Genomic DNA, 66,679 nt, shown 5'->3' on the forward strand with positions numbered 1-66,679 from the left:
GTTTTAAATATAAGAATAATATAAGTTGCACATGTTTTATAATTTTATTTTTAAAATATAAAAATAATAGTGTAAAGAGAAAAAGTAACTTTAATGCCTTTAATTAGAGTAGGATTTTTTTTTTCTCTATTATTTGAGTATTTAATATTATCTATTATTTTATAATATTATTGTTTCTTAGAAAAACTTTTCGTTCTTTCTGACCACACATATTTGTGGGAAAAGTAATCAAATAAAAAAAGTTTTATGAAGAATAAAAATGTTTTTAGGAAACATAGAGCACTAATAAAAAAAAGTTAAAATTCTTAAAACTTGAAACATAATTTTTTTTTTTTCAAAACTCATTAGCTAATTGGTATAGTGCAAGTCTTCATATCCATACTACTTTTTAAAATATATATAAATTTTATTTCATATTTTCTAAGTATTATTTATATGTATGACATTTTAAATATATTTTATAAAAAAAATAGACTAGGCTGTCCTAATCATACTAATTTTTTACTTTATTCAACTTATTATTATCATACTTTGGTAAGTTTTCTTTACCTTATACATATAAATTATTATTTTTTATTTATAAATTAGTGAAGTCTTTGAAATAATAAAATAAAATAAAAATTAATTTGGAGTACTTCAAAGTCACCTAACTTCCTTTAAAAAAATATTATTTTAAAATAAATGTGTGTAAAATTTTGAAGTAATATATATTTTAAATGACACCCCCACAACAATATTCATATCCCCTTAAACATGCTTGTATAATTTTAACATATGTCTAAAACTAAATATTAAGTTAATTAACTAATTATATTATACTAACTTTTTAAATAATTTTTAATATTATATTATTCAAAAATAAAAATCAAAGATACAAATATAGATTATTAAAAAACAAACAGTCTAAGAATAATATTCAAGTATTATTGGGCCGATGCATTCAATGACTTATACCATTAGTTTCTTCTAGGCCCAAATGAAATTGCTAAAATTATTTTATTGGTTGATCTATTTCTTTTTCTTTGAAGCATGGGAGGTCAATCAACTTCAATATTGGGCTGCTCTAGTTAAGATTTGTTATTTTTATAGAAAGAAAAAAATATTGCTCGATAAATAGACATTCAACCCGTAATCGCAACGACCCAAAATTGGAAAATTGACTCTTACCGATTTTATTACTGAATTTGCTTAAACAACTTCTTGAGAATAACATATATTTTAGATTTCTAGACATTGACCTTCTAACCTTAAGCAGATAAAAAAACTTTGTAAATTAGGTTGTCATCAACGAACATTGTTAGCCAATGATTATTTAATTTGACTCCAAGTATAATCCCATCCTTTTATTTTTTGATTTTAAAAAAATCATTTAATTAATTTATTTTTTAAATCAAAGTTTATTGTATAGAGTATCGGTTCGATCCTAACATAAGTCGTCAAGACTTTTTAACTCTTCTAATATTTTTATACTTAACTATTATAACGGTGTATACAACTAATTGATAAATTAAATTAGATAATATGAAAGGGTAAGACAACAAAATTTTAGATTATTAATTTCAAAAATAAATTTAGTATTTTCTTAATAAATAATAGTAATGTGTATTCGAAGCTTAATCCACATTGCTTTCAGAAGTTTACATTCTAACTACCATTTTTATTCATGTCTATCTTACAAGTAAAATTGATTTATTATTATTACTAATTTTATATTCTTCTTGAAGTTAGGTAACATTTCTTGTACAATGAGATTATTATCATAATTTTTTCTTATTTCAAACTTACATAAACACAATTTTATTAGCTCGTCTTGGGCTGGGTATTGAAAGTTTTAATAAAATTTTATATTTTAGAAAAAAAAATTGACTTTTATTTTTTTATTGAACAAAAGTAAGATATTATTATAAATATAGTAATAAATGGATGTCATTATGTATATTTGGTTTTTCATATTTAATCATTAACCAAGACTTTTTATTTTGTATTCTACATTTATTACTCTTTATTTTTAGTCCTATAAATAGAACATGTATGGTATGTTGTAAGGTGACTCATTCAATAAGTAATAAGAATTTCTTTCCCACTTTCTTGTTCTTTGTATTATTTGTTCATAACAGATATCGGTTATACACAATTTTAGATTAGAAGTTATTTCAAGAGAGGATGAGAAGTTCCCTTACAAAGAATTTACGCCTAAAATATGTTATTGTTGCTATACCATTTTGATCCAACTATCTATGGAGTATTTTATATCAAAATTTGAATATGGAAATATTCATCAAAATGGAGTTTTTTTTATATAGATAATCTATAAATTTTGATTATGTGGTCAGTATTCAATTGACCATACAATTTGTGATCTTTTAGTTGTTTGTTAAGATCACCGAAAATAGCGACGAATATTACATGTCAGTAAATCCATTAAAAATGTTTATTTATTTTGACAACAATATTTAGCAACCATAATAGGAGTGGCTAGTTAATTGGAAAATTCATTGATAATTGACATTTTTTTTTTCTTTCTAACAGTAACTTCCGCCGAAAAGTATGAATGATTTGTAATGTAAAATTTGGATGAGTTTTCTTAGTCTTAATGAATCAATTCCATAACTAATAAACATTTTCAATTTTAACCGCTTAACGTTGATATTGACATAGAAAAACAAATTTTAACACATTGTTATTCAAACGTTATTTTCTTGTGTTTCTTTTGAAATGAATGAGAATCTACTTTGCTAAAATAAAAATAAAAATAAAAAGATCTCTATTTTTTCAATACAATTTAAAATATCATTTTCTATTTACTAAGCATTGAAATCAAATCTAATTATATACCCTAACATAGTTATGAACTAATTTAATTAAAATAACCCTAAATCAAAGACATTAAAATAAATTAACATGACAAAAAAAACATTTTGCTAAGATGAGTTGACAAATTTGATCCATCCGATCTCTTTATTGTTATTTTATTTTCCTATTGATGTCCTTTTAACCCATTTTGCATATGGGTAACATGGGAATAATCATGACACTAATAATTGATCATGTAATATTTACAACTTGGTTATTTCTTTGCTTGATGTCACATGGTCACGATGAACTAACTAGCCACACTTGAGTATGGGAATGGATTACATTGGTAATGTTTTGAAAAGAGGTTGAAACAATGTAGACGAACGGGTGTCAGAGTTAAATTTTATGTCGTATCTTGTTTTCGGATATTTTCTTGACAACTTTAGGTTGGTCTGATAGGAAATCGATTTCAAGATAAGTAAATGTGTATCGTTGGGTTAATATATCTGTTAAAAAGAATTACAGTGATCGTATTTGACCAATGCGTAACATCCATAACATAAAGATCATTTTCGAAAGAAAAAAAATCTTAAAACGTTGCAATATAATAGAACCTAGGAAAATTCAAATTGCCACGAAAATCTTTAGGGATAAAGATGTTATTCATTTTGATAGTAATGGTTGATATGGTCTCTTATAATATTACACTAACCATTTCTAAGTAAAGAACAAAAAGCCATAAAGAATGAAATCATCAAAAATATTTAAATAATCTAACCTGTCTTTAGTCTAGTTTTAGTTTACCAATTAATTAATTAACTCCCACCATATCAAATAAATTAATAATTATATTAGTTTATTATAAATAAAAAACAAAACAAAATTAATGCAATATTATTTAAATGATTGTATGCTCCTACTTCTCGTCCCTCTTTTAAGAAAAAATCAAAAATTTATATGTTTTTCAGTTATAAAAGTCATCATAGTGTTTGCCCATCCCAACGTCTATACAAATGACTCTGTATGGGCAAAAAGTTTCAATGCGTCACCAAATACACATAAAACAAAATGAAATTAATTATGTAAGAAAACAATAATACAAACATAAATTCAAAATATTTATTAGAAAAGAAATATGAGGATGATGATTCTCATTTCTCAAGAAGATAAGAAATAAATAGTTTAATAACTTATGTCAATAGTATGCATTATTATATATATTGATTTGAATTAAATTCTCACATGGACTGTCATAAAGAACAACAGGTGTAGTTGGAAAATCAGCTGATGCAATTTCTCTACATATTCAATTAACCAATAATGGTTTATTGACTTCATTATATATATATTCTCACATTTATATAAACATAAACACAAACACAAATACATAATTTGGCTCTGTCCTTTGGAAAGAAAAAAAGGGGATGGAACTCAAGTCAGAAGGATCGATAAGCAGTCGGCTCAGCCGGAGCTTAAAAGGTTTGGGGAGCGGTCGAAGCAGCCGGTCAGCAGAAGAGGACGAGGAGGCTCTTAGATGGGCTGCCCTCGAGAAACTTCCAACCTATGCAAGAATGAGGACAAGCATTCTTAAATCTATCGAAAACAATGATCCATACAAGGTTATGCATGAACAAGTTGATGTCACAAAGCTCGACATCAATGTCAGACAAGAGATCATCGATAAGCTCTTCCGAATTGCAGAGGAGGATAACGCGAAGTATTTGAAAAAGTTTCGTGACAGAATCGAAAAGTAAGTAAAATTGTATAATTACTTCTTTTATTTTTGTGTACTGAAAATGTTTGTGTAGAAATTAATACATACAGATTCAAAACATTATTAATTTTGTTTCATCAAGTTTTTTTTAAATGTTTGACTTTTATTTTAAAAACATGACATAATGGGCAGATTGATTTAGCTTATTCGGATCAGATATGTTTTATAATATTAATTTTATTCATATTATTCAACTTATTTGATTCTCTCGTTACGTTAGATTTTATTTATACAATCACGACTTATTCCTATTTATATGTGGAATAGAACTAGCCCATAAGTGGATTTTATAATTCAAAGTATTTATATTCTAACATGGTTGATTTCAAATCGATCATGTAAATGGGTAAATTTAACTTTTTTTATATACAGTTATTACAATTGTATTTTTCTTGGGTCAATAACGATGGAAACGAAAAACCTTCGTCGCGAAAGACCTTTGTTAATTCTCATTGCGATTGTGAAGTATTTAGAAGTCATAAAAGAAGAAGATTAATAGTAAAAACATGTTTTCACACAAAAATATGAAACAAAAAAGAAATCATTATCTCAAATGTTGGAATCGAAATGGTGTTGATATGTGTCTCTTTGGTTCGACAGTGTTGGAATTAGTCTTCCGACAGTTGAAGTTCGGTTTGAACATCTTACGATCGAAGCAGATAGTTATATTGGCGATAGGGCTCTACCAACGTTGGTCAATGTTACCATGAACCTCGTTGAGTCTGTTCTTGGTTGCATTGGGATTGGAGGGCATAAGACAAAACTTACAATCTTGAAAGATCTTTCTGGTTTGATTAAACCTTCAAGGTATGAAATTAGGTTCTTGTGATTGCATTGTTTCACCGATAAATGTTAATTATAAGTCAATAAATAGTTACAAAATTAAGACACATTAGCTAACGATTGTGGTAACATGTAAGCATCTTCAATCAAAATACAAAATTACCCTTATGTTGACTTAAACTAATTCGTTTTAAAAGTATAATGTCGATCATGATTATTTTTCCAGGATGACGCTTCTCTTGGGACCGCCATCTTCCGGGAAGACAACGCTTTTATTGGCCTTGGCCGGAAAATTGGACCCTAACTTAAAGGTAGGAACAAACCATGTCTTTTCATTTTCATCTATTTTTTAATTAAACATTAATAATTAATGCTGGTGAAATAGGTTAGTGGAGACATAATGTATAACGGATACAAACTAAACGAATTTGTGCCACAAAAGACCTCGGCTTATATTAGCCAAAATGATGTACATGTCGCTGAAATGACTGTAAAAGAAACCCTAGATTTCTCTGCAAGATGTCAAGGAGTTGGATCACGATACGGTAACTTTTAACTTGTTCACAAACTATATAGATTACAAACAAACAACAATTATCACAAGTTAATTAAAAAAAAAGTCATAGAAATTCGGGTATGAAAAAAAAAGAGAAAAGATCATAATCTCAAATGTACAAGCAACCGCTCAAAAATATTTAAAGAACATCAAAAGAAAATGTTATAATTCTCAAAAGAACCTAACTCAACCTCGAGGAATGCAGAGATGTTGTCTGAGCTTGCGAGAAGAGAGAAAAGCGCTGGAATAATTCCCGACGCTGAAGTTGACCTATTCATGAAGGTAAAAAAATGTTTTTATTTTATTTTATGTTGGATATTATCTTACTGATTTTTTTTTCACTTATTCACATTTTTCACCTCAGGCAACTGCTATAGAAGGAGTTAAAAGCAATCTTATTACTGACTACACATTAAGGGTGAGCATTGGCTTTCCTATTTTCCCAATATCTACTCCTAATTTAGGACTATTAGATGTTTATTATCTCCTGTCTAATTTTATTTAAACGTAACAACAAAAACACGAATGTCCACACAAATACTAAACCCTAATCCATTGTTCCCAAGCTAAGAAAAGACAGATTATTTCGATGCATGATCTTTGTGATTAATTCCAGATACTAGGACTTGATGTATGTCGCGATACAATCATTGGGAATGAGATGATTCGTGGCATATCTGGAGGCCAGAAGAAGCGAGTTACCACCGGTATGCTTATAAGCATTGTTCAGTTAGATCAAATTTATTAATTAAAATATTTTCTATTTTTGTTTAAATAATAGATTTTCAAATAATCGTTGAGATTTTAAATTATAGGTGAGATGATAGTTGGTCCAACAAAGACTCTTTTCATGGATGAGATATCAACCGGTTTGGACAGCTCCACAACTTTTCAAATAATCAAGTGTTTGCAGCAGATCGTCCATCTCACCGACGCCACCATTCTCATTTCCCTCCTCCAGCCGGCGCCAGAGACTTTCAATCTCTTCGACGATATAATACTCTTATCCGAAGGCCATATCGTCTACCAGGGCCCTCGAGAACACGTTCTCGAATTCTTCAAAACCTTTGGTTTCAACTGCCCGGAGAGGAAAGGCACAGCCGATTTCTTGCAGGAGGTTACCTCCAAGAAGGACCAGGAGCAGTATTGGGCCGACAGAGAGACGCCGTATAGATACGTGACTGTGAGTGAGTTCGCGCAGAGATTTAAGACTTTCCATTTAGGATTACGCCTCGAGAATGAGCTCGTGATTCCCTTTGACAAGAGTCAAAACCACAATGTTGCTCTCGTCTTCAACAGGTACTCTGTCCCGAAATGGGAACTTCTCAAGGCGTGCTTCGACAAGGAATGGCTGCTCATCAAGCGGAATTCATTCATTTACGTTTTCAAAACGGTTCAGATCACAATCGTCGCAGTCATCGTGTCAACGGTTTTCCTTAGGACGGAAATGCACACGAGGAATGAAACCGACGGGATAGTCTACATCGGTGCTCTCCTGTTCAGTATGCTCATGAACTTGTTCAATGGCTTCGCCGAACTTGCCCTCACCATGCAAAGACTCCCTGTGTTGTACAAGCATAGAGATCTTTTGTTCCATCCTACTTGGGCTTACACTCTTCCCAGTTTCTTGCTTGGGATACCAATCTCCATGCTCGAATCGATTGTATGGCTTATCGTTACGTACTTCACAATCGGCTTTGCTCCTGAAGCCGACAGGTACTAAATCATCGATTTGGTAATAATAATAATATTACGCATTCTATATGCATTCTTAATTCTTTTTTCTTTTTCTGTTTGATCTGCAGGTTCTTTAAGCAACTGCTGATAATATTCCTGATCCAACAATTGGCTGCTGGACTCTTCAGGCTCATATCTGGAGTTTGTAGAACCATGGTCATCGCCAGCACCGGTGGAACTCTCGTTCTTCTCCTTGTATTCCAGCTCGGCGGTTTCATCCTTCCATATGGTTAGTGGACGAGTAGAATTTACAGTAGATCTTTCAAACAATTCTTCTTACATTTCCTCAATTTCAGATCAAATTCCAAAGTGGTGGCAGTGGGGATACTGGGCATCTCCATTGACTTATGGATTCAATGCTTTAGCTGTAAATGAGATGTTTGCTCCGAGGTGGATGAATAAATCGGTATGTGGTGTAGGCATCGGATGGTGTTCCTGTAGTATCTTTATATCGTTGTTCAAAACCTGATTATGTGTTGTAGGCATCGGATGGTGTAACGAAGCTTGGTGTTGCGGTTCTAAATGTATTTGATGTACCTGTTGAACCAAATTGGTATTGGATTGGAGTAGGAGCTCTTACAGGGTTCATACTTTTGTTCAACATTTTCTTCACCCTCGCATTGGCGTATCTAGATCGTATGTCGATGTTGAAATGATATATCTTTGTTTTCATTTGGACTTCATTTGAATGATGATGGCATGAGGGTCTAACTTTCTTCAATGATCCCTTTTCCATATGGGAATTACAGCATTTGGGAAGACGCAAGCAGTCATGTCCAAGGAGACAGCCATGGAAATGGAAGCTCGCCAAGAAGAAACAAAGGAAGCTCCAAGACTTGGAACAAACGGATCTGTGAAGGATACATTCCCCTATGGAAACAATATTAGTAAGAAAGTTTATTATATCTTGAGAAAGAATTAGGGATGGCAATTTTAATTGCGATAGTTTTCTCGGTTTGATCGGTAGTTGATCAGGATTATGTTATATTATTTTTCGAAAAAGTTAGATGATTGCCTTAAATATCCTTATATGTAAGTTTAAACTTTCAGGAGAAATGGCTATTCTAAGTACGAGCAGCCAATCAAATTCCAAGGATTCGACATTAGAGACTGCACCCAAGAAAGGAATGGTGCTTCCGTTCACTCCACTAGCCATGTCTTTCTACAATGTGAATTATTACGTGGACATGCCTCCTGAAATGAAAGGGCAAGGAGTAACCGAAGACAGACTTCAGTTACTCCGAGACGTAACGAGCGCATTTAGGCCTGGAGTTCTAACCGCACTCATGGGAGTGAGTGGTGCCGGAAAGACCACCCTCATGGACGTCCTCTCCGGGAGGAAAACCGGAGGATATATCGAAGGCGACATCAGAATCTCCGGTTTCCCCAAGAAACAAGAAACTTTTGCTAGAATTTCCGGATACTGCGAACAAAATGATATCCATTCTCCCCAAGTCACAGTTAGAGAATCCTTAATCTACTCTGCTTTCCTTCGACTCCCCAAAGAAGTCAGCATGAACGAGAAGATGACATTCGTGGACCAAGTTATGGAGCTAGTCGAACTCGACAACCTCCAAGACGCCATTGTTGGTCTCCCCGGGATTACAGGACTATCGACAGAACAGAGGAAGAGATTGACAATAGCAGTTGAGCTAGTTGCTAACCCCTCCATCATTTTCATGGACGAACCAACGTCTGGATTGGACGCGAGAGCAGCCGCCATTGTTATGAGGGCGGTTAGGAATACAGTTGATACGGGAAGAACCGTTGTCTGCACGATTCATCAGCCGAGTATAGACATCTTTGAAGCCTTTGACGAACTTCTTTTGATGAAAATTGGAGGACAACTTATTTATTCTGGCCCCTTGGGTCTAAACTCTCAAAAGATCATCGAATATTTCGAAGGTATTCCCGGCATTCCCAAAATCAAGGAAATGCATAATCCCGCAGCATGGATGTTGGAAGTAAGCTCTATCGCGGCGGAAGTTAGGCTCGGGATTGACTTCGCAGAGCTCTACAATTCGTCAGCCTTATACAAGTAAGCTAAACATTAGCAGATTCTCTTATTCTACTCAGTTAATAACTATCATTCACACTTAATAACTATCATTAGGCGAAACAAGGCTGTAGTGAAGGAGCTAGAAGTGCCTCCCTCGGGTGGCAAAGACCTTTACTTCTCGACACAATACTCGCAGACAACTTGGGGACAATTCAAATCTTGCATGTGGAAACAATGGAGGACTTACTGGAGAAGCCCCGATTATAATCTCGTCAGATACTTCTTTACATTAGTTGCCGCACTTTTCTTGGGAACTATCTACTGGCAAGTTGGGACGAAAAGGTCAGTTTTTATTGGTTTCTATCCAATGTTCATGATTATCATCTAACACAGTTCTGTACAGGGGAAGCATAACGGATTTAACAACAATGATCGGAGCAATGTATTCTGCTGTCATGTTCATCGGAATTAATAATTGTGGATCGGTACAGCCACTGGTAGCTACAGAAAGAACGGTTTTCTATAGAGAAAGAGCTGCTGGAATGTACTCTGCACTACCTTATGCTTTTGCACAGGTGGTTACTGAATTACCTTATGTTTTTGTCCAAACGGCTTACTTTACTGTCATAGTTTACGCAATGATTGGATTCGAATGGGCGGTTGGGAAATTCTTTTGGTTCTTCTTCATAACCTTCTTCTCTTTTCTCTACTTCACTTACTATGGTATGATGATGGTTTCCATCACGCCCAACCAACAAGTAGCATCCATATGTGCAGCAGCTTTCTACTCGCTCTTCAACCTTTTCTCTGGATTCTTCATTCCGAAACCGGTAAGTGAGAATAAAAAAACATTTTTTCGCATCTTAATCTTGAATGATGGTTTTGTGCTATCTTTTTCAGAGGATTCCAAAGTGGTGGATATGGTACTACTGGATTTGCCCAGTATCATGGACAGTTTATGGATTGATAGTATCTCAATATGGTGATTTAGAGACTACTCTTTCGGTTCCAGGAGTGAAACCCGACCCTACGATCAAGTCATACATCGAAAGTCATTTCGGGTATGACCCTGATTTTATTGGAGGAATTGCAGGAGGATTGGTTGGTTTCACTGTATTTTTTGCATTCATGTTTGCCTTTTGTATCAAGACTCTAAACTTCCAAACAAGATAGTTTATTTGGCTGTAAAATTAACCTAATAAAATCACATTACCCCAAACTGTATCAACCATTCAATTATTCCTGATGAAAGTTTTTGAAAACAGACTCTGATTAATTTAATTATTTGTTCTAGAAAAACATATGAAACCAAACATTTTACACCCAAGAGCATGACTAATACAAAATAGTAAAAAGGTAAAACAACTTCTTCCCTCTTTTACACTAACAAGAGCCCTAATCATTAAAAAGTCATAGAATCCTTCAACTACCTATTATCAAATCATATTTGCGGAAAAGGAAAAAAAACACAAAAAGAAAAGGCAAGTGACATAATGATAATAATATCGATTCATAGATATTACCTTGGGCAGAAGAAGAGGTCCTTCACCTATAGGGTCTGTAGTTTGGGCTGTACATGCAGCTCTCGGCATATGCCATTAGATCTTTGGGCTGAGGTAGACGCGTAGCCAAACCTATATTAAAAAAAATTAACACAAGATTAAATTATTTTGTATGAAAAGAGAACACAATCACCTTCTTATTGGGATAAAGTTAAAATTCAAAACGATTCATTATCCAAATTATAGTTATATGGAAACACCCCATGCTCGGTTTGGACGAGAAAAAATCAAATTTATAAATATATATATATATATATATATATATATATATATATATATATATATATATATAACTAAGCTATATTCGAGAATATTATATCATCTAAAAACTTATCGACGTTTCTTCATTCAAACTCAACTCGAGCTCTAGGTGTTTTTAGTCTTATTGTTTCATTTGGTATATAAATTATTTTCTAGATTCGGATCTAAATTATATATATATGGTCTTACCGAGTTCATAAGCTTTGGCAGCCACCTTGGAAGCAATATGGGCAGAAATCTTCCTGATTTGAGTCAATGGTGGGAAAATGAGCCCTTTGCTGGAGTTCTCTTCAGTTACTAGTTCTGCTAGAGCTTCAGCTGTTATATATATAAAACTTGAATTAACCAACCAAAACAAATCAATATTTCTTAGCTAATTAACAGAATTAACGGGTTTTAGTCAAAGAAAAATTACAGGCAGTCAGGAGCATATCATCATGAACACGGATTGCACCAGAGATAATCAAACCCAGACCAAGACCCGGGAAAATGTAAGCGTTATTTGCCTGTCGAGGTTATAGGATCAGGTCAGTTCTTATTTTCTGTAAATTTCTATTGTCTAAATGTTTCATACCTGGCCAGATATATAAACTCGGCCTTCGTAATCCACTGGTCCAAATGGACTTCCACTTGCGAAAATTGCACGACCCTAAACACAAAATAAAAAAATAATTACACCCTTTAAGAAAAAAAATTCATCTTTGGACAGACATTTAGTTACCTGACTCCATTTATATGCTTCTTCAGCAGTACATTCAGATTGTGAAGTTGGATTAGACAAAGCAAGAATGATGGGTTTCTGCAAACAACTCATTCAAAGTGGAAATAACTATTTTTGACACGCTTATTACACCTCTAACCGAAGAACTTACAAACTATAACTGTTTTAATACCTTATTAAAGGTTGACATAGCCTCAATTACTTCCTTAGTAAATGTTCTTCCCGCTCCAGATGATCCTATCAGCACTGTTGGCTTAATAATCTGAAATATGAGAATTGTTCAATGAATGAGATGACTAAACCCGTTTATAAATTTTTTACTTTTGTTTTTACGTGTGTTGGGACTTGGGAGAGAATGAACATACTTTCACGGCATCAACAAGTTCTCTAATTGGTTCGTGTTCATGAGCCCAAGGCTTCTTAAAATGTTGAAGCGTTTCATTTCGGGAACTAACAATTAAACCCTGTCAAAAAGAGCAATTTAAATATTGATTCAAGCAAAAGCATTATTAATTAGCCTATTTGGAAATACATTCTATTTCTGGATCTGAATCCAAATTCAGTTAACCGCCAATAAATTTCCAAAAAAAGTGATCCAGATATATAATTCTTTTTCCTGTTACCTTAGAGTCCACAAGCCAAATCTTCTTGCGACTCTCCTCTAATGGGACTCCCGTCTGCATTAAGATTCATGTAGAAGAAAATTATTCATAACGAATGAGATCCAATATACACATAAAGTGCTGAAAATTTGAGCAAGAAACATCATGTAGGGGGCTTCCATCAACTTATTATAGAACAAATAATTATGTTTAATTCCTGAAAATATCAACCACTTACTTGTTTTGACATCTCAAGAGCTATAAGCTCTGCAATACCAGTCCCAGCCTGAGGTATTATAAACCAAGAGTGCAATTAAAACATGAAAAATAAAATGTTTAGGAAAATCCTTTGCCCGTGATGGGGTTTAACTATAAGAAGAAAAGAAAAAATATTTAAAGTGCACCTCTCCAGCTCCAAGAAATAAGAAAGTTTGCTCGGCTAAGGTTCCTCCAGTTAACTTCAAAGAAGCAATAAGACCAGCAAGAACAACAGATGCTGTTCCCTGATATTAAATACACAATGTAAATATTCTATACCGATAATGCCCCTCTCTTTCCGACATTACTCAGAACAAAAAAAAATGTTTGAGCCGTTAACCTGTATGTCATCATTGAAAACAAGATGTGTGTTGCCATATTTGGCAAGAAGATCAAAGGCATTATGATTTGCAAAATCCTCAAACTGAAAAAATGGAAATCAATCAATCAACCAACCTAGATAATAAGATTAAACAAAGGTTATATTTAATAATATTTTATTAAATCATGAACCTGAATAAGGACTTTCTCCCCGTAGTTTTGCTTAACTGCAGTCATAAATTCTTGTAGAAGTTCAGCATATTCCTGGAAAAAAAAAAAAGACATATCAATTAATGGATCGATCCTCGTATCAAAATTTAGAACGAAACAATGATCTTATACCTGTCCAGTTGCCCTTCTTCGTCTAAGACCAATGTAGAACTCATCATTAAGCAGCTTTTCATTATTTGTTCCCACATCAATAGTAACTGGCAAGCACTGAAATTGATAAAAAAAAAAATGAAGTCTTGTCTTTTAATAATAGATTTCAATTGAAAAAACATAAATAAATAAATAAAATACTTACAGCAGAAGGACGGATTCCTCCAAGTGCGGTGTACAAAGATAGCTTTCCTACTGGTATCCCCATTCCCTTCACATTCCCAAAAAAATCCAGCATATTAGCCTTCAAACTTAGAATTTTATGACTCATTTCCAAAATATCTAACACTGAATTCCAAAGGCCTTGTTTGATCTATGGCTATTTGAATAATCAGGTGGTTATTTTGAAGAAAAAAAACTTGTTTAGCCTAGAAATGGGTTATTTGGGTAAAATGACATAAATATTCTTATTATTTAATATTTTAAAATGTTATAAGAAATAAAGTAAGGTAATTTGATATTTTGGTGGATGATTAACCCACAACAAACAAGGCTTAATTATGTTGCATTTTACCTGACAACCAAGATCCCCAAGACCCAAAATTCTCTCCCCATCAGTAACAACAATGACCTGAATCTTCCTCTGAGGCCAATTCTTCAATACCTCAAGAACCTTCCCTCTGAAGAAGAACATATTGTTAGCAAGCACACAAAGCTTCAGAATTCTTAAAATATTAGTTACTATGTTATGGACTAGAGCATAGATAGAAGTACATTTCGCTTAACATACACCAAAGGCTCGTTGTACGTTTAAAAATTACTCAAATTACTTGTCGTTGTCAGTTATTGTTTAACTCCGCTAAATTCAAGTCTATCTCTACACAATTTATGCAATCTCTTTATCTCAATTCTTGGTTAATTTTCTTTTTTCTTTATAAAAGTCACAGAGTTAACCAAAATATGACGATGAGAAGTAATTTGAGCTATTTTTAAAAGTTGAGGAAACAAAATGAGTTTTTAGTGCAAAATGAGCTTCATCCCTAGTAATTAGTATTGAATGAAGGCCTTATGTTGAATATGGAATGGGTTAGTCTAGGTCTGTTACATAGAACTAATGAATTTCCTTGTATCTTACTTCTCATTCAAACTGATGAAAAGACCCTGAGGACGCCTGAAAATGCTGCCATATTTCTGGCATGCCTTTCCTACAGTTGGTGTGTAGACAACTGGTAGTAGTTCCTCAACATTCTCAATCAAAAGCTTGTAAAAGAGTCTTTCATTCATCTCCTGCAAGACAAAAAGGTTACAATGGCATCAAAATCTTAGAAAACTTGTTTCTCAATCCAATTTAGATTTTGCCACAAATAAATTTGGAAATTTTCCAATTTTTTTGCCTTTTCTTAATAAAATTGTAGTTGGATTAAAGAAAATTGAGCTAGATGAATGAATTTTACCTGTAGATCCATCATGGCCATATATCTCTGCAGGGGTACTTGATACTGTCGAATGCTGTGCATCATTTTCTTGACCTAGATGAAGAATGAAAGACAGGTAAAAAAAGAAGAAGAAGAGGGAATTCCATAACATGAAACAAATTCAGCTTATAATTTATAAATCACCTGAAGATCATGTGAAATAACAACTGGAGGAAGAAGACCACGCAAGTAATGAGTGTCCCTCTCTTTCGCAGAGAAAGCAAGCCCTTTGTTGTGATGCGGATCACGTAACAATGAATAACCACTTCATTTCAGAAGTTCACAAAATAAGAAAACAAAACAAAACAAAACATAGCAATGATTAAGTCTATGAATCGTATACGTTTCTCAATTCTCACCTCGCAACGGAAACTGTCCACGGAGTTACAGCATGATCCTCAGAGGCAGCATCCTCGCCATACACATCGTCCACTCCGCCACCAAGAGCAGTCTTAGGTTCCGTATCAACAACTGAAGACGAAGATCCATCTCGCATCTCTTTCAAAGTGTTCTCCATCACAACAGAGTGATTCCTCTCTCCCGGCCGACCATTCGCGCCCGACGAAGTCGTCATCATCACCACCATCGGTGCATGCATTCTCCTCTCCGAATGACATGACAAACTTCTCGAAATACCGGAAAGCGAATTGTTCTGAACAAAATAAATGCAAAACAATCAGCTCAATGAGATTATCGAAATGTAACCGCCATAGATCTAACGAAAACGAAATAAATTGGATAATTCAGCATTCATAGTCGAAATTAAAAGTTGAAACCACGTTAGCTACACATTGTAATCATCAAATTCGAAGAATCTGTTGAAATGAGTTAATCTAGTTCAGTTACATCACCAGAAAAGTGCTTCCGCTTAAGGAAACCATGGCGAAATGGCTTGAAAGATGTAATTAACGATCGGATTTCTTCGAAGGTTTATCTTCTTCCTTTGGAGAAGAAGAATGTATGAAGAGATAATAGAGAGAGAAGAATGAGTTCAGGTTTGCAGCTCTCTCTCTCTCTATATTTGGAGAGAGAAACTGGGGAGCACCATTTTCATTGTCTTCTTCTACTACAGTTAATCGTTTCTTACCAAACAAGGCCTAATAATTTTGGGTCCCACTTTGAAAATGAACGGTTGGATCTTGACGATGGAGGTATGGATAAAATGCTTACGATATAGAAGATGCTGACTAGACTACACAGTGTTCATCATTTTCCAATCTCGGTGAATAGTAAATAAATTGTTTTTTTAAATTAAATAAACTATTAATGGTTTATTTTGAGTCCACGTTTTGCAACATAGGTCTTGTTTTATTTGAATCTTGTATAAAATTAATTATTTGTTCTTACAAAATATATAGATTAATTGATTTGAAATTAACCTAGAATTTACAGTGATAGCAGCGATCGATTTGTTTACTCTATAACGTTATTATTATGATTATGAAGATAGAATAAATTTTATTGAGAAAATTAGTAGAGGGGTAAGTGAACTAATTGATTTTTTTTTAAATTTTTGAACCCGTTAATGTTAATTTTTATGTTAGGTGGTTAGTGAGATGTTTTCCTTATATTTTCATGGTTAATCTTGTTGTGTTTTGTTTCGGGTATAATGTGTGACAAGGTAAACTATTACTTTTATCTAACGATTGTTATTTATATCAATTTTATTTTTAAACTCATTCGTGGACTCGTGATGCTAATCAAAACCTTTCATTCACTTCGAAACCAAGAAAAACGTATTCTTTAAATTATGAAAAATAAAATAGTGAAAATTATATTTAATTTATTGGGTTAATTGTTAAAGTTAATAAGATAGTACATATAATAAAAATTAAACATATATATTTTAATAAATAATTTAAGAATTAATATAAATTTATCTTATTTAAAAATATAAAATTGTTAAATTTGATTTTAAATGTGAACACAATAAAATTTAAGTAAAAGTCATTTTAAAATTGTATTAAATTTTTCTATGTTAATAAAAGAAGATGAATATAATTTATGACTACAACTAAATAAATAAATAAAAAGACTTTTAAATGGAGTTGGGGTATTAGCCTAGTTGGAATCAAACATACTTATAAATATTTTTAATTTCCTAAATAAAAAACATACTTATTTTATGTCATTAACATTAAAAAAAAACTTAGACTTTTAAATGGAGTTGAAAAATAATAACCTTGGAAATATCGAAGGCCTTGTTTGATGTGACTATTTTGAACAAAATAAATAAAATTTATAAAAAATAATTTATTTGAATTCTATAAGTTACCTGTTTAATGAACCATTTGTTGCCACATAAACGATCTGATCATTAATAGTATAAAAATAATTCAACTAACCCAATAATGCATATTTCGTTTTCATGTATTAAAATTGAATTAAAAATGAAAATATGTTTATTTGGCGGAAATAACAAAGAAAAGAGAGTTCATTGAGGATGATTGATTGATGGTGGAAACGAAGAGAGAGAAATCATATGACAGATGTTATTGGATTGCATTGCATTCTCCATCACACAAAATGCCAAGCTTGTTTGATGTGTGCTTATTTTAAAAAAAAGGTTAATATAAAAATAAGAAAAAAAAAAAATTTACAATTAGTTTATGGTTTTGCAAATATGTAAAACAAATAGATATAGTATAAGATATAATGATAGAGATATAACTTAAATTAAATAATGTTGTTATTAATAAGGCACACAGTTTTAAGTGGGTAAGATATAAATTCATTTAAAATTGGTTATGGTTCCCATTATTGGTAGAGATTGCCATTATTGTTGGTAGAGATTGCGCTATATGAATTCTTATAGGAGAAGTTGTGAGATTTTAAACTCTCTTAAAAAATATTATTGTTTGAATTGATTGTATTAACTAATGATAAATGAATGAAAAAAATGATGTATTATGATTAGTAGTTAAAGAATGTGTTGCGAAGAAGTGGAGACGGTACTTCACTTGCTTTTGCATTGTAAATGAGTGACTGTGATTTGAAACATACTTTAGGATGTTTGGATAGAAACTGTGAGCTTGGTTGGATTGAGCCGATATGTCCATATCCCGATTATTTTATGGAGGACTATTTGGCTAAAAAAATCGTAGGACGTTCAATGATCGCGGTCGACCAATGCGTTTACTCCACAACGATATTATTATGACGATATGGGAGATCTTTTCTAGAAAGTCGGTAGAAGCGGTCGATGAACTCATTTGAACTTCTTCAGAATCTCTGATCTTGTTAACGCTAGATTTTATGTTGTGTTTGTTTGTTGGTGAACATTTTTTACTTATGTTTTCATTGTTGCTCTCAAATGGTTAATTTCGTTGTATTTCGGGTGTGTTCGGTGACAAGGTGAATGTTTTTATATTTTTTTATCGTTGTTCTTAAACGACTATCATTTAAATTATATTGTATAGACTTATTTTTTAAAAAAATTATGATTATTTTATAAATAGTTTATGGTTGAAAAAATACATGATCACTCATAGAAATGTTATAAGTCAAGTAAGAAGTTGTATAAGGCTCCTCGCCCATAGTGAACTCCTATCATTTTAGGATTTTTTGTGTTATGGATGTTAAACTTTTTTTTTTTTTTTTTGTATGATCATGATAAAAGTTAGGATGATTATGGTGTATTTATACTTTGGATAATAAGAGTAGTTTTTTAAGAGATCAAAAATCAAGTATGTGTTCAATTATCACTTAAAACGAAAATCGGGTTATGCAAACTTTCAACATTACTATTCTTCAATTGAAGACATCAAATGCTTTGGGTTAATTTAGGGAATAAGAATGTCTAAATCTTTTTCATTTATTAGTCTTATAAACAAGGTAGGGTAAAGCAAGTTATGTAGTCGCTTTAGGTCTCTAAAAAAATTAAAAATACATTATCAATGTTTGAACTTAAGACCTCATATAAAATTATTATATCATTTATCCAACTAAATCAAACTATTTATATTAAATATAATACAAAATTATTAATATTTCAATATAACATAAAATATAACAAATTATATAAAAAATGATAACAATTTTAGTTTTCGTCTACGATCCCAAACTTCGAAGTTGGCCTGGTTATTCATAATAAAATTATTATGAATGACAAGGGTATAAAGAAGTGATGTGTTATGATTATTTGGTGTTGTATGAGTCGCAAAACTGAAGAGGCTTCTCATCTGCTATTATATTGCAACTTGAATCTAGCATTTGGAATAAAAAATTATTGAGTTATTTTAGGCGTCATTAGGTGGGTTAAGATGTTTGGATTATGGCTTCTTAGGTAATCAAAGACATCATTCTAATTATTTTTAGTCGAAATTGAATATAATTATACAAATTTCAACAATTCTAGATTTTTTCACACATTTTATTCATATTGTTATTATTTTGATCTTGATTTGTTAATAATGTAATTGTTAATAATATATTACATGTTTGCGTTTTTTTATTTGAATGTTAGAAGCTAGTATGACCATACAATTATGAATTTTACTTTATCTTAAGATGTTCTAAGTCGAAAACGTATACGTGACCTTTGATATTGTAGGAACCAACTCTTGTACTCAAGTAACTTAATATTTTTGTGTTGTTCAAGAGGTGACAAATGTGTTTTTGTCAAGTTAGACATCAAAAAAGATTATGATCACGTCAATTGGGAGTTTTTGTTTGATGTAATAAGCAGAATGAGAATGAGTGCGAAATGGATTTGGTGGATTAGATTTTGTATCTCGGCGTTTAAGTTTTCTATCATTATTAATGACAACTCTCTGAGATTTTTCGAGAGTTTTTGAGGGATTAAACATGGTGATTCACTCTATCATTTCTTGTTCGTTATTGTTATGGAAACTCTCTAAAAAAAAGGATGATGTTCGTAGAAAACTCGGGACTCATCCGTTGAGTGAGTTGTGAGTCAAGAAGATATCCTTTTTTCCAAGGATGATGATGGAAAATGTGTTGGGATTTAGAATTGGTGGTCTTTCTTCAACATATATTAGAATGTCATTGAGTGCTAAATTACGATTCAAGGTCTCTTAGGACCCGATTATCACTAAAATGGAATTTAAATTGTCTAGATGAAAAAGTAAAATAATTTCAAAAGGGGGTCAGATTATCCTCCTTAAGAGTGTGTTGTCATATATGATGTCTTAATTCTTTCTTCCCAAGAGTATAGCGGTAAAAATGGAGAGAATAATGTGTAAATTTTTATGGGGATCTTCTAACTCATCATTTTATCATTTGGTTAGTTAGAATAAGATTAAATGTTTTATCATTTGGTTAGTTAGAATATTCGAGATTTTATTTCCTTTAATAAGGTTTTTCTACAAAATGGTGTTTTAGATTTGTTACGGAACCGAATAGTCTTTGGGCATCGATGATCAAATGTAAGTATGATTACAATTGATCTGGTTGTTTCACAAAAATATTTAATTATATAATGGGGTGTATAATTTGGAGGGGAATTTATTCTATGTGGAAAAAATTTCATGAGCAATCTAGATTCATTGTGGGGGATGATCCTTCGATCAGTTTTTAAGACGACATTTTGTGTAGTGTCAAAATTCTATCTACGACGCATCATGAGTTTGCTTCCACTGTTATAGGTAGAAATGCCACAATTAACACGGTGTAAATTGCATCATTAGCGACTGCAGAAACTGTCGCTAAAATTATTAACTTCGTCGCTAATAAATATCAACGACGACGAATCAAACCATCATCATTCGTCGCAGAAAAGGTCATCGCTGAAAGACAATAACTTTTAGTGACAACAGATTATTCGTTGTTGCTGATGTTGTTAACTATCAGCGACGAAAGATCCTCATTTTCCTTTAACTATCATTTTCCAGGTTCTGTATATCCAGTCAGTCCTTCAAGAACTTTCTACGTTTCTCCGTTACTCAAAGACATAATAACCGTTATATCTTGCCAAGTAAGTCGAGCGAATACATCTCCGATGAAATCCGTATTAGTCATCTCCTTCCACAAAGTCTCGCTCAAAGGAGATAAACCTCCGCTAACTAAGACATTCCCTACCGGTTTGTTCGATTTTATCTTCATCACTACCTCGCTTTTCTACATCGATCGATAAGCTAATAAGATAGGTATCGTCTCTAATTATAAATTCTTATAAGAATAATCATCATTGACAATACACAAATTGCAATTAACTATTCGATTACCGTATCGAATTGAAGATTTGAAATTTGAAAATAACTAACCAGATCAATGGAAGCGATAAGTTACAAAGAAGATTGGATGCAAAGAAAAAGAGAGGATATTTAATTTAAGAGAATGGTGAAGTGTGAAGAAGGGCGTTGAGAATGTGTGTGAGAGAGTAGAGAAATGAAAACGGGTTTTGTGTGAAAGAGAGAATCAATGGGTTTTAGCAGATCCTCATCTCTTTTGTAGCGACGTCGTTTATAACGAAAATCATCGCTGATAATAATTATCAAGGACAGTGTTACTTTGTTTTTACTGATATTTTTTTTATTAGCGACGGTTCTTTGGTTTCCGCCGCTAATAAAAAATATCAGCGACGGCAAAACAACATCGTCGTTGATAAAAAATATCAGTGACGACAAAACAATGTCGTCGTTGATAGGTCGCTAATAATCATTATTCTACTAGTGTAAGGATATGTTTGATCATCGATCTAGTGGTTTCGCTAGCCAAATTAAATATAGAAGAAGATTAAACATTATGGAGAGTTCGTCCCACAATAAAGTTTTACTTTTGTTATGACGCAAACAAATGTTCCTGTTTGAACAAAACGTTATGCATTGTCAATACATGAATAGATTCCATGTAAGACATTATTACAAGTTGTTCGTTAAGATGATTTCATATAATTTTTGTTTAAATAAATTTTGGAAGTCAATGATTTCATCCAATATCTCGTTTTTTAGATGAAGCGTTATTCACGGTACATGAAACAATGTTGTATTATGGTTAGTCGTATGTGTCACGAGAGGTTAAATCGGTAACTCATTTACTTTTGTATTGTCGAGAGTTGACTAGTATCTAGAGTCTTTTGTGGAGTATCATTGTGATTCATTGGGTGATGACCGAGTCTTTAGGTACCTGTTGGAAAATTTAGATTGATGCGGCTAATATGCCAATTGCCAGTCTTTATATTTGAGTTATCATCTCAATTATTTTTTGGTGGACTATCTGGTGGAGAAAAATTGACGAACTTTCATGATCGTAGATGTTTGATGTGCATCATTAATATTGTTATTATTATAATAATTTATGAGATTAATTCTAGAAAGTCGGTAGAGTACTCGGGGAATTAATTATTTTTCTCGAGATTTATGAGCTTGATAACTTATTGAATAACGCTTTATTATTATTTACTTTTTTTTCATGTTATTTTTTTTCGTTGTGCTTAAACGATTTTAATTATTTTTAATATAAATAGATCATTTTAAATATATATATATATATATATATATATATATATATTTGTGTTGGTGTGTTTAAATGACTTTTTTTTAAAATAATTTTAAAAAAATGTTAAATTCGTTTTAAATAATTAAAATCAACTTAATACGCTAATATTAATATGGAGTTATCGATATAATCAATAATTTAGATTCAAGAACAAAATTTGAGCCAGAAAAGTAAATTCTTAAAAGAAAATGCACCACAGGCATTGACATTGACACCCAAGGCTAAAGTTTACTTCTTATTTTGATTAATATATATATATATATATATATATATATATATATATATATATATATATATATATATATAATTGAAAAGTTACCTGGTAAAGACTAGTCACTAGTAGAGCAAAATTGACATTTCTATACTTTTTTTTAATACGCCAAAGTAGGAAAGTTCTCATTTCTATTATTTTAAAGTTTTGTTTTTGATCTTGATCAATTATTTGTATAAATTTTAGATTATTTAGAAGAGGAATAAATTGTTGGTCAAAACTGATTTATTTTGATAATTAATTAACATATTTTTTAAAATATTTTGTTTTTATTTCATATTAAATGGAATAAAACAAAAATATTTTAGTTAATTATTAAGATGATAAAGACATTTGAGTGAGTAAATGTGTTTTAAGAAATGAGAAATGACAGAGAGCGTAATCTATATATATATAATGATGCTTAATTTTTAAAGTGTCCGGATTGCCGGGTCGAGAGTTGTGGTTAATTTGGATACTTGGGTCGGATTGTGGGTTGACCCGTTTTTAAATTTAAAACGGTTAAAAATAAAATTAAAAATGCTAGAGGTATGTTTCGAACTTGGAACCTATCAAAACAAGTAGAACTCTTTAACCAACTAGGCTACAAAGATTTTATATTTTAAATTCAACACCAAATTTGATAAACGCGGGTCGTTTTAATATTAATATAAGTTCAACTTTTTAATTAACTAATCTATATATATATAACGATGCTTAATTTTTAAAGTGTCCGGATTGCCGGGTCGAGAGCTGTGGTTAATTTGGATACTTGGGTCGGATTGTGGGTTGACCCGTTTTTAAATTTAAAACGGTTAAAAATAAAATTAAAAATGCTAGAGGTATGTTTCGAACTTGCAACCTATCAAAACAAGTACAACTCTTTAACCAACTAGGCTACAAAGATTTTATATTTTAAATTCAACACCAAATTTGATAAACGCGGGTCGTTTTAATATTAATATAAGTTCAACTTTTTAATTAACTAATCTATATATATATAACGATGCTTAATTTTTAAAGTGTCCGGATTGCCGGGTCGAGAGTTGTGGTTAATTTGGATACTTGGGTCGGATTGTGGGTTGACCCGTTTTTAAATTTAAAACGGTTAAAAATAAAATTAAAAATGCTAGAGGTATGTTTCGAACTTGCAACCTATCAAAACAAGTACAACTCTTTAACCAACTAGGCTACACAGATTTTATATTTTAAATTCAACACCAAATTTGATAAACGCGGGACGTTTTAATATTAATATAAGTTCAACTTTTTAACTAACTAATCTATATATATATAATGATGCTTAATTTTTAAAGTGTCCGGATTGCCGGGTCGAGAGTTGTGGTTAATTTGGATACTTGGGTCGGATTGTGGGTTGACCCATTTTTTAATTTAAAACGGTTAAAAATAAAATTAAAAATGCTAAAGGTATGTTTCGAACTTGCAACCTATCAAAACAAGTACAACTCTTTAACCAACTAGGCTACAAAGATTTTATATTTTAAATTCAACACCAAATTTGATAAACGCGGGACGTTTTAATATTAATATAAGTTCAACTTTTTAACTAACTAATCTATATATATATAATGATGCTTAATTTTTAAAGTGTCCGGATTGCCGGGTCGAGAGTTTTGGTTAATTTGGATACTTGGGTCGGATTGTGGGTTGACCCATTTTTTAATTTAAAACGGTTAAAAATAAAATTAAAAATGCTAGAGGTATGTTTCGAACTTGCAACCTATCAAAACAAGTACAACTCTTTAACCAACTAGGCTACAAAGATTTTATATTTTAAATTCAACACCAAATTTGATAAACGCGGGACGTTTTAATATAAATATAAGTTCAACTTTTTAACTAACTAATCTATATATATATAATGATGCTTAATTTTTAAAATGTCCGGATTGCCGGGTTGAGAGGTATTGCCGGGTCGAGAGCTGTGGTTAATTTGGATACTTGGGTCGGATTGTGGGTTGACCCGTTTTTAAATTTAAAACGGTTAAAAATAAAATTAAAAATGCTAGAGGTATGTTTCGAACTTGGAACCTATCAAAACAAGTACAACTCTTTAACCAACTAGGCTACAAAGATTTTATATTTTAAATTCAACACCAAATTTGATAAACGCGGGTCGTTTTAATATTAATATAAGTTCAACTTTTTAATTAACTAATCTATATATATATAACGATGCTTAATTTTTAAAGTGTCCGGATTGCCGGGTCGAGAGCTGTGGTTAATTTGGATACTTGGGTCGGATTGTGGGTTGACCCGTTTTTAAATTTAAAACGGTTAAAAATAAAATTAAAAATGCTAGAGGTATGTTTCGAACTTGCAACATATCAAAACAAGTACAACTCTTTAGCCAACTAGGCTACACAGATTTTATATTTTAAATTCAACACCAAATTTGATAAACGCGGAACGTTTTAATATTAATATAAGTTCAACTTTTTAACTAACTAATCTATATATATATAATGATGCTTAATTTTTAAAGTGTCCGGATTGCCGGGTCGAGAGCTGTGGTTAATTTGGATACTTGGGTCGGATTGTGGGTTGACCCGTTTTTAAATTTAAAACGGTTAAAAATAAAATTAAAAATGCTAGAAGTATGTTTCGAACTTGCAACCAAACAAAAACAAGTACAACTCTTTAACTTTATATTTTAAATTCAACACCAAATTTGATAAATGCGGGACGTTTTAATATTAATATAAGTTTAACTTTTTAACTAACCAATATATAATGATGTTGAATAAATGAATACTTGGGTCGGATTGTGGGTTGACCCACCCATAAATTTAAAACGGTTAAAAATAAAATTAAAAATGTTATCCGTAATTTTTTTTTACGTTTTTATATATTATTACTCGTGCAAATGCACGGGCTAAATGCTAGTCTTGATAATAATGTGTAAAGAATGATGTGTCGCTTTTAATTGGATTGAAAATCTGAAAATTATATCTCCTATTAAATTTTCAATCCACTTAAAATGTGACACATTATTCCCTACATATTCTTGTCAAGATTTTTTCCACACTCTATCATTACTTTTAAGAAATATATATTTTGTCTCATGTTTAAAGAATACAAAAAAAATATTTGTGACCTCCTATCAAATTTCTGGTGATTGGTGCTAATATGGAAAATTTAAGTCAAAAGTGATCCATGTGAGTCTTAAACCTTAAGACTAAAAACTTTGATGATTCATTTGAAATTCCAGTCTGAGACGGTACTTGTAAGTTTGTGTTACATTTCACTGATAACTTTAATGATTTTTTGAATGTTTTCATTGATAATGACTGGCGATTCCAATTTTCTCTTCAATGTAGGTATAGTTTATAACATCTAGAAATTATTGCAATTGAAACTATATATACGATCAAATATGAAATTATACTAATTAATAGACTTTAAATCTAGTTTCTTCCTTTTTATAAGTAATTTTTTTGTCACTAGATTCATAATATATGTTTATTTACTAGACAATAATGCATTATTTTCTGGAATCTCAAATAATAGATGAATCCATGGAGTCAGATGTCGACAATATCATCTGATATTTCTTCTTCATATTTGGTGAAATTTGTATGCTTAGATCACTCATTATCCTTGAGAATCTTGAAAAAAAAATTATGATCACCAAAAGAGATGAATTTTGTGTCGCTTAACGCTTTTGACGGCGTTCCTTTTTGTGTTAGACCTTAATCTCCAACCACATTTTTTCTCATCTCCGAAATTGCAATATTTTTTTCCGACGACAAAGATTTTCATGTGTGAATTCTCCCCATTAATCAATAGATCAGACTCTATGTTACCACATCAGTGCTAACCGAAAATTTGGTCAGAAGTAAACATATATAATTTTTTGGGTATTTTTTAAACACATGATAAATTATCTATTTTCTAAAATACAATGTATTTAAGTGTCTTTATCCTTTTTTTTTTTATCTATTCTTCTAGTGTAACGGCAATAATAGGTGAATATCCCTAACCTACTTGAGAGGTATTGAGTTCGAGCTCGTCAGCGATAAATTTTGCACCTGGTTAAATGGTTAATTGTGTTTGCGAGTTATGTGTTTAACAACAATAAGAGGTGGATTTCCCCAGCCTCTTTGAGAGGTTCTAGGTTCGAGTCTGTTAGGCAGCAAGTTATGCGTCTAGTTAAGTGTGTTTGCAGGCTATGTGCTTAACACCCTTGTGCCTACATTTTTGGGTTATGTGTTTAACCCCTTGTAGCCACATTTTTATCTCATCTTCTAGTTTAGTGGCAACAAGAGGTGGATATCCCCAACCTCTTTGAGAGGTCCTGAGTTCGAGCCAGTTAGACGACAAATTCTACACCTAGTTAAATGCTTAAGTATGTTTGCGAGTTATGTTTAATATTTATCTCGAAACGTTTTGAGTTTAAACGGGAGCCATAACTGTGGAGTGTCGTATTAGTTCTCCTTGAGTTCAAAAAATGGGTAACTCTTAACTTCTTATTTTATTATTGGCTACCTCACTTATTTTAGTAATGACAAATATATTAACACAATTATTTTTAAAATTTTCTCAAAACTTTTCTTAAATTACACATTTTTGGTAGTCACCCAAATTAATTTGGACAAATTATAATAAGTAAATCTTGAAAAAAATACATAATTTCATTTACAAACGTGACAATGATACATTAAAAGTCTCACATAACTAAAATTTAGATAGTTTGAACATATACGACAAAATTCAAAGTTCGAGCACCCTCTATAAAAACGACCAAGTTCGATCCTAAAAACAATTGTGCTGCTACATAATTGTCTTTGTTATTATTGCTTATGTTTTGGTATTAAAACTAAAGATAAAATAGAAAGAACTTGTGTCTAATAGAGAACCACAAAATAATATTGGTTATAAGTGGACTATGATGGACCATGGGGACGCTTGATTGGAAATTAAAAGTGGTTGTGGGTTGGCATTCATTCATATTATGATTACATATGTCATGTCTATTCTCATAATACAAACCAATTATTCATTTCCACTACTTTGTATATTGTAATTAAATATAATGTCAAAGTTCAAAACAAGGGAGTTTCTATGTTTGATTCATTGAACATCATATAATACATGCTTCAATTGTTCTTTCAAAATGTCTAGATTTTCACTTATAAAATCGCGCAAATAAACGAGTCTAACTAATAAGATAATTATGACTATACCATCTTCGGATTTGTCAGTCTTGTCTATACTTAATAGAGAACTGAATCTGAAGTAAGAATTCCTACCTTGTTTGGAAGTTTAGAGTCTTGATGCAAAAGGCATACATGAATGCAAAAAACACAGTGAAACCAACCAATCCTCCTGCAATTCCTCCAATAAAATCAGGGTCATACCCGAAATGACTTTCGATATATGATTTGATCGAAGGGTCGGGTTTCACTCCTGGAACCGAAATAGTTGTCTCTACATCGCCATATTGAGATACAATCAATCCATAAACTGTCCATGCTACTGGACAAATCCAGTAGTACCATATCCACCACTTTGGAATCCTCTGAAAAACATAGCACATAACAGTCATTCAAGATTGAGATGTTAAAAACTTTTATATTTTTTTTGTCTCGGGTTAGACTTACAGGTTTTGGAATGAAGAATCCGGAGAAAAGATTGAAGAGGGCATAGAAAGCTGCTGCGGCTATGGCAGCTACTTGCTGGTTCGGTGTGATGGAAACCGTCAACATACCGTAGTAAGTGAAGTAGAGAAAAGAGAAGAAGGTTATGAAGAAGAACCAAAAGAATTTCCCAACCGCCCATTCGAATCCAATCATCGCGTAAACCATGACAGTAAAGTAAGCCGTTTGGACAAAAACATACGGTAATTCAGCAACCACCTGTGCGAAAGCATAAGGTAGTGCAGAGTACATTCCAGCAGCTCTTTCTCTATAGAAAACCGTTCTTTCTGTAGCTACCAACGGTTGTATTGATCCGCAATTATTAATCCCAACAAACATCACAGCAGAAAACATTCCTCCAATAATTTTCGTTAAATCCGTCGAGCTTTCCCTGCATGGAAACCTTTAAATGAAAATGCCCTGTTTTCGTTTTCCAAGTTGAAAAAGTGAAACTGACCTTTTCTTCCCAACTTGCCAGAAAATCGTTCCCAGCATAAGTCCGGTGACCAATGTGAAGAAGTATCTAACGAGATTATAATCTGGGCTTCTCCAGTAAGTCAGCCATTGTTTCCACAGGCAAAATTTGAATTGTCCCCATGTTGTCTGCGAGTATTGTGTCGAGAAGTAAAGGTCTTTTCCACCTGGTGGAGACACGCTCAGTTCCTTCACTAAAGCCTTGTTTCGCCTGATCATAGATATTAAGTGAGTAGAATTATAGAAGCTGCCATTTTTATAACAATGTTTAGCTTACTGGTATAAGGTTGACGAATTGTAGAGGTCTGCGAAGTTGATCCCGAGCCTCACTTCCGCCGCGATAGAGCTTACTTCCAACATCCATGTTGCAGGATTATACATTTCCTTGATTTTGGGAATTCCGGGGATACCCTCAAAATATTCTATGATCTTATGAGAGTTTCGACCCAAGGGGCCGGAATAAATAATTTGGCCTCCACTTTTCATCAAAAGAAGCTCGTCAAAGGCCTCAAAGATGTCTATACTTGGCTGATGAATAGTGCACACGACGGTTCTTCCTGTATCAACTGTATTCCTAACCGTCCTCATAACAATGGCAGCTGCTCTAGCGTCCAGTCCAGACGTGGGTTCATCCATGAAAATGATGGAAGGGTTAGCAACGAGCTCAACTGCTATCGTCAATCTCTTCCTCTGTTCGGTCGATAGCCCTGTAATCCCGGGGAGACCAACAATGGCGTCTTTGAGGTTGTCTAGTTCGACTAGTTCCATCACTTGGTCCACGAATATCATCTTCTCATTCTTGCTGACTTCTTTGGGGAGTCGGAGGAAAGCAGAGTAGATTAAGGATTCTCGAACTGTGACTTGGGGAGAATGAATATCGGTTTGTTCGCAGTATCCTGATATTCTGGCGAAGGTTTCTTGTTTCTTGGGGAAACCGGAGATTCTGATGTCACCTTCGATATAACCTCCGGTTTTCCTGCCGGATAGGACGTCCATGAGGGTGGTCTTTCCGGCACCACTCACTCCCATGAGTGCGGTTAGAACGCCAGGCCTAAACGCGCTCGTTATGTCACGGAGTAACTGAAGCCTGTCTTCGGTTACTCCCTGCCCTTTCATTTCAGGAGGCATGTCCACGTAATAATTCACATTGTCGAAAGACATGGCTAGTGGAGTGAACGGAAGCACCATTCCTTTCTTACCTTTGTTTCTATCGATTCCATTGGAATTTGATCGGGTTGTTTCTCCTGAAAGTTCACACTCACATTTAAGGTTCTTTCTCAAGACAAAATGAAAACTTGTTCAAGACTTTCTTAATCCTTACTAGAATTATTTTGAGGGAAAGATTCCTTTGTTTCTTCTTGACTAACTTTCTCTTTGGGTATTACTCCTCGTGCCTTCCCAAGAGCTGTTAATCCAAATAACTCATTATCTTATCATAAATTCAATCATAAAAAAAAACTCCAAACGGAAAACATTGAATGTAAGTTGAATCCAAGACTTACGGTTTAGGTATGCCAGTGCGAGGGTGAAGAAAATGTTAAAGAGAACTATGAACCCCAAAAGCGCTCCTACTCCAATACAATACCAATTTGGTTCAACAGGTACATCAAAGACATTTAAAACCGCAACACCAAGCTTTGTTACACCGTCCGATGCCTACAGCACATAATTAGATTCAGAGCCGCGTTAAAGATACTACATGAAAGCCGCATCATTAGAGCTAATCAAACAATGAAGAAAATATAACATACCAACTTATTCATCCACCTTGGAGCAAACATCTCATTAACAGCTAATGCATTAAACCCATAAGTCAATGGAGATGCCCAGTAACCCCATTGCCACCACTTTGGAATTTGATCTGAAATATGAGAAAATGTGTTAAAGTAATCAAATTTGAATAATATGCTCTAGCTCACTCGACTGATATGTTGGATTCAATCATTACTCTATGATTTGCAAGTACCCTATGTTGGAATTCAATCATGTTTCGAGACAAGCTCATGGTGTGTGTCTACTGAATTTCGCTTGACTTAACATAAAAGACTAAAATTGTTCTTGTGAATCATTATCATTATCATTATCACTTTCCTATTCCTCTATAATACATAGGATGAGATGCAGAATCAATAGTTACTTAATCTCCTCCATTCTTTAACTAAATGTAAGAGAATTGATTGAAAGAAACTGTAAATTCTACTTGTGCACTGACCGTATGGAAGGATGAAACCACCGAGCTGGAATATGAGGAGAAGAACAAGAGTTCCACCCGTGTTGGCAATAACAATAGTCCTGAAAACTCCAGAAATGAGCCTGAAGATCCCCGAAGAAGCTTGTTGAATCAAGAATATTATCAGCAGTTGCTTAAAGAACCTGCAGATCAAAGCAAAAGAAAGAATTAAGCAATATACAGACTGAATATTATTGATTGATGACTTAATACCTGTCAACTTCAGGAGCAAAACCGATAGTGTAATAAGTCATGACAAGCCAAACGATGGATTCAAACATTGCAATTGGCATCCGAAGCAAGAAGTTAGGAAGCGTACACGCCCAAGCAGGATGAAACAAGAGATCTCTATGCTTGTAGAAAACAGGGAGTCTTTGTATAGTGAGTGGCAATTCAGCATATCCATTGAACATGTTAACGATCATACTGAACAAGAGAGCACCTATATAAGTTATCCCATCGTTTTCATTCCTCGTATCCAATTCCGTCCTAAGGAAAACCGTCGACGCGATGATCGAAACAATGATGATCTGAACAGTTTTGAAAACGTACATGAACGAATTCCTCTTGATGAGCAGCCATTCTTTATCGAAACACGCCTTGAGAAGTTCCAATTTAGGAACCGAGTACCTGTTGAAGACGAGAGCGGCATTGTGGTTTCTACTCTTGTCGAATGGAATCGAGAGCTCATTCTGGAGGCGTAAACCTAAATGGAAGGTTTTAAATCTCTGAACGAACTCACTGACGGTTACGTATCTATAAGGCGTCTCTTTATCGGTCCAATACTGCTCTTGATCCTTCTTGGAGGTAACTTCCTGTAGGAAATCGGCTGCGCCCTTCCTCTCCGGGCAGTTGAAACCACAGGTTTCGAAGAATTGGAGAACGTGTTCTCGAGGGCCCTGGTAGACGATTTGGCCTTCGGATAAGAGGATGATATCGTCGAAGAGATTGAAAGCCTCCGGCGCCGGCTGGAGGAGGGAGATGAAAATGGTGGCGTCTGTGAGATGGACGATTTGTTGTAAACATTTGATTATTTGAAAAGTGGTTGAACTGTCTAAACCGGTTGATATCTCATCCATGAAAAGTGTCTTTGTTGGACCCACTATCATTTCACCTATAATTTAAAAAACAAATAAAAATAGACAATAAAAAAACAATTTAAGAGTTTAAGGTTGGCTTCATCTACTTTCTATTCGGTTTAAATTTGAGCTCGAATTGAGTGAATTTATATTTACACATTTAAATTATTTTATTTATTATTTAAATAAATGAATTTATATAATTAATTTTGTAATTATAATTTTTTAATGTCATTTATTTAGAATTGTTTTTTAAATTAATTTTTTATTTAATTATACATATAATAATAATATATAACTAATATTTGTTAAAGTAAGTCTTACGATATAAATATAAATTATCGATTTTATGGATTTATAAATTCTCGATTTTAACTTAACCTTAAATACATTTATAAATTATTTATCAGTTTATAGATGTTTCAAAATGCTAATTTATTTATTTTTAATTAGTATAGAAGTTTGTGAGTAAAAATCAAACTTAATAATATCTTAGTTAATACTTAATTGTACAAACATTATATCCAAATAACCTCTTTTTTTTTTTTTTTTTTTGTCATTTTCCCTATAGACATGATACTAATATCCTCTTTATATGAATGGTTATACATAAAATTTGATCAATTTATTGTCAATTGGTGGAGAAGTATTTAATAAAATTTTAAAAAAAAATTAGAACTCAAAATTTATACCTGTAGTAACTCGTTTCTTCTGACCTCCAGACACGCCACGATTCATTTCATCACCAACTATTGTATCCCGACATATGTCGAGCCCTAGTATCTATTGACATTGGAAAATCAAATTAACCACAATATCATACATGAACCAATTTAGTATAAGATGATCCCCATTCCACCCACAAAGTAAAACCATTTTATTAATCTTTTATTGTATTAAAATTTAAGATAAAATTTGAGTGAAGTTTTACCTTTAATGTGTAGTCAGTAATGAGACTACTTTTAACCCCTTTCATAGCCGTTGCCTATGGTAAAAAATTTAAAAATTAAATGTGTGTATATTGTAACAAATCTAAAAAAATAACTAATAAAAATCCAAACTTTTTTTACCTTCATGAATAGGTCAACTTCAGCCTCTGGAATTATTCCAGCTTTCTTTTCTCTCCTCATGAGCTCGACTAACATCTCTGTGGATTGTTTTACTCTCAAAAAAGTTATTACGAATAGAGTAATATTTTTTTTTTGAAATTTTATAAAGTTAAAATAATTCTCGTATTTTTTACATAATCATTTGAATTACTTAATGACTAACTAAAATAATATATTAGGTTAATGTATCAAAATTGAGAATATTTACCTTCTCTTATTCCAACTCCTTGACATCTAGCCGAGAAATCTAGGGTTTCTTTTACGGTCATTTCTCCGACGTGAACATCATTTTGGCTGATATAGATCGAGGTCTTTTGTGCCACAAATTCGTTTAGTTTGTGTCCGTTATATGTAATTTTTCCCTTCGCCTATATTACAAACATTAACAAACAAAAAAAATGAATAGTTAGTGTAAAAACATATTTGTTGGGTCTTAGATTGGTGACCGACCTTCAAGCTGGGGTCCAATTTTCCGGCCAAGGCCAATAAAAGGGTTGTCTTGCCGGAGGATGGCGGGCCCAATAGAAGTGTCATCCTACAAGTACATTTTATTTATATCATATTATATAAAATTTTAGGTAAAAAATTGATGAAAAACATAAAAAAAAAAAATTATGATTACAATTTTTTACCAGATATTTTTACTTTTTACCACTTTAATAAAAAAGTACTTCAAATTATTCGGATTAAAATGGCCCTGTTATTGATGTGATTTCTCCAAGAATTATATACATGTTGGGTTTGCAACATATGTTATATTCTATCTAATTTATAACTAATACTATTGTGTACACAACTATTGTTTTTACTTTTTAATATTATTATTGATTCAATTCATATTTAAAACATTTTATATTGAGTAACGTAATGACTATGGATAGGGTGGTAAACGAGTCGAGCCAATTCAAATAGTTCTAGGCTCGAGCTCGGTTCGTTTAATATATATTCGGGCTCTAGCTATGCTATAGCTCGGTTTCGAGTTTTTATATTAGAGCTCGAGATCGACTCGTATATATTTAGTTAGGCTCGAGCTCAACTCGTTTAGAGCTTGTTTAATTTACCACATAGTAGAATGATTTATGTTAAGTGGGGAGCTCTATCATTTTTTTGGTTATTAAATATTAATTTATTAATAAATATTGAACAAGGTTTTAAACGAGCTCTTAATAAACATGTTTTCGAGCCCATAATCGAGACTTATAAATGAATATTTTTACGAACCTCTAAACGAATATGTTCGTGAGTCCATTAACGAGATTCTAAAGAATTTTACCAAGAGCGCTAGAATGCTCTCGGAGGTGACTCTCGGTAATTTTAACTTTTCCACTAGTGGTGATAACACGTAATTGGACTTGAAAATTGAATTTTCACTCTCATATTAGATTTAAGTTCAGTCAAGTATTAACACATTATTTTCGACATCATTAATGACTCAAAATTTTTACTCTTTGTCATTATTTTATATTATATATAATTATTACTATTATATTTTACATAAAATAATTAAATAATTATTATATATTTAGTTAACCTTCGTATTTATTTAATTAATTTATTTAAACAATGTTGATTGATGATAATTTTAAATAAATTATTTTTTATTTATTTATAAATAATTTTGATAATTTTGATTTTTTTTTAAAAAAAGTTTACCTGTATTAAGAATTTATTTGTATTTAAGAAGAAGAAGCTAATAAATAAACGTGAGATTTAATTGAGTTGGTCAAAAGAAAACAGTTCATGTACGGAATTGAAAATTTAAGAATCCAAATATCAGGACCATAAAATCTAATTATTTTGTCTGCTAAAAGAAAATGCAATATATATTGTGGTACATATTTGTTAATAATTGTCAAAGAAAAATTAATTGGTGTATGACTTTTCCTTTTATAAGAAAGAAAATAATTTTTAGTAGAAAAGTATTCAATTTGAGACTTTTGTAAGTGATATGGTGTTATAAAATTGTTGAGATCTTCTTTTACATAAAAAAAAATATATATATGCATGTCACAACTTATTTTATAGACAGACAAAATAAATGATTTTATCTATATAAAAATATCTTTTAAACTAAACTTATTTAAAATATAAATAGTCTAATAAAATAAATGTTTGTTTGTATTTCAATATACAAAATAATAAAAATAAAATAAAATATAAGTATAGATATTGGTTATCTTATTATAAATATCACTTAATTTTTTAAAATAATGAGAATTATAATTATAAAATGATATATAATAATGAAAAGGTAATTGAAAGGATAGTAATAAAAAATAACATTATAAATTAAGTTTACAGAAATCAAGTTTGTATAGATATGTGTTGATCTTCATACTTAGTAACAATCAAATATTTTTATACTAAACATAAAATTATAAAATATTTAATCTATACTATTTTTATATTTTAAATAAAAAAAATAATGACTTATATAGTTTATATCTCATCCCATTTATACACATACAAATTACTACATATCACTTATAATATACTAATTGCATCCTAAATTGAATTCAAATTAAAGTAATTTTGTAATGTCACTCTAAATATTTATTTGATCTGAGTTATATATTTTTTTTATACTATAAAATCATTATAACCATTAAATCATGCATGATGCTTTCAGTAAACGTGTTTTTAGTAAAAATCGAATAAACTTTTTTTTAACAAAACTCTTTAAGAATGCAATGATATTCTTATACCTTGAGGGTTTAATGATGCCAGAGACATCCTTTAAGATTGTGAGTTTTGTCTTCTTGGCTCCCATTCCAATGGTGTCAAGAGCCGACTCAAAGATGTTCATGGTGACATTGGCCAATGTTGGTAGAGCTCTATTGCCAACATAACACTCTGCTTCAATCTTAAGATTCTCGAATCGAACTTCGGCTGTCGGAAGATTAATCCCAACCCTATCGAATTAAACCAAATAGATACATGTTATCGATTTTTTTTCATAGAATTAAAGAAAAGCCTAGTTGAAGCTAATGTGATATTTGATATCTTAGACACTTATTTTTATTATTAAAACTATCTTAGTGAGTTTGGAACATTTCATTATTTTAATTAAAAATAATTTTTTTTTTTTGATTTTTAAATTTTTGTACGAAACATTCTTTTGTGACTATGTTTTCTTAAGAGAGGATGGAATCTAATAAAATAAGTTATTTATCCATTACATGATTTGCTTGGAAAACAATAATTTTTTTAATATAATGTTTTAAATAATTAGTTAAATTATTCTCAAGTTAATTAATCAAGTCCAATTCACCATGTGATGTGTATTGTGAATATGTTGCTTCAAAAATGTCAACACAAATGATAATATTCCATTTAATTTATTTTTTTAAGAAATACTCATATAAATACATAAATAAAAGTGTGGCTAGATAATATAATTAAAACTAATATAGAAAAAACATACTTTTGAATTCTGGTTCGAAACTTGTTCAAGTACTTCTCGTTATCTTCCTCAGCAACTCTAAAGAGTCTATCGATAAAATCTTGTTTAACATTCACGTCTAGCTTCCTCACATCAATTTGTTCATGCACAACCTTGCTTGAATCATTGTTTTCGATAGATTTAAGAATGCCTGTCCTCATTCTTGCATAGGTTGGAAGTTTTTCGAGGGCTGCCCATCTAAGAGCCTCCTCGTCCTCTTCGGCTGTCCGGCTGCTTCGCCTGCTCGACCCTATCACTTCCTCCACGTTCCAGCTCGCCATGCGACTGCTTATCGAACGTCCTTCGGACTGGAGTAATTCCATGACCCCCTATGTTCTTTCTTAAGAGAGAAAGGAAGTGTGTATGAGAAAGCTAGCTAAGCTATTGCATAAGTATTTCATGAATATTACATATATATATATATATATATATATATATATATATATATATATATATATATATTCATGGAATCGATTATATTTTGTTGACTAATGTTCTCAATGAATTGAATAAAAGTATAGAAATATGAACTTGGTTGATCAAATAATTAATTCAATGATGGTTGGTGAAATTGAATTTAGAGGTCTAATTTTTATAGACATATCATTAATGAGTATGTCAATTATTTATAGGTTAGTATGATTCAAGATTTTATATCAAATTTATTTCAGAAGTCCAACTATACAAATTAGTTAACAATGTGAATGATCGCAATAAGACACTATTTTTTTTATTTATTTATCGAAACCATGCATTTAATTTTTTAAATGAAAAACCCATGCATATATTATGTCTATAAGATGTAGTGTAATTATCATTATTGTATAACAATTTTAATTAAAAAAATACTATAAATTATTATTTTATTAAATATATAATTTATTATAACAATATTAATATTATATACAAATATATATAATTAATTTAAATAATAATAAAAATCACGAGTTTAATTTCCAAACTCCGAAAGTATATAGTGTGAATTAATTCAATTAAAAAAGTATAAAATAATAAAATTATTCCAACTAACCACTTAAATTTTTCTCACATGATTATTTAGAAACCCCATTTTAGATGCTATCAAAAGTCATTATCTACCCTCTCGCATGTCTTAGTTTTCTTTCATTTGAAAAATCTATATCCTTTGTTTAGCACAAAAAAAAAGAAAAAAAAACTCTATTTTTTTTTTATAAAAAATAATAATCTTAACAAAAAAAAAAAATTTAAAAAAAGTATATTCTATTGTTATTTTTGAAAACATCAAAATTTATTTACACCGATAATCTATAAAACCCTTAAAAATTCTATATTTTTCCAACAACCATTCTTGGTCAAATTTTGAAAAGATGAAAACAACCATTGCCAAATTTATAACTCCAATATCCATCAAATTAAGAACTTGTTCAAATTGAGTTCATTGTGCTTCAAAAACTTCTCATAGAGAACTAAATAGCTTAATTACTAATGACAAACAAGGTTTTTGTCGGATTTAAACTTTTAAAAAAATCATGCACGTTGTTTAAAAATTAATGATCGATAATGATTTTGGAGATGATTTTTTTTTATAAAAATAACTTAAATTGTATTAATATACAATAATTTAAAATATAAACAATTTAAATATTTTAATTAATAAATTAAGTGATTGGATGGATAAATGAAAGATAAATGATATAATGTTTTATAAATTATTGAATTATTTAAATAATCTAAACCGAATTAGTTCCAAAAATGAGTTTAATATTCTTTTCTCCCGGAGTGTGAGAATGTTTATGATGTAATTGTTGCATAATATTTCATTCAAAAGATTCATTAACAAAGCAAATTAAATTGTGTTTTCACTTAAGCTAAATTAATTTCTAACCTTAAACATTAAACCCTAAATTAATAGGAACATAATTTATATTTGTGATCCGTATTTATTTAATTTGGTGGTGTCTAGTACTAAAACTAAACCGGACGGTTTTTATCCAGGCCATAGAACCACCCATTCTCCTTGCAGTTGGGTTGCCTGTAACAGGATCGAAGAGCAAAACAATAAAATATATATTTTATTTTAAATATGACTAATTTGTCTATTCCAGGATCTATTTTTTCTGCTCCAAAAATTATATTATAATATTAATACATAAAATATATTATAATATTAGATATCAAAAAATAATTTGAGTTTAAAATATTGTATTTATTTATTTATTTAAAGAAAGAATTGAAATTATTTAATTAAAATTTTAAATATGAATTAGGTATAATTTATTACTTAAAATAATTAAATAAATACTTTAAAATACCTAAAAATAAAAATAATGAACAATTTTTGGTGAAGAAAAACGGAAGAAAGGGGTTAAAATTCGGTTTCAAATAACCATTTTTATTATAAATAAAACTGATAATCGGGTGCAACCGAAATTATTTTTAATTGATGCAGCCAGATTCTCATCCATCGGATCAACGTTGGATTTTCATGCAACGCTCAGGAACGCGCCACACAGCCCACTGTAACAAAGCCAACACGTGTCCGCTCCATTGGATAACCTAACGGGATGGACTAACCCCGTTAGCCCAGATCGCCCAAACGCTGACGGACAGGGACGAAACACCTAACGGCGCCACAAAACGACGTTGTTTCAACTTGTCTTCTTCGCCGATGTAAGACGCCCACCGGAATTGCGACGATTTTTCTAGAAGGCTTATCTTCGCCTACATCCATCCTTATCCCTCCATTTTTGTTCCACGTGCTCACCTTATCCCCGCCAGCAATACCCCTAAACCTAGAAATCTTATCCTATTCCCTAGCTAGGCTGCCACAGATTGAGATAAGATTAAGGATAAGAACGGAGATGGCCAAATTGGACTTGAATTGAGCTTCCTCGACTGACCTAAGACTAGTATAAATAGTCTCTAAGGGTTTCTTAATCAGACCATCAAACAATTCACTCATATTATAATAGAAATCAATGTTTTAAATTCCGGCCAAAAATTGCTTTTGTGAAAACTATCTTCGGTGATCCCAACTTTGATCCAGGCTTCTGGAAAGCTTCCAATAGCTCCTAGGAATGTTCTCCAAATGTTGGTATGAATCCAGAACCTCTTCATTCAATTGGTGATTGAAGATTTGAATTTTTTTAAAATTTTCAAATTTGATCGGTTTGTTCTATTCTAGGGCTTAATTATGTAATTTATTTGTTTAGAATCATTCCCTATATCATGTATGAACTTTCTATTGAAAGATATTTGATCAAATCAATCTAAATGAAAATTTTCGAAATTTTGAATTGAAAATCTGGATTTTTGAAAATTCATTTTTGTTAAGTTTAATTTTGATTTTTTTTATTCAAATAACTGCTAAACATGTTTGTAAACATGTTGGGATGATTTATCGATCACTATAACATTATTTTGATCATGTTTGATGAAACCGTGTTTTTGAAATTTTGAGTTTGAATTTCAGCTTAAAAAATTGTTGTAATTATGTAATGATGTTCTTGTTTTGGTTGTGTTCAACTATATTCATCATTTTAAACTTAATGAAACAAAAATCAGGCCTTGAAATGGCTTAATTTAAAAGATCCAAAAATTTGACCTAAATTTGTTTTTTTAGAAATTGATCTTTGTAAGATTTAATGATCGTGATTTAGGTTAAGGCTTTTGTTCTCCATAATCATATGAATCATATGCAACTTATAGATCATGATTTCATGATCTGTATCAAAAGTTACTAGACATTCAATTTCTTCATACCAAAAGAAGAACAATCGGTCATAGGACCGAGTCTTGTAGTACCGGGACCAAGAAACAGGACCGAGAATCTCCGATTCAGATTGAGAGCAAGGACTGGTGTTTTTGAGTCAAGACCGAGACCGATGACCGATGTTCTTGAGTTAGGACCGAGACTCAAAACCGGTGTTCTTGAGCAATGATCGAGGAATCTGACCAAAGTTTCTAACCTCAGACCAAGAGGTCTGACCTGGGGTCGAGCCTCCCAAGTCTAGGACCGAGCCTCCCAGACCGAGGATCGAGCATCCTGAGTTTAGGACCGAGCCTCCTAAACCCTAGGACTGAGCCCTCTAGTCCCTCGACCGAGCCTCCCGAACCCAAGACCGAGCATTCTGGTCCCTTGACCCATACTCCCGAGCCCTAGTCCAGACCACTCCGGTCTTGACCGAGCCCGTTAGAGCCCAGATCACCTAAACTGAACCTATACCCTAGGACTCCGGTCCTAAGGCATGTTTGGTTCCACTTTTCAAAATCCAAAATTATTTTTGTAATTTTAGAATCTGAATCAATTTTTAAATAATCTCAAAAGGTCAGAAACGATATTTAAATATTTTCGGGATATTTCCTAAACCAATATTTTGGTTAAGGTCCTGTTTGAAATTTATTTTTAAATTTTAACACTTTTCTAATATTTTTTAGAATTTTACTCAATATTATATCAACGCAATCACATGTACGCCATCCTAAATAATTTTGTATAATTATTTACGCAATCTAAATTTATCATTGTTTAGGACCCGGACTACTAATTAAAGAAAATAAATGTTATAAATAAATCTTAAATAGTCAGACTTTGTTTATTTTAAAATTTTAAAACCGTCACTTTACGGGCGCGAAGGACATAGCGCGAAATCATTTCCCGAGCGTAACAAAAAATACAAACCCTTACAGAAATTCTGATATAAATACGTTTATACACGTATCATTTTATTAATTTTCCTAAAATCAGTTGGCGACTCTAATTTCAAATAAATAATCTTTTAAATTAGTTATATTTGATTAATTTAAACCGGGTTTTGGCTAAATTTTTATTTAACCCCCATATTATTAAAATTTGAAAAAATAATTATTTTTACATAATTAATTTTAAAGTTCCTAAGTATTATTTTAAAAATCTTTTAAAATAATGATTTAAAAAAGAAGCCTGACACGCAAACTAAGGTTGAAATACATCGAATCTCGAGGCACCCCGTGATATTTCCTATATTGCAACATGTCCACAACACGTGCTAAGTTACAGAGGGAGCGATTCCTAAGAGTTTAGGATCGAGTATATTTTAAAAAATATAAATCAGATACTTTTAAAAAAAATGCAAAGAAGTATAGATGTATTGGAAAATAATTGGTAGGTTTAAATTTTAAACTATTCAATACAACATTTCAAAGTTTTATTTTTATTTATATGATGTAGATGTATAAATGTATTGGAAAATATACGATGTAGTTTATAATTTATTATATTGATATTTTTATATAAATTATAAATATATATATTATATATATATATATTTTTTAAATTTATATTTAGTATAATTATTTTAATTTTTTAGGATTAATTTTTTGTATAGATATTTCTAATCTAATGACTTACCGAAGTCATAACATTCTCTTAGTTATAACGTTTTAGTGGGATTGAACACAAAATATATATTTGACAAGGATGATGATTTGAAACCGCCCCGTGGTAATTGAACCGAATTTTCCCGTTTGAGACAGTTTTCTTCCAAAACCGAACGAGGATGGGGCATGGATGATATTTGTGTCCCCTGCCCCGATCTCACCCCGAACATTTTAAACACAATTAAATATATAAAATAACCAATATATTTATTTATTATATTTTATAAGAGTTGTAATTTATTTATTTATAATAATATAAATTATTAATATATTACAATATATATTATATTAAAAAATTCGTTTATATAATTTTATTGTATAATTTTTAAATAAAAAATATTTTATAAACGGTGTCCCTCGGAGATTCCTTAAACCGAAGGGATGATAAATGCATTCCTCACCCCGAAATGCTCAATTCACATCCTTATATTTGACACAAATTGGGATGATAAAAAATTAAGACATCATTGTCAAGGAATATTGTAGATTCAAACAAAACTTGTAAATTGAGTTCTTGTTAGCATGTGTATAGAATAACACTTATAATTTTCAAATAATATATAGCTCCAAAATATGTGATTAAACTTTTGCCTCGTTTCATAATAAATATATGGTTCTACCTCTTTGACCGAAACCTTTTTTTTCTTCAAAGAATCAATTACCTTGACAATATTAGTAGCAATACACTCTATTTTATCAACCATACAAAATTAGGTTAGATATAATAGACTTAATTAATTATAATAAATATTTTTTTTTATTATTTATCAAAGATTTATATATTTTAATTTTATAAAAATATTAATAATTTTGTATTAATTAACCAGCTAAGATAATTTAAGTGACAAGAGTGGTTCCTAAAAAACTTAATGTTATGAGTTCAATTTTCACTTAAAACTCTTTCGTGAAAATCATGAATGTAGAGGTGAAACTAACTCTTGAAAGAAAAAAACATAATTTGTAATGTATGAGCATGTAGAATAGCCCTTTTGCATAATATTTTTTCAAATATTATTTTGAAAAGTTAAACATTTTCTAAGTAGATTTTAATGTTGAAATTTGGTTAGTTTTAAAGTATTTTTATTAGAAATAATAAATTTCAACATGTTAGTTATCCATATAAATCGAGATTGAAGAAAGCATAAGTCTTTGTACAATTATGAGCCTAGAAAAAGGCAACAAATGTTGGGACAATTCCTTGTCTACCCCCATGTTTCAAACAAAATTTTCCATTATATCCACCTAGGCCTTGGGCTACCTTTCATTCCCTTTCTCAAAATATTTACATTAAGTATATAAATCATTAATTAATTCATTAATTATACATCTCCCCCTCTAATTTAATTAATTATTTTATTTTATTTTATAAATATAAAATATATAATTTAAATTAATAATTTAAATATTATATAATAAATAAAATATATTATATGAATATTAAAATAAAATATATTACATAAATATTAAAATATCACATATATTCTATTTTTAATTTAAATTTATAAATATAATATATATAATCAATCATACTAAATTAAATAATTTAAATAAATATTATAAACTAAAATAAATATTATATATTAAAATAAAATACATTACAATAAAATATATTATATGATTAAATTAAATAAATATTAATTATTACTCATTATAATTAATATTATTACTAATATTAATTAATATTTATAAAATTGAGTAATCAAATTAATTTATTATACATTAAACTAGATGTGTGAAAATAAAATAATATTTTTCATCAGTAACCTAATTTATTTAATCAATTATAGTGTAAGATCTGATTTTAAGAATGTGGTTACATCATAATTTTAAATTAGAGATGGAATGGAGATACTTTAATTTATAAAAATTATAATAAATTCAAATAATTTTTAATATTAAAAATATATAACAATAAAAATAATCTGAAAATAACAGAAAATAAATAATTATGGTTCATTATACCTTATTTTTAAAATAATAATAAATTCAAATTTTTTAAATAAGAAATTATATAGTTAAATTACTTTATATAATATATTTTATTATAATATTTATATAATGTATTTTATTTTAGTGTATACTATTTTATTTAAATATATAATATTTATTTAAATTATTTAATTTAGTATGTTTAACTTAATTATATTTATAAAATTAGGTAAAAATAAAATATATGTATTATTTAATATTTATGTAATATATTTATTTTAATATTTATATAATATATTTAATATTTATAAAATTAAATAATTAATGAGTTTAGAAAATTAAAAATATAATTAATGAACGATTTAGAGAGAGAAAGTGAATGGCGTAGAATATTGTGGTACAGAACATTTGTTTGAGAACGAGGAGAGAAAGAATTGCTCCACAAATGTTGGGAAGTAGCTAGATCTACCAATTGTGTTTGGTAAGAGCAAAAATTTGCAATGGAAGTTGCCATTTTTCCTTTTTGTCTTCAGTCAATGTTATTAAGTATTTTCTATTAGACTTATTTTATGATGACTATTTATTTTATTACTATACATTAGGGAAATGTTATAACATAAATTACCAATTAAATATAAGACTTAACATATGATACTCAAATGTAAAATTAATTTGTTTTCAATAAAACACATAGCTTCCTTCAATATTGGCATTAATGTTTCTAACAGATGATTTACCATAAACATATAAGATCATTTTCATCGAAAGCATAGTTCATAAACTCGGTTATAAAAGGTTTACTTGAGAACCACTGCAGCGTTTCTGAGAGCCAGATAACGCTGAACATACTCATTAGGAAGCGATCTTATCTGCTTGAACACCTCTGTGTTCGCATATCTAAGGTTTGTCCTCGGACCATAATACGAAGCCTGCATTTTATATAACATGGAATAAATGTAGCACTAAAATCACGTGAATCAAACGATATACATGTCATCATACCTTGTAACCAGTGATATCACAGATTCTCTTGGCCGAGTGCATAGATGGTGTCGCTATATTCACATCTGCCTAAGAATAAAAAAGGGAAACCCTAGAATCAGGCAAGAGGAAGGATTAAAAGAGCATATGTACTCACAATTAGGTTCATCGGGATGCTGATTTCGGATACTGTCATCTCGGATGATCTGCTTGAGATTTTTCCAGTGTCTATTCCTCGCTTGACCTTTCGAATATTTCTCACTCATCTGAATTTTCTTAAAGCTGACATTCATTTATGTTATTGAATCTCTAACTTTATTGTGTATATTAAGAGAGAATACAATTAACTTGATATTGTTTGGTTATGGGTGAATCTCTATTTCAGGTCAGCATATTTGATATTTTTTTATTCAGTTTTTATGAATTTAGATTAAGTTTTATATACTAAGGTTTTTTTAATTGTTTAACTCTCTGATATTGATGGCATCCCTTTCTAAATTTCTTGGCCTTGTAGTATCATGTGACATACCAACTAAAATTTATCATTTTGAGATTTTAAAATTAATTTTTATTGTCTTACCATGTCTTGTATTATGTTAAAAATAATGATACTTTTATATATAAAAATATGTTATTTTATTCTTACAATAAAATACTTAACCAAATTAATTATAATAGTTCAAATCTTAAGAGTCTAATTAAACAAAAAATTACTGAATTTTATTAGAAATGTTCTAAATTGAAGTATATTATAATTATATAAAGATTTTGTTAATATTCTAAATTAAAAAAAAATGAAAATGATAAATTTGAAGGTACGTAAAATATTCTTATATATTTTTACTTGTTTCATTTTTTTATAAATATTTATGATTCAGATAATTTTATAAAATTTATTTTTTATTTATGTTTTATTTTTATTTATTTTATAATTACTTTATATAATAGCTCATTTATATAATATTAGATCAAATATATTTTTTTTAAAATTAAAAAATTATATAAAATAATAATTAAAATATATATATATATATATATTAAAATATAAATAATCAAATTTATAAAAATAATAATTTAAAATATATATCAAAAATATAAATAATCAAACTTATATAAAATAATTATTTAAATATATATATCAAAATATAAATAATCAAATTTATAAAAATAATAATTTAAATATATATATATATATATATATATATATATATTAATAAATTTAAATATAAATAAATAAAATAAAATAAAAAAATTAGAAAAACTGAATTTTGAGGTTTAAAATAAGTTAGTCTGGAATGAATATAAGTTAGTTGGCAAATTATACGAAAAAGAAGATTAGTTTCTTAACTTAGTTTATTGTAAAAAAAAGAAGATTAATTTGATAATTGGTTCATATAACTGCCATTCTCCTTATCCCCAAATTGTATTATAATATTAATATAAAACTATATTATAATATTAGATATTTTTTAATTGTAATAATTTATTTTCTTTATTTATTTATAGTTCTCACCCCACATCTTATCCTTTCCTTAATTATCATCACTTCTTTATAACCCTTAATTTTCTATACATGTCTAAACCATGCCGTTATATTATTTTAGTTTTTTTAACTTGCTAATTACCTGTTAAAATAAAAATAATTCACTCTTATGTATTTTTTCCCTTAATTCTAGAATCTAATTAAATAATTTTATTTAATATTTTAATTTGTTTCACTTTATTTAGAATTTAAAATTTTATTTATGAATAGAATTATAGAAAATGTCTAATACCTTAAATCTTAATATCTTAAATTTAATTATATAACTTCATAGATTATGATATAATTTTATATTTAAATTACGAAAAATAATAGAAATGATAAATATGGACTAAAGTTTCAACAATATAAATTAATTACTTGTAAAAAAAGTGCAAAGAAATATAGATGCATTAAAATATTATTGGTAGGTTAAAAATTTTAAACTATTCAATACAACATTTCAAAGTTTTATTTTTATTTATGATACAATATAATTTATAATTAGTAGTTTTAATTTTCTAGGCTTAATTATTTTTGTATACATATTTCTAATTTCATGACAGATCCTAAAGAAATCAAACACAAGACATGATAGTTGACACATTGAATAAGAAATAAGACATCAATGTCAAGGAATATTGTAGATTCAAACAAAACTTGTAAATTTAGTTCTTTTTAGCATGTGTAGAATAACTTATAATTTTCAAATAATATATAGCTCCAAAATATGTGGTTAAAACTTTTGCCTCGTTTTATATATATACTTATGCCTCTTTGACCAAAACTTTTTTTTTAATTGACAATAATAGTAACAATACACTCTAGTTTATCAACCATACAAAATTAGATGTAATAGACTTAATTAATTCAATTAAATATTTTTTATTATTATTATTTATCAAACATTTATATATTTTAAAAATATTAATAATTTTATATAAATTAACCCACTAAAATAACTAACCAAAATAGTTCCTACTTAAATTCTCACTTAAAACACCTGAATTTGAAGCAAAAACCAAGGATGTAGAGATTATGATTACGTAAAATTGAAAAAAAAACATAATTTGTAATGTTTGACCATTTAGAATTAGACCTTTAGCATAATATTTTTTCAAATATCATTGAGGTTTGGTTAGTTTTAATGTATTTTTATTAAAAATAATAAATTTCAACATGTTAGTTATTGATATAAATCAAGATGGAAGAAAACATAGGTCTTGTACATTTATGAGCCTAGGAAAAGGGAACAAATGTTGGGAAGTAGCTAGGTCTACCAATTGTGTTTGGTAAGAGCAAAAATTTGCAATGGAAGTTGCTATTTTACCTTTTTGTCTTCGGTCAAAGTTATTAAGTATTTTTTATTAGACCTAGTTCGTTATAGGTTTTTATTTTAATTTTTCCAAAATCAATTTTTAAATCAAACACTTCTCACCAATCACATTACTCATTTGATTAACTAAAATATTAAAATACTCTTTATTTTAAATTATTATTTTATATTTTATTTATATATATTAATACCCTTTAAGTCTTTTTATTAAAAAAAATAATCATTACCTCTTCAAAATCATCACTCATCATTCAATTTTTCTCTCTCTTAGTTTTTAAAAAAACCCATAAACGAACAAGGCCTTAGACTTATTTTTTTTACGGACTATTTATTTTATTACTATACATGAGGGAAATGTTAAAACATAAATTAGCAATTAAATATAAGACTTAACATATGATACTTAAATGTAAAATTAATTTGTTTTCAATAAAACACATAGCTTCCTTCAATATTGGCATTAATGTTTCTAAAAGATGATTTACCATAATCATAAAAGATCATTTTCATCGTAAGCATAGTTCATAAAGCTCGGTTAGAAAAGGTTTACTTGAGAACCACTGCAGCGTTTCTGAGAGCTAGATAACGCTGAACATACTCATTAGGAAGCGATCTTATCTGCTTGAACACCTCTGTGTTCGCATATCTAAGGTTTGTTCTCGGATCATAATAAGGAGCCTGCATTTTATATAGTATGGAATAAATGTAAAACTAAAATCACGTGTATCAAACGATATAATGTCATCATACCTCGTAACCAGTGATATCACAGATTCTCTTGGCCGGGTGCATAGATGGTGGTGTCGCTATATTCACATCTGCCCAAAAATAAAAGAGGGAAACCCTAGAATCAGACAAGCGGAAGGATTAAAAGAGCACATGTACTCACAATTAGGTTCATCGGGATGCTGATTTCGGACACTATCATCTCTGATGATCTGCTTGAGATTTTTCCAGTGTCTGTTCCTCGCTTGACCTTTCGGATACTTCTCACTCATCTGAATCTTCTTGAAGCTGAGGTGAGAAGGCAGCACAATTTCTGCTTCGTTCACTTCGTACTCCATTTCCCCCATTTCCCTGTGTAGCTGAGTGTGAGTTTAATAGAATATAATTAATGTAACAATTGAATCACCCCTCCTAAGAAGTGTAGGAGGAAGAATGTAGTCATCTGGACACAATTTGGTGTTGCTACCTAACCTAAACTTCATTCATTGAAGACTTGATCTATGAAAAACATAATTTCGGATCTTTTAATATGATAAGAAGAATGGATTTGAATTGGACTCAGATAGCCTGAAGACTGAGACATGACTGGATTTGAATTGGGCTTGAGTGGACCCAAGAATGGAGAATAGAATTGAGTCATGTTGGCCCGAGATGTGGATTGAAAATAGAGTTGGCCTAAGAATTGGAATTAGGCCTAGTTGGCTCATGATTATGAATTAAGCCTCAAGAACGAGTTTCAATCATTAAACTCCTATTCGAATGAATCGTTCCCCTTCAAGCCTCTTTGATGATTGATCTTCTCGTGATGAACTCTTAGCGTAGATCTCCAATCTTTGTTCATTATCGAGGTTATCCAAGCTTGAGAAACGGGCATGACTTAAGGGTCTATCCTATGTTATATATGCTTAAAGTGCTAAACACATTATTAGAATCATCTCAATCCTAAGCCTTATCTTTTGAACAAAGTTAGAAGCAATGACCATCATAAGGGAATAGCTATTGAAGAGTAATTGACAATCATAAAACATTAACCAAGAAGATTCAATGGATATAACATGTGAGACAACCATCAAACAACCAGTTGTATCAAAAGGTTCAACAAATTCAATTCATCAACTCTCATTTGTATTTAAGCACGTAATCACATTTGTCATAATCATTTAACCAAATTTTTTTATTCGAAATCGCATAAGCACACAATTCGATCACACCACCATGATTTCATTCACTCGTCTTCATCATTTGAACACATCTATATTAATGTCACCGATCTAGTCAAAGAAGCATTCAAAGCATATTTATCATACCCTTACAACCAAATTCATAACACTCACACCATTCATCTGAATCATCAAACCACCAAGTTAGGATTTGATCAAATGCATTTTAAATCAACCTAATTCATCTCCTTTCAATTTCTATTCTAAATTTATCTTAAAACATTCAAATCCTAAATCCATCACTAATTTTCTGAACTCAAATCATAATCAATTTGAAACCAAACTAGTCACCAATGTCTAAGCCAACATCATTTCTAATTATTCCACTCCTGCACTCCTTTCTGATTAGCAAAGCTAGCTTCACTGAAACATTATTCAAAGTATAACCGACCTAATTGAGATTTCTACCATTTATTCATCTCAAGGTTCTAGGCCTCAAACGAGATCAGTAATTCGTTAAACAAAGTCGAATTCTAGAACCTTTCATAGAATGAGCAGCGACTATACATCAAACCGAAGCAGCATATCGTCTACGACTCTATTCTGATCAAAATCAAAGTACAAGACAGTAATAATCTAAAACATTTATCATCAACCGGCTATAAAAACATCAAATCACTGAAGATTCAATTCCATTTACTGTAAATTCTATCACATAAGATCATTAACAGGTATTTCTAACATTTTCTGCTTAAAATCAGAATTACAAAGAGATTTGCGAAACCTAAGCTCTGTGAGTAGAACCTGGAATGTTGACTCTCTACGGTCTCCGGCCTTGAAAATTCAGATCTCCGGCGATTGATTCACGATCAGCAGCAACGGAGATGATCGGCGATTTCTCTAACTCCTCTTTCTTCAAGTAAGAAATGAAACCCCTGTTCGTTCAGTTCATCGCCGACCTAATTCAATAACGGCCCGTTTGGTTTTCGAAATTAGATTTCAAGAAGAAAATATCAAAATAATCAATTAACAATTTAAAATCCGTTTTATTATTATATTTATTTATTCGAAGGTGCTTTTTTCACCCCCTCCCATATTCCCACCTTCTCCCTCGCTCTTTAATTAACTCAAAAATGACATATTTATCTCTACCCCCTTTATATATTTACATTTCTTATTTTATTTATTTTAATTATTTTATTTTATTTAATTATTAAGTTTTTTAAAATATAATTAATTAATTAATTTTTAATATTTTTTAACTTTATTTATTTAATTAAAAATACAAAATATTATTATTTTCATATTTATTTAAAACATATTAAATATAATATTATTAAGTAAAATATTATGATTAAATTAATTATTAATTATTATTTAATATATAATTTTATTTATAAAAATATTAATAATTATTAATATTATGTTTGAATAATTATTAATATATAATATTGTTAATTAAAATTAAAAATATTATGTTTGATTAATTATTAATATATAATATTATTAATTAAAATATTATGATTAGACTAATTATTAATTATTATTTAATAAATAATTTTTATAAGTATTTTAATATATATATATATATATATAACTAATATAATAAAATATTAAATATTTATATTTATTAAATTAGTACAAATTTCAATATATTTTAAATAATTATAATATAAAAATAATAATTTTTTGTATTTTTAATTAAATAAATAAAGTTAAAAAATATTAAAAATTAATTAATTATATTTAATAAAAAAATTTAATAATTAAATAAAATAAAATAAGTAAAATAAATAAAATAAGAATATATAAATATATAAAGGTGATAAGGATAAATAAGTCATTTTTAAATTAATTAAAAAGTAAAGCGGGGAGTGAGAATATAGGAGGGGTGAGAAAAACAATTTGCTTATTTATTTATTAAAATGACATTTCTATAATTTTACACCAATTGTATATACTTGATAAATAACATATAATTTCATAATTAAAATTTTTCATATTTATAAAAAGTATTTTTATAAACTCTAATTTTTTTTTAAAAAATATTATAAATTAAAAAATAAAATGAGTGTTTAAAATAAATATTAGGAATATGTAAATGAACTAGACTATTTCTCCATTACAATATATCAATTATGATGTTGAAAATTTATTAGTAAAATAATTATGTTATTACCTCAAAAAGTGATTAAAATGCATAATAATCCATTGATTATGCTGAAATTTTTTCGGATGTGATATGATCTTAATTTTTTTAATTTATAAAAATTAGACAAAAATTTACGTTTATTTACTCGTTTTATCCCTAATTTTCCTATTAATTTTCTAATTCTAAGTCCACCTTAACTCAAATTTTTATGTCCGTTAAGAATTATACTTAGATTATGAGAATCAATTGTTCGAGTTGCCAATGGTTTGCTTGTGAAGATGACTCAATAAATATGGAGTAGTTATAAATTGGAAAAAAGCTAACTTAAACATATATATTTGTACGACTAGCTCACTTAAATCGTATGTACTAATAAAAAGTCATTTAACTTACATACTATAAAAAATTAGCTCATTTAGCCTTTTTTTTGAGTAAACATGAATAACTTTTATTTTTAAATTTATATATTTATTAATTAAATATTAATATATTTTCTCTTTCTTCCTTTTAATTTATTATTTCATTTATTACTAATAAATGAAACCTCTATTTTTTTTTTTTTTTATAATTTTTTATTATTTCTATATGAGTATTTATGATTGATTATTTTAATTTTATTTTATATACAAGAGTATTCATCATTAATTATTTTAACTATATATTTCTTTTTCTTTTTTTATATTTTTTTTTATATTCACATTAATTATTAATTATTTTTAAATTGTTTAATCCCAATACTTGAATATAACAATAAAAATTCTTTTAACAATAAAAATTCTTCAACACAAAAATAAATTAACTAATAATTAAGAATTGAATAATAATAAAAACTCATTCATCAAACACTAAAAGCGTAATAATCAAATTAGACAAAACAATTCATTTACTACTAATATAAATCGTGAATAAATATTAAATAAAAAATTATTAATTTCATTTTTATTTATATTAAACTAAATAAGAAAAAACTCTTTTTCATTTTTATTATATTAAATTAAATAAGAAAAACCCCTTTAAAAATAATATTACAATAAAACATAAAATTCATAAATAAGTTGTTAAATTTTAAAAGAAAATGAGAATTTAAGAAATATGAAAAATAAAAACTAATAAAAAAAATATGAAATATAAAAGAGAAATTAATATAAAAATAATAAAAAATTTAAAAATAAAATAAATTACCTAATTTAATTAATGAAAAAGAAGGATAAAGAAAATATATTAATATTTAATTAATAAATATATAAATTTAAAAATAAAAGTTAACCATGATTATTAAAAGAGGCTAAATGAGCCAATTTTTGATAGTACATGTGTTTAAATGTTCTTTTATTAGTATATACATCTAAGTGAGCTTTTTTCCTTATAAATTTATAGAAATAACTAGTATATATGAATTTTTAAATTTCAAGCTCATTAGATTTATAGAGATATAATATTATATATAATATTGTAATAATATAAATATTATTATATTAATTTCTTATAAGTTTACGAGTTAATGTAGAATATATATTATTCAATTACGGTTACTTATTTAAAATCATAAAGATTGTGTTGACATATATGAAAATTTTAGAAATACTAATGAGATTATTGTGCTGCCAAATATAGAGGTGTGAAAATTATATACTCTAAACATTATAATAAAGTATTTATTGTCAAAAATATTCACACTCATATATACGTTAAGGATTGAATTTAAATATTTACCTTCTTTTCAATAAAAAAATATATATTTAATTACTAAATTAATGGATTACCAATTGAATTTATATATTCAGGTTCTATTTCTATAAAAATGAATTTACCAATTTAATAGACCGGACATTTAAGATATATAGATATTTTTAATATAGATATTTTTCCTTTCATGTCTACCCAACATATTTATATATAATGAATCCAAACAAAAGGTAAATGAAGGATATACATTGCTATGGCTTTTAAAAAACATAGAACATATTGTTCAACTTTGTTGTTTGTCATTATAGTTTCTCAATCCATATGTAATACTAGTGCTTCTTTTAACACCACTAAAAAGTCATGGGGCTTAAAGCGTGAAGGCACAGTTAAAACAATAAAGGTTAGTCGTGGTTCTTCATTAATTCTGCATATATGTTCCTGCGTTATTTTATGTAACTATATTGATTGTAACTATCATTTTGATAGACCGATGCAGGAGAAATATTTGATTGTGTTGATATTTATAAACAACCAGCTTTTGATCATCCTCTAATCAATGATTTACAGGTATTTTATATAGTTTCTTTTATTGAACTTATTTGTATTATACTAAATAGTAATTGTCTTGCAATTTTCAATGAAAGAATGTTCAAATTATGTCTTAATAATAATGTTTTAAATTTGAAGTGTAGGTTAACTTTTTCTATCTTGTTTCTTTGTACAATTATTATTTTTATATGTAGAATCCAATAATTATTTAGTTAAAGAAATTAGGTTTGAAATCTTGTATAATTTGTTTAGTTATTTGGATAAAACAATCCATCCAATTTCAATACAACACACAAAAGTTGCATTTTTTTTATAAAAAAATTAAAATAATGTGAAAACTTTATTATGGGTTTTAATCCTATACACTTACTTTAATTAATATATATTATATGTCACGATAGATGAGGCCTACTTCTTATCCAAATGGAATGGAAGAAGAGTTAATATCCAATACAAAATTATTTCAAGATTGGCAAAAATATGGAGAATGTCCCGAAGGCACGATCCCGATTAGAAGAAGTACAAGTCCCAACAAACGTACCATGTATCGACCATTTTATATACATCGAGGTCAAAATAATAATAGTAGACCTCCATCTAAAATTGGAAGGTCTCCATCTAATAATCTTGAGGTAAATGAAAATTTAGTTCACTTTTGTTTCTCCCCATTAATTATAACAATGTCAAAACATTTTTTAATACCACATTGAAACAAGTTTGAGTAGATTTATTATGTGTTTGTGTGCCTATCAAGTATGCCATGGTTTCTGATGAAGGCGGTTCTTACTATGGAGCAAGTGCATGGCTTAACGTATGGACCCCTTACGTTGAGTACGGCGAGTTAAGTGTGGCTAAAATGAGACTTATTTCATCAACATTACTCAATTTTTACGAAAACTTAAATAGCATTGAAGTTGGATGGATTGTAAGTATTTACGAATATTTGTACATAAATCATTTACGAATTACAACTTGTAGATAACTAACAAGTCATTTTCTCTTTTACGTATACACAAGGTTTTTCCATCATTGTATGCCGACATCAAACCAAAATTCTTCATACATTGGACAGTATGTTTCGTTAATTATTTAAAATTAGATACAAATTTACATGTTTTTAATTAATATTATATTATTTGTAAACAGAGTGATGGATATAATAAAACAGGATGCTATGATCTTGATTGTCCTGGCTTTGTTCAAACAAGTAGAAAGATTGCTATTGGTGGTACAATAGATCAAAGTTCATCTTATGATGGGAAACAATATGAAATGCAAGTTACCATTTTTCAGGTAAAACCATATATATACTTTTACATTAACTATATGATCAATTAATTATATGATTGATTGAAAATATTTGTAGGACAAAAAAACAGGAAACTGGTGGCTTAGATACTTTGGGATCATATTAGGGTATTGGCCAAAGTCTCTATTCAAATATCTTGCTATCAATGCAGAAATAGTAAATTGGGGTGGTGAGATTGTAAATCATTTAACTGATGGTCATCATACAACTACTGATATGGGAAGTGGTTATTTTCCATCTCAAGGGTTTAAAAAAGCAGCTTATATGTCTCGATTGAAAGTAATTGATTCCACCGGTGCTTTAAAAGATCCGGGACATTTAGTAACGATCGGGAACAGTCTAGGATGTTATGAAGTAAAAATCGATAAGACATTACTCGGTAAAGGAATATATTATGGAGGTCCAGGGTTTTGTTCGTCGTGCTTTTGATTGATGTATTATTATAAAGTTCGAAATAAATGCGAAAAAATGATATATATAAAGAAAAGCTTTTATATTTTTATTTTATTGTTATATTAGAAAACTCTTTTCACTTAGTTACACTAATAATTTTAAAAATATTTTGAATATTATAATCAATTCTTAAAATCAAACTAATTCTCCTGAGCTTCGGGCTGATAGAAAGAATGTCTATATTCTTATCTCAAACCACTCAATTAGAACACTTTATATATAAAATTACAATAATATTTTTATTATAATATCTCACTATGTTTTAGTAAATGGGATGTCCTGAAGAGTGGACTGCCGTAGCCCGAAGGCTTGTCGAGCTTATCCCAGACCGACCTCCATATGAACATTATAATGTATTCTGCACATTCAAATTTAGCATATAAACACCAACAATCATATACCATATTTACACATGGAAGATGCAAAATATAGATGAAGATATCTTTGAAATTAATGGATTCTTATCATAATAATAATTAAGTAGAAGATGACCAAGTGATCTGAGGGAGCTAGGTTCTAAACAGGGACCGGATGGGATTGAAAAAAAAAATAGGGTGGACATAAAAAAAATTAAACGAGAAAATTTTGAATAAAATAAGTGAATAAAGATAAATTTTACCATTTTCTAATAATTATATAAGCAAATCGTGAATTATATTGAATTTTTTTAAAAAATTAAGTGTTAATGTCACATTTTTACGATAAACAAAAATTATTATTTTTTTTGAGTTGGGCTATCTGAGCCCTTAGATCTGTCCTTATTTTTGTTATGATCCAAATTTATTCCATAATTCATAGTCTTGTAACTATTATGTTCACTTTAAATTTAACTAATTTACAATATAATATTTGAAATCTACATAATATACCGATCATAATTAAAGTAGAAAGTAATGAAGGTCTTAATTTTCACAATATCACACCAATAAACCTAATTCAAGCCCATCAATCAACATGAGAACAAATTATGACCCAATTTTTGTGTTAATTTTTCTATTCATCAAACATGCAATATATAACCTATTTTAGAAACCTCTTCTTTGCAGATAAATATATGCAATTCATTGTTACTGTTGAGAGAGATTAATTGACATTTTCGTATAATGAACTCGTATAGAGATATTTTAAAAAATGAGTTTATAATATCTTACGCACCTTTACATGACTAACACTATTTCTACGTTACCTCTAATTAATTATGATGATGTTCAAATTTTATTTACAAAATAATTATGTTTGTGTCTTAAAGTTCATTAATTAAGGATGCATAATCATCCCTTCATGGCTTCATTATACAATATTAGAACAACCCTCTTGGTTAGAGACTTCAATTAAGATAGTTTAAGGGTCAAACCAAGTTCAATGATTTAATATTAATTAAACAAATGGAAGTGTGGATTGCGAGTCGAGTTGACTCGATGATTTGTGTGTCAAGATGACTCAATAGATTTAGGGTCAGTATGACTATATATGAATTATGGGTTGAGATATGATTTAAAATTATCATATAACCAAAATCCTAAATATATATAGATTAAAACTTATAATAATATTGACATATATGAATTTTTTTAAAATCAGATTTCAAAAATATTACAAGAATACTGTGTTACCAAAAATAGGTTCAAGTGAAGATTATTTAGTCAAAAAGTCAAAACATTAAGATAAATAATTTATTCACTATTGTTCACACCCATAAATGCATTTACAAATTAATGGATTACCAATTGAATTTGAATATCCAGATTGTTTTCTATAAATACACCCATTTACTATACCCAACATATTTATATAAATTGCACCCAAAAAATAGGCAAATGGAAGATAGAAATTGTCATGGCTTTTAAGAAACCTACAAAATATTGTTCAATTTTTTTTGCTTATCATTATAGTTTGTGATCAATTCATATGTAATGGTGCTTCTTCAAACACAATAAAAAATTTATGGGGGGATGAAGCACAAAGGCACTATTAAAACATTAAATGTTAGCTATTATACTTCATTAATTAACATATATAACTTGCATGTGTTTATTTATTCATTTATTTTATCTAATGATTATAATTATCTTTTTTTTTGTAGACTCTCCATGGAGAAGTGATTGATTGTGTTGATATTTATAAACAACCTGCTTTTGACAATTCTTTAATTACAGATTTACATGTATATTTTTTTTAGTTAAATTAATTTATCTTTGAAATAATTTTTCAATTAAAAAAATGTTCAGAATATGTTTTAATAATGTTTGAAACTTCAAGTACCCAAATAAATAATTTTGTAAATAAGCACTTGGGGTGAACTTTTCCTATCGGTATTCTTCATAAAAAAAATTCTTTAAAGAAAGTATATTTGAAATCTAAATTTAGTCTAAGACAAATTCAAGAATTAATTTAATTTTTATGTCATTTGTTCAAATTAAAAAAAAAAATTAAACCTATTTTAATTGGGAAGTAGATTCTGAAATCTTTTAAAATATTTGTCAATAACAAATAAGTGTGTTTAATTAAAAGAGTGTGTGTGTGTTGAAGGAGCTTTGTCCAACCATTTCACAATCATACAATTTCATTGTAAAATTTAAATAGTAAAATAAATGAGAACATAATTTGTTAGTAAATATATATATAGAATTAAATTGATCAAAAAGAAAAACTTATTACTTATAAACCATCAATATTTGTTTTATTATTAGCCTCAAAACTATTTCCAAAATTTTGAAATCTCCCAAACAATTTTTGAGGCTTATATCAAGTTATGGAAAAACAAAAGTTGTGATTCCTTTTTTTATTTATTTACAATTTAAAATAACTTGAGAACTTTGTTATGGTTTTTTTTTATCATAATTTAAATTTAATTAATATATTATTTCACCTAACATGATAGATGAGTCCTATTTCTTATCCTATTGGAATGAAAGAAGAGCCGATATCAGATCTAAACTATTTTAAGATTGACAAAAATATGGAGAATGTCCTGAAGGCACCATCCCCATTCGAAGAAGTACAAGTTCTAGCAACCATACTACCTATCCGTCAATTTTTATACATGAAGATCAAAATATTAATAGTACTAGAAGGTCGCCACCTCGAAGTCACGAGGTAAATAAAAAATTAGTTCGCTATGGTTTCACACAATGAATTATAACAATAGTGAAATACTTTCAAATGTCATAATTATGACCTAAGTTTTTTTAGTGCTAGTATGAAGATTCAATACTCAAAAACAAGATTTTTGTATGCTTATATTATATATATTTTTGGTCCTATCAAGTATGCAGCCATGTCTACTAAAGGCCAATCTTACCATGGAGCACATGCAGCACTTAATCTATGGACCCCTAAGGTTGAGTATGGAGAGTTTAGTAAGGGTAAAATAAAGCTTGTTGCAGGAACCATCCATGATTTTTATGAAAACTACAATAGTATTGAAGTTGGATGGATGATAAGTCTTTAAGAAAACTTGTACACGGTCATTTATAAATTAAAACTTCTAGACAACTAACGAGTCTTTTGTTTTGTTTATGTTTTTTTTTCGTATGCACAAAGGTTAGTCCATCAAGATACAAAGACAATACCCCAAAATTACACACATATTGGACGGTAACTTTGTTTACCTTTAAAGAAAAAAAAAAGGAATACTCCAAATTAGATTATAAATTCATGTGTTGAATATTATGTTATTTGTAAATAGAGTGATGGAAGTCAAAAGACTGGATGCTTTGATCATGATTGTTCTGGCTTTGTTCAAATAAGTAGAAAGTTTCTTCTTGGTGGTACATTAACACCTAGTTCTACTTATGATGGGGCACAAAATGAGATGACAATGACCATTTTTAAGGTAAATTAACCAATTCAACATTAAATATGTCATACAATTACTTCCTCTCAATTTCCAAAAATTGATCTTTTTTGACAATGAAATGTTTTTTTTTTCTTTTTGACTTAAGTAAGCTCTTTATGATTCAATTAATCAATAAAATACTCTATATTGCAGGACAATGAGACAGGAAATTGGTGGATTAAGTTGTTAGGGGTCTATATCGGTTATTGGCCTAATTCTCTCTTCAAACGCCTTTCCCACCACGCAAATACAATAATTTGGGGCGGGGAGATTTTGAGTGATAGAACGAGAAGGCATCACACAACTACTCAAATGGGAAGTGGTCATTTCCCGTCTGAAGGCTTTGAAAAAGCATGTTATATGTCCCAATTACAAATAATTGATTCCTACAATGTTCAAAGATACCTGAAAATCCTATCAAAGATCATAAGTAATGTAGCATGTTATGACATAAGTATGGATGAAAACAAAGATGCTAAAGAGGTATTTTTCGGAGGTCCAGGGTTTTCTTCTATATGTGTTTAATATATTATATGGATAAAAATATTAATAAGTTATTATGCAAGAATTTAAATGTAATCCATAATAGATAAATAAATGAAAAGCATAATTGATAAATAAATGAAAGCTTCTTATTTTTGTTATATTATTTGTTATGTAATGCCATCCTTAATTTTGTTTTTCTTCCAACTCTCCAAAGACAGAAAAAAAAAGACTTTGGTTAGGTTTCCATATTTGGCCAATAAAAAGAAAATGCAAGTTGAGGCCCTTCCTTATTGAGATTTCATACATTTTACTCCAGAGTTTGAGACTCTTTTAAGGGTTAAAATTATATAAAATAAGTTTTCTTACGATTTTAAATACCGTTAACTTATTATTTACGTGGTATTTATAAATAAATAAAATATTAATGTCACTAATTTAACTACTATGGTGAGAGTTTTGACTTCCAATTCTCTTAAATTCGATAGTCAACATTATCAATTCGCTGATATTCGGTAATTACATTATTGACATGAATATTTTATTTATTTATAAATAGTACGTAGATAATAAGTTAACGATAATTAAAATATTAAGACAAAACCTTGTTCTTATAATTTTAACCGTAAAGAGCCTAAAATTGTAAGGTTTAAAAAAGATTTTCAATCTCATAACTAATAAAAAAAAAAATTAGTATACACAATTTAAATTTGGGTCCTTGTTTTATCATGTATTTTCTTTTATGTATTTTTTTTTATTATTTTCTTTTGGTATTTTATGATTTTTCATATGTTTTTGTAATTTATGAATTTCTATTTTTGTATTGTAAAAGAAATTTTCATTTTTCTTCAACTTAAGCAATTATTAAAATAAAACTAATTCAATAATTTCATATAAACATTAATACAATATATTCTCTATACAAAAAATAGAACAATAAATCTTTTAAATTTATGGATTCTTGCTTGATAAACAAACGAATCCGTTACAATTAAAAGTCGAATATTGGAGAGAGCTAGGGTTAAATAGAAATTAGAAAATCTGTTTATTTATTTTTGTAAATGTAAACGTGCTTCCTGATATACAAATTATATTGTAAGTTTAATAATTAAAGTAATTCTTAAATTAATATTTTCACTTTAAATTTAACTCCAAACTCTAATTTACAACATAAAATTAGAATTGTAAAGCTAAATAATGAACAAATTTGTCATTTAAACTAGAAAGTAATCAATGTTTTCATTTTCACAATATAATCAACATGAAAACAAATTTTAAACTATGTTATTGGAAATAGAATTCCACAATAATTAACTTTAAATTACACTTCAATTGGTATGTTTAGAAAAACTATAAAACTGTAATTCTTATATTTATAAATAAATAAATATAATTTAAATATGTATTATTTATATTATCAAAATATTGGTTTAACATAACCCGTTAGGATAACTAAAATTTAAATATTTTTGTCTAACTTCCGATTTTTATTAAAAAAATAAATATCGATTTGACATGTTAACTTTCTAAATAAGAAAAAAATATATCGATTCGGAATGTTAAGTTTTTAAATTCAAAAAAAAGAAAATATTGATTTAACATTTAATTAACTAATTAAAAACAAATATATTGACTCGACATTTTAACTACTTAAATTAAAAAAAAAATAATTATCGATTTAACAAGTTAACCATGTTGTAGATGGTAAAATAATAAGATATCTTATTTGAAAAACGTATAAAAAATAATTACATATTGAAATTATAATTTATATTTTAGTGTTCTACCAAACCTAATAATTGAATTTACACCCCATTCTCAATTTTAATTACATAATTACCAAAAAAAAAAAAAAAAAAAAAACTATATTTTCTATAGGTGACAGGTTTACTTTGAAGATTATAACTACATGCATTTAGTCATTTAGTCAGGATCGCGTAAAAACATGTTTGACTAAACATATACCAAAATAAATAAATATAAAAGTTAAGTTATTTTTATTAATTTTAACATTAAAATAAGTATATATATTAGAAAGAATTAAAAAAAAAAAAGTTGCACAGGGTACTTCATCTAGGAGCTTGGTAGGACTAGCAGCCGTTTTGGACCAATGTGAGCTACGGTTCTTCTTCATTTGATTTGGGTTAGTATTCTTTAAGGTGCAACCCTATTCTAGATGGTAATGACTTGCTTAGATGCTTTAAAATTGAGGTTGTAATGCATTAATTTGAAAGTATGAAATGTTAGTATATTAATTCATGTTTAATGTTATGCTTATTTTTCAACTTTAAACTTGATTAAAATGCATGGCTAACTGTTCAAAATGCTTAGACGATTTACGAAATTAACGGAGTTAACTAAGAACTGATTTTAGAAAAAAACGAGGTTTGGATGGAATCAAAGTCAACTTATTTGTTACTCTTAATTGTGATGTTAAAAACTATTTTAAAAAATAATTATGATTGTGTTTCAAAATCCTATGCATACTCAACCATTGATTGTACGAGAGTAAGCTAATCACTATTAAAAAAAATAAGGATAAATTGTAGGTATAAGAAATTACAAACTATAAAAAATAGTCGTTGTTAGTAGTTGTCATTGGTATTGTCTAAGAACGTAGACACAACATTTTAGTACCGTTGTCTATTCATAGAATGTTCTATGCCTGGTTCTTACCATCACAATAAAGTTCTCTATGTTGAAGGCTCTTATTGTCGCTATAAAGACGTGTAAAAGCAAAAGAAAGTTGCTATAATTACACTTTTCGAATGTAATCGAACTACCTGTTTCAAATTGTATATACCATTATAGTTGTAAGATATTAAAACTAACAAAATAATAACTATTATAAAATAGTCAGTTTTCAATATTTAACTTTTCAAAATCAGAAAATCATCAAAAATATACCAAACTAATTTACACCCACGACCTAAAAACAAAAGTCTTACAAATTTTCTTAAAGAATCTCCCACTTTTATTAATGGTTGAATATGAAAGATCTTATATTTCCCTTATAAAATAGTTTGGCGGTTATACAGCAATGGTTTAGTATTAAACATTATGAAATAGAAATTATAAATACTCATTTTTTATCTCATAATTTATAATTTTAAATAATTTCTAGTTAAAAAAAATATTTTTTTAAAGTTTTTTATATAATTTTATTGAACGAGATTAAAATAAATAATTAATTTATAAATAATGTCATGTCAATCTATTTCTAAACGAGGGAACTATTTTTTAAATACATAAATAAATAGAATATATGAAATTTATATCTAAAATTAATCTTGTTTTATTTGTTTTACATAATTAAAATTGGTCTCCGATTCCCCAAGGCAGCCAACGGACCGGACCACCAATGACAATTGGCCACGCAAGGCACTCGGTCAACCAGACTCTCACTGAGCCCAACAGGTAATACAAAGTCAACATTTGGTCAACAGAGTAAATATCATTGTTATTATTCAAACAGATATTTATAATTCAATTCCTATATTTAAAAACTATAGATGGTAATTTAATTTAATTTTTATATTTGAAAAAAAATAATAAAAATAAGAGAAATGATTGAGAGAGGGAATTTGAGAGAGGGAATGAGGGAGAGAATGATGTGGCGCAATTTGATTAGCCAAAAAAATAACAAAATTTCTCTATCTTTTCTCTCCCTTCATCTTTTATCCTTTTTTCAATAGTGAGGCATCATTTCCTCCTCCATTTCCTCCTTCAAATTCACTCTCTCTATCACTCCTTTAAAAATAATTTGTATATATATTATTTATATTATTAAAATATTTGATTTAAGATTTGATTCACATTAAAAAGCAAAATATCAATTCCACATCTTAACTTGTTAAATTTAATAATATTAGTTTTTCATGTTAATTACCTTAATAAAAAAAATATTTGTTTGACATATTAATTTATTAAATTAAAAAAATAAAATTGAAAGTTTGATCTTTATTAATTTATTTTTATATTTGTATAAATATTTTTTTATTAATTTATATATATATACTTATTAATTTATATATATATATATATATATATATAAATTTTAATATATATAATAATAATTTCAGTAAAATTTAGAAAAATTATATATTTATATATTATAAGAAAGTCCACATATTTATATCTATATAACTTATAATAATATTATTTGCTCATTAATATTCATAATTATGTGTATATATATATTATTTATATTTTTCTTTTCTTATTAATTTATTATATATATAGATATTATATAACCTTTTCTTATTAATTTATTATATATATATATTTACATAATCTTTCCATATTAATTTTTATATTTATTTTTTATCTGTCATTATAATATATATATATATATCAAAATAACCATTTATACATATTTATATTATATTTCTTTTACTTATTTCTATAATTTCAAAAACTTTATATTATATATATATATATATATTATTTTTATTAATCACCTTTCATGTTTAATTTTTAATTACCTTTTTCAAAAATAATTACCAACACATTTAAATTTTATTTTGTGATTTATACACATTATAGAGATTGATCTTTTATTTAAAATAATTTAAACAACTATGATTTTTTAATATTATCATTCTAACTATATTCATTAGACTATTTTATTAATATAGATGTAGAAATAGATATAAATTCAAAGTTAAGTAATATTTACAGACATTAAATTTTTTGAACTAGATTTCAAAAATATTACTGAAATTTGTTTGATGTTAGTTATTTTTTTTAAATATTCACTAAATTAATACATTAACCAATTAAATTGAAATATTCTACCTTTCATCTATCCAACGTATCTATATATATTAATTAAACCAAAACAAGGAAAATGGAGTTTAGACATTGCCATGGCTTTTAAGAAAAACATAACATTTTATTCAATTTTGTTGTTTATCATTATATCTTGTGATTCCATATGTAACAGTGCTTCTTCTAACACAGCAAAAAAAGTATGGGTCTTGGAGCACAAAGGAACCATTAAAACAATAAAGGTTATTTATGTTACTTCATTTGTTCAAAGATATTTTATTTATTTATTTTATCTAATCATGAACAAAATTATTGTTTTGGTAGACCAATGACGGAGAAGTGATTGATTGTGTTGATATTTATAAACAACCCGCATTTGAACATCCTCTTATTAAAGATTTACAGGTATTTATATATTATATGAAATAATTTTGATAAGCTACTACGTGATTCTTCGTAAAATTTAATTTTGTATGTAAAATACAATCGTGATTTACTTAAAAAAATTATATTTGAAAACACTTTTATATTTTGTTTAGTTAATCAAATATTAAAACAAAATTTAATTTTAGAATTTATCTTAGACTAAATTTAGGTTTCAAATGTATTTTAAATAAAACCTAAATTCAAAAAATTAAAAAATATATATTAATAATAAGAATAAGTGCATTTAAATGAGTTTATATATGTTGAAGGAGCTTTGTCTAATCATTTCATAATCATACAATTTCACAGTAAATTAAATGAAATAATTAGGTAAAAAAATAATGAGGCATTAGAAGATAAAATATTATTTTTTATTTTATTATATATATATTTATATTTATATCAAGAGTTATATTGATTATATGTTATATAATTCCTTAATACTTGTTTAATTTTATTAGGATTAATTTTTTTTTTTAGATTTTTTAAATCTCCCAAACAATTTTTGAGGATTATATCAAATTTAGAAAATAATTTGGTTTTGGGTCCCTAAATAAATAAATAAAACTGGAGATTTTAAAATTTTCTTAAACTTTAGTGGAATAAATAAAATTCACAAAAGTTTGATTTTTATTTATTTATGATTTTATGCATAGATTAATAATCTAATTAATATATATATGGTTGGTAATACGATATACTGTAAATATTTATAATTCATACCTTTTACTGTATCGAATATTTCGGTATATACAAGAAAATTCAAATCTTAATTTTGGTATACCGTGATTTAGGTACGGTATCGATATATAAACCGTTCATATTGGAAAAAAAAAACATATTTACTTAATCAAAAAATCGATTTCTAATAGTTACTGTATAAGCATAAACAAAACTAAAATTTAAAAAATGAGATAATATAACTTATTTATATGCGTTTTGACAGATTAGTCCTCACTCTTATCCTATTGGAATGGAAGACGAATCGAGTTCCAATGGACAATTTTCTCAAAATAAAAGTTCCAATCAACAAATATTTCAAGATTGGCAAAAATATGGAGAATGTCCGGAAGGCACAATCCCGATTAGAAGAA

General features: G+C 28.7%; 4 protein-coding genes across 5 annotated transcripts; 1 reads left to right on the forward strand and 3 right to left on the reverse strand.

Annotated features, from left to right (window-relative positions):
- Window positions 1-5,748: 5,748 nt before the first annotated feature.
- Window positions 5,749-10,818, forward strand: LOC124944703 (ABC transporter G family member 35-like). The gene is made up of 13 exons (XM_047485031.1): window positions 5,749-5,898; window positions 6,115-6,191; window positions 6,274-6,327; window positions 6,526-6,616; window positions 6,725-7,625; window positions 7,715-7,875; window positions 7,943-8,052; window positions 8,129-8,282; window positions 8,396-8,533; window positions 8,697-9,684; window positions 9,760-9,987; window positions 10,049-10,475; window positions 10,546-10,818. The coding sequence occupies exons 1-13, from the start codon at window positions 5,754-5,756 to the stop codon at window positions 10,816-10,818; spliced, it is 3,747 nt and encodes a 1,248-aa protein (XP_047340987.1). The 5' UTR covers window positions 5,749-5,753.
- Window positions 10,819-10,858: 40 nt separating this feature from the next.
- On the reverse strand, window positions 10,859-16,196 carry LOC124944702 (NADP-dependent malic enzyme, chloroplastic-like). The gene is made up of 20 exons (XM_047485030.1): window positions 16,018-16,196; window positions 15,526-15,818; window positions 15,311-15,431; window positions 15,146-15,220; window positions 14,827-14,978; window positions 14,266-14,371; window positions 13,897-13,962; window positions 13,713-13,808; window positions 13,563-13,634; window positions 13,390-13,473; window positions 13,196-13,294; window positions 13,030-13,077; window positions 12,813-12,866; window positions 12,555-12,653; window positions 12,362-12,451; window positions 12,190-12,267; window positions 12,043-12,117; window positions 11,884-11,974; window positions 11,658-11,786; window positions 10,859-11,279 (listed from the first exon to the last, which is right to left on the reverse strand). The coding sequence occupies exons 1-20, from the start codon at window positions 16,045-16,047 to the stop codon at window positions 11,191-11,193; spliced, it is 1,947 nt and encodes a 648-aa protein (XP_047340986.1). The 5' UTR covers window positions 16,048-16,196; the 3' UTR covers window positions 10,859-11,190.
- Window positions 16,197-27,803: 11,607 nt separating this feature from the next.
- On the reverse strand, window positions 27,804-37,203 carry LOC124944760 (ABC transporter G family member 29-like). Its single transcript, XM_047485097.1, is given in 16 exon segments — window positions 27,804-28,416; window positions 28,499-28,925; window positions 28,992-29,219; window positions 29,286-30,252; window positions 30,315-30,413; window positions 30,511-30,664; window positions 30,739-30,869; window positions 31,221-31,381; window positions 31,452-32,352; window positions 33,010-33,100; window positions 33,249-33,302; window positions 33,388-33,464; window positions 33,635-33,794; window positions 33,877-33,961; window positions 36,132-36,338; window positions 36,851-37,203. Coding segments are annotated over 16 exon segments (4,356 nt in total). The 5' UTR covers window positions 37,192-37,203; the 3' UTR covers window positions 27,804-28,143.
- Window positions 37,204-48,430: 11,227 nt separating this feature from the next.
- LOC124910513 (chromatin-remodeling complex subunit ies6-like) lies at window positions 48,431-50,868 on the reverse strand. 2 transcript variants are annotated; one of them, XM_047451159.1, is made up of 4 exons: window positions 50,724-50,868; window positions 48,923-49,110; window positions 48,784-48,851; window positions 48,431-48,711 (listed from the first exon to the last, which is right to left on the reverse strand). In XM_047451159.1, exons 2-4 carry the CDS (start codon window positions 49,104-49,106, stop codon window positions 48,580-48,582), a joined length of 384 nt encoding a protein of 127 aa, XP_047307115.1. In that variant the 5' UTR covers window positions 49,107-49,110; window positions 50,724-50,868; the 3' UTR covers window positions 48,431-48,579. The 2 variants fall into 2 exon arrangements, with proteins under 2 accessions (XP_047307115.1, XP_047307116.1); XM_047451160.1 differs by having other exon boundaries at window positions 50,704-50,868.
- Window positions 50,869-66,679: the final 15,811 nt, after the last annotated feature.

Source organism: Impatiens glandulifera, chromosome 7 (genome assembly GCF_907164915.1).
Source record: "Impatiens glandulifera chromosome 7, dImpGla2.1, whole genome shotgun sequence".
NCBI lineage: Eukaryota > Viridiplantae > Streptophyta > Magnoliopsida > Ericales > Balsaminaceae > Impatiens > Impatiens glandulifera.

Coding starts and splice junctions, on each gene's coding strand:
- LOC124944702 (XM_047485030.1), bottom strand. CDS start 16,047: ATGGTTTCCTTAAGCGGAAGCACTTTTCTG. Junction 13,963..14,265: donor TTGGGGATCTTGGTTGTCAG/GTAAAATGCAAC, acceptor GGGAATGTGAAG/GGAATGGGGATACCAGTAGG. Junction 12,268..12,361: donor CTATGTCAACCTTTAATAAG/GTATTAAAACAG, acceptor AGTTGTTTGCAG/AAACCCATCATTCTTGCTTT.
- LOC124944703 (XM_047485031.1), top strand. CDS start 5,754: ATGTATAACGGATACAAACTAAACGAATTTGTGCCACAAAAGACCTCG. Junction 8,283..8,395: donor CGCATTGGCGTATCTAGATC/GTATGTCGATGT, acceptor TGGGAATTACAG/CATTTGGGAAGACGCAAGCA. Junction 9,685..9,759: donor AATTCGTCAGCCTTATACAA/GTAAGCTAAACA, acceptor AACTATCATTAG/GCGAAACAAGGCTGTAGTGA.
- LOC124910513 (XM_047451159.1), bottom strand. CDS start 49,106: ATGGGGGAAATGGAGTACGAAGTGAACGAAGCAGAAATTGTGCTGCCT. Junction 48,852..48,922: donor GCATCCCGATGAACCTAATT/GTGAGTACATGT, acceptor ATTTTTGGGCAG/ATGTGAATATAGCGACACCA. Junction 48,712..48,783: donor GTGATATCACTGGTTACGAG/GTATGATGACAT, acceptor TATAAAATGCAG/GCTCCTTATTATGATCCGAG.